Consider the following 72,089-nt stretch of genomic DNA (forward strand, 5'->3'; position numbering starts at 1 on the left):
GTAAACTGAGAGGGGATGTGACAATATACATGGTCTAGGCATATAAGATTAACAAACCCCTTAGGTTGTTCAACATAAACCTCTTTATCCTCTTCATTTAAGTACCCATTGAGAAAGGCACTTTCGACATCCATCTGATAGAATTTGAATTTCAGAAGACATGTAATACTTAGAAGAAGTATTATAGCTTATAGTCGATCAACTGGAGAAAACGTTTTATCAAAGTCAACACCCTATATTTAAGAGTACCTTTGAGCAACCAATCAAGCTTTATTAAGGAATCTTATAGCTTCTAGTCTAGCAACTGGAGCAAACGTTTTATCAAAGTCAACACCCTCTATTTGAGAGCACCTTTGAGCAACTGATCTAGCTTTATTCCTTGTAACCACACCATCCACACCGATTTGTTCTTGAAAATTCATTTGGTTCCAATAATATTTGTAGACTTAGGATGAGGAACAAGGGTCCAAACCTTATTTCTTTCAAATTGATTCAATTCTTCTTGCATTGCGTTCACCCAAAGCTCATCTTTCAAAGCTTCATTGATATCCTTTGGTTCAACTGGGAAGGTATAACAAATATTTCCAATCATCTAGAGATAGTCCATTTTATCCTTCTTTCTAGTGGATACACCTACCTCAAGATCCCTAATGATTTTGCTGGAAGGATGATTCTTAAGGATTCTACTTGATGGTTGAATATTTGCTCTTTGGATCATCTTAACTATCAGAGAGGACACTATGCTCAAAATTAGCAACAATTCCATGAGATTTGTCATTGACATTCTGAACAACTCTCAATTTTGCCTTGTAACCATCTGTAGAGGCCCAACTCAAGCTTATCTTCCTCTGATCTAGTAATAGATTTTCCACCATTAGTGTCATCTATGACAATGTTGATTGACTCCCTGATACATTTTGTGTTTGTTGTAAACTTTGTAAGTATAGTTATTTGTAGAATACCTTAAAAAGATACCTTTGTCACTCTTTGGATCCCATTTTTCTTAGAATCCCGATTTGCCAATATGTAGCACGATCTGCCAAAAACATGAAAACATTTGACATTAGACTTTCTTCCTTTCCAAATTTCACAGTTTTTGTAGTCAATACTAGAACGAAGAGAAATTCTATTATGAATATGGCAAGTAGTACTCAAGGCTTCAGCCCAAAACTAGTAAGGTAGATCAATAAGCCTCCCATTTTAGGGGTAAGACCAGGTAGATAGCTGGGGACATAGGGTGCAAGATGGAATTTGCTCCTACCCATTTTTAGAGATAGTAGAGAGGTTATTCCCTTAAGTGCAAACTCCGGATCTTGAACAAGGGGCTCCACCCTCTCCTTGGCCCAAGAGGAACTCGGTTTGATGATTGGATCTCAAACCAATTTTTCATTAGAGGATCAATGAGATTTAAGGAACAAAAGGTAATCTCAGGGATAAAATAGCTATTGACCCAGCCGTTATTACGAAGAACCTGTGAAGGGTTAACTTACTAATTATGGTTATATCGAGTGGACACAATATATCTACAGTGAGGGTAATGCAACTACTAGGCTTTAGTGGAGTGATCCGGTAATTAACGAATGTTGGTTAATTAAGTTAAAGAGTTTAGCCGATTAATATCGGATCGTTGGAGCCTATGATCTGTAGGTTTATTAGGTCTTCCTACTAGCTCACAAACGGAATAAACTTTAGAATAGCATGACGAGTTTAATTTGAAACATTCAAATTTCGAATTAAGGGAATTAATAATTATATGTGATATAATTACATGTTTAATTACTAAATTAAAAAAAATTGGAGAAATTGATTGATATTTAAATTCGATTGAAATATCAAATTACATAAATAGGGATTCATGATGGTGGAATTGGTGTTTAATTAATTTAATATTTGATATTAAATTAATATAATTAATTAAATTATTTACCGAGGTAAATGATTTTATTTCCTTTGTAGACTGTGGTGTGACTCTTTGATCCGTTTGTTTCATGTATATTATAGATTAGTTTAATTAGTTAAATAAATTAATTTTAAAGTTGAAATTTGGATTTTGTGAAATTTAAATTTAGAAAATCAATTTTGTTTAATTTAATTTTTGGAAAATTAGATTAAATAATGAATTTTAATATAAATTCAATTCATTGATTTTAATCAATTTTAAAATAGAAATTGATTTTGAAAAATTGGAAATTTCAATTTTAATTTGATTAAAATTGAATTTAATTGAAAAATTAGAAAACCCAACTTTAGTGGATTTTTCCAACACAAATCATTCTTCCACTCAATTTTCATTCAAATTGATCAAGTAGGAGTTGTCTTGAAAAGAGAATGAGATTTTTTTTTTGTATTATTAATTCATTGGTACACATCAAAAAAAAAAAGAGAAAGTATTTCTCTAAAAAAAAAAAAATCTTCTCCCACACAAAAAAGTTCTCTCTCACAAGAACTATGCCCACCAAATTAAGGATCCCATAATCCTTGATCTTTGTCTTAGAATAGCAAGAAAACGGGGTGGTGGTGTGTTGCTACGGGTTTACGTTCCTTCGTGAGTGTGGGAAGAAGTTCCAGTATTCATGAGTTAGTAAAAAGGAGGAGGTGGAATCCGTTGAAGAAGCTCTTCAAGAAATATTCTTCTCTTCCCCTTAAAAGCATGTTGTAAGTATATATGTTTATCCAGTACATGTTGTATGATTTCTCAATTTTTCACACGTTTCTAAAACGAATTACACTATCACATGCATACACACGCTTCCGTTATGGAATTCAATTCCTTCAACAGTAACACCATTTGAAAATGATTGAAGTGAAGATGGATGGTAAAATTGGTTTCGAACAATGATTGGAAATAAATGTTTGTCAAACTCCTCAGTACCAATTATCTCAAAAGGTAGATTTTCCATATTCCTTTTTGTCATTTTGCAACGTATCATTGACTCATTATGGATTGAAAATGAGCTCTTTCCATTCAAACCAAATCTTTTAGAATTGACTTTTGTTGCGCCCTCACGATCAGTCAAAGGGTGGGGGGGGACGAAAATTGACGGCGCCGTTATAGTTATAGTTGTGGACGAAGGGACGTGGTCCTTCCCTATTTAATTTGTAATTTTAGAAAGCGATGCACCAAAACAATATTATAAAAGCCCTAATTCAATTTAGCTTCCCAAAATTCAACCTTTCAAACCGACTAAATAAATCACTGCCACACCGTCCACTATTTTCTTCTCTCTTAATTAACTTCTTCTTCACTCTACTATTTCACTCTTTTTCCTTTTCTTCATATATTTTGTTTGCAAAACCCCTTTTTCTTATCTCCACTCTCTCACATCTTCTCAATCCGAAATGGCAAAGGGTTGAGATTCAACGCGGCCGAAAATCGAGGGAACAAAGCCCCTTTAATACCTTATAACGTTAATCAATCTCATCTTCAAACACACCACACATTTTAACCATCTCACCACTCCAAACATGTTATGTGTAAAAAAAAAAAATGGGTTACACCCTATCGTAATTATTGTACTTTCTAATTTTCACTTATTTTAATTCTTATCTATTTGTCAATTAACTCATTAACTAAGAATCTATATAATCTTTTTTTTTTTTTTTTTTTAAGGATTACTAGAGATTAAGGGATTAATAGCGACATCTGGATATCTCAATTAAGTTGACACATCTTTAGTGCTTTTATCATGCTCCGGTCCAAAAATATCATTAATAAGAGAAGAATGTATAAAGATAGGAGAGCCCAAAATCAAGTTAAGCTACAAAAGAGAGGAGAGGCTATTGAGAGCAATACAAGTAAAATCAAAGCTACAAAATAATTTAGATTTAGTATTCCATAGAGCAATGAGGTTAAGCAGAACTTCCCATAAGTGTCCAGGAGACTTACCAACCTCATTGAATGTTCTACTATGAAAAAAATATATATTGTAAACAAGGTTATCAATAGAATCTATATTATTCGGATACCGAAGAAGCTTGCCTCTCAAAAAGTGACTGATTATAGGCCGATTAGTCTTACAGCCATAGTCTTCTTTTGACACCTATAAATACAACTGTTCCCCACTCTTTGTAATGAGGAGAATTTCAATTTGAATAAGCTATTACAAGTTTCTCCATATTCTCTTTGCATTCTATATTTGTAGTCTAACTTTTCTTCATTGCCTCCAACAGCTTCGACACCATACTTGTCATTATGATGCTAATGTTTCGCGTATTTGATTTGAGGTGTCAAAGTCATACAAATATGGGTATAATGTGAAATCTTCTATAACGCAACATTCTTTGCAATGTGTTGATATTGTACACTCCTTAATTGCCTATGGATCTAATTTTGGCTATATACAATACAAAACCCAACAATTATCAGTTAAGAACAAAGAAAAATACATGATTAGGTGGAATCAAGTCGGAGTTTTGAATGAAGATTGTGATTCTCATCCATCCATAATTTCTTAAAAGATTTAGTACGTGTATTTGAAGATAATGGAATATTAAATTTTTGGGTAAAAATTGAAGGGGCGTAACCAAATCGAGAAGGTCTAGTGTGGGGTCTTATCTTGGGCAACATTGAAAAATATACTTATTTTTGAAGTGCACACCACGAGAGATTAATAATATGAAGAATCTTTTGTGAAATTTTGCAGATAAGAAATTTTTTTGTATATATCATGCATTTGATGCTATTAATTAATTAATTGATATTCCACGTGGAATATGCTTTTCCTTTTCAATAATTGTTTATTTATAATGAAAACTTTCTCACAACTTCAAGAGTTACACATTTGTCTAATCTCGTCTCTAAAACATGCATGCCCTTAATGAAATAACACAATATTCCTCCTCCAATGCTTTTTATATATCACCCTTCACCTCATAGTCATAAATTCAATAAAATACAATTATCGGAGTATAGGGAAACTCAAGTCTCTTTCAACTTTATGCTCGTTATATATAAAAAAAACTAGCATAATATTAAAATCATTGACTAGCCTAGTGGTAAATTTGTCTTCTAATCCCTCAAAACTAGGTTTAAACTCCACTCATTATATTTATTTTCACTGAGTTGTATAAAGTCCCCACCGATCCATCACTGGTGAAAAGTGAATTGATTCAAGCAAAAAAGGGGTGATAGTTCCATGGAAATATAATTGAAAAACAGAAGAAAAAGATTGTTAGTTTAGTTGGTTAAGAGCAAGAGGAATATTTCCTACTTCCTCCCTCTCTATTCCATTCCTAGCTTTATTATTACTCACAAAACTAATTAACTAACTCATATTTTTTCAAAAAAAAAAAAAAAAAAAAAAAAAAAAACCTCTTTCTTCCTCTCCCCACTCAATTTATATCATTGCATGTACATCAACGTAACTTAACTGGGGTTAATAAATTAAAACACAAAAATATGAAACATATATTTAAAACACAATAATGTAAAGAAAGAGAAAAAAAGAAGAGGAATAATAATATCAATATTAATATTGGACCACCGACGACCGACCCCGGTCGGGATGTTGGTAGTGGGCAGAAGAGAAGAGGAGTGAGGAGGCTGCCCTAATGGCGACGTGGTTCCCACGTGCCTTCCAAATACCAAACTGCCGTCCATATATAATACCAATTTCTCATCATAATCATTTTTAATTCTTTACCAAATTCAATTATAAACCGAACTTGAACTTTAGTTTTAATTACAATATCTCCTGAATAGATAGAGATACAGGGAGATCTATCTTCTTTATTTGAAGTTGCTAATTATCTTCTTGTGCCTAATTAAATAATTTTGTTATCTTTATCTTAAAGAACGAGTTTTAATTCTGGATTCCTGCATTTGCTTCGCTTCATTCCTTCTCATCCATTCACATTTGGCAGACCATCAGATCCCAACGCTAAATATTATTGTTTAATTACTTGCTTTGACAATGAGATCGTCATGTAGAATGTTAGAATATTATATGTTGGCTTTGTAGATCTGATTTGCCTCTTTCGGGAATTTATTAATACAATCAATTATCAAAGGTAAAGTAGAAGCATGAGGTGGTGGCGGCAGCCGTCTTCTCTCTCTCTCTCTCTCTTCTCTCTCTCTCTCTCTCTCTCTCTCTCTCTCTCTATATATATATATATATATATATATATATATATAATACTGCTCAAATACATTACATGGTTCTGGTATCACGTAACACAGGATAAGGATTAATCATATGCCTATGAGTTGTGTTTCATTTTATTAGTTTAAACCCAGATTTTGAGTCAAATGCATAAAGTTTTTTTTTTAAAATAATAATTGTACATATAATTGGGTTTATCCTCTTACGGGATTATCGCAATCAAATCATCCAGTCCGACTAATATCTCAATTGTTTCATTCCCTTCAAAAGTTGGATAATTGACACCAAGAATTTTAATTGTAAAAAATCATAATATAGCCACCACAGCCGGCTTAAAGCAATAAAATAAAAAGGAAATATATGTAATCTGAAATGAGATGAGTTGAATGTAGAAGATGAAAAGTTGAAAATTTATTGAGATTGGTAAGCATTAATTTTGAGATTAGAGCATAGGGGCTCTCCTAATTAGGGTTGAACTTGAAGTAACGAAAAGTGGTACTCTCAAAATCTCATGCAAGAGAGAGCAATATAATAAATAATGTGATTAACATGAAACAATACTTTCAAGTTTCAACCAAACGTTGTTTTTAGGAATTCCACAATAAATCAATCAATCAGTGTTATTGCTTCTTTATCTCCAATCATTGTCAAACTGCATGCGCATGCTTTATTCAGCAGTATCAATCGAAGCCTTGCTTCCGAGGACGGTGGCTCTTTTTTTCACCCCAAAATAATATCCAAATGATTGGAAAAATTGCGGCACTTTTGGACGATTCTTTTCCTACGTTTGTATTTTGTAGGGTGGGATTCCTTTTTCTATGGACATTTGGATTCCATTAAGGAATAATAATAATAATAATAATAATAATAAAACAAGTTCATCGTATCTTTCCTTTTCACCTTCAAAGTTGGAATTTCAAAATTTTCCTTCCCCACCATCAACAAGAAGAGAAGGTCCAATACCCTACCATCCAACTTCTCTACTCCTTAGGAAAATGGTTTTGATACTCTCGTGTTTCAACATGAAATTTTAATGTCTTTTTTCAGGTTTCCAGACTACGGATTGCAAAGCTTCTTTTAGGGATACAGCCTCCATAATGAGGCCATAGATGGTCGAGATAAAAAATTCAGTTCTCTCACTTCTATGTCGTATTATTCGTAGATTGAAGTCAATACTTGTATTTATTGTACAGGAACATCTAAACATAATGTCTTCAGAGTACTCATGCTGAAGACTTGATAGTAAACTCAAATTTTGGAGGACATTTCATCTTGTATCACACCTAATCCAACTTCTTGCCATGGTTCATCGACCAATAATCATTTTGGTTTACATATTTCAATTCTTGGTTTCCCCTTCCCCTTTGTTATATCATATCCAATCATTGAAATAATCATACAAATCGATGATGTTTCCATAGATGAACCGTATACCAATTAATCTCAATGAGAAATTGAAAATAATAATAATAAGAAGAAGAAAACCTTTCAACTTAATTCCTCAAGCTCTGTTAGCTGTGCTTTTAATTGGGCATGCTCACGTCGCATCATCTCTAGCCGAGCCTCAACCATGTACATCTCATCCTTAAGGTGGTGCATTCGCTTTTCCAACCACGCTGTAGCATCAGAAGATCTTCCACCACTAAATTTTAGACCCCTTCCGTAGTCGGGAGAACTCACATGGATGTGTTGGGGTCTGGATAATAACAATACTATGCTCAACTGCAATCGGAAACAACATAATTATTCGTCAATTACTTTATGTCCAGTTCCAGGCAAAGAAGCAAGTGAAATGAAGTGGCAAACAAATTGAGCAAAGGACCCTAAGATACAATCTAGTGGTAGATAACCCGCAACCTCAACATTACAAAAAGGTTAAAAATCATTTTTAGTTCTTATTTCAAAAAAGTAACAGTTTAGTCTTCAACTTTAGTTTGTAACAATTTAGTCCTTGAACTTTTAATTTTGTAACAATTTGGTCCTTTAACTTTACTATGTAACAACTTAGTCCTTGTACTTTAAGATTTGTAATAATTTAGTCCCTATTGTAGAAATTAGTGTAAAGATATATAAACCAATAAACTAATTAGAAGACTCGATATTTTTTATAAAATACAAAGTCTACTCATAAAATAATAAACATTGACATCTAATTTTAATCAATTTGTTTACATAAGGGACTAAATTGGTACGAATTTAAAAGTACAATGACTAAATCATTATATACTAAAATCTAGGGACTAAATTGTTACAAAATTTAAAATTTAGGGACTAACTCGTTATAAACCAAAGTTCATGGACTAAATTGTTACTTTCATGAAAGTTTAGGGACCAAAGGTATTTTTTAACCTTACAAAAATAAGATAGACTATGCATCGATACCACCTATTGCTTATATAATATTCAATAATCAATACACATGCAAGCAAGAACAATTTACACTGCCTTTCAACATTTCTTCAACATCAATACCTAACTTGAAAGGTGTCTTTATCAGCTAATAATTAAAATATTACATATTTCCTAATACATTCAAATAATTGAAAATTTATTTCAATATTCAGGAATTTGAATTCAACTACAACAGAGAAGATATCCTGATCTAATATGGATGAAGATACGCAATAGGATCTTCTTGGTCTTTGAAGACTTCAAAATGCGATTCCAAAACTTTCCTAAACCTGTGTCAATATTGACGTTTTCTCAACGTTCCTGTAATAATCTCAACGAAACTGTGTCCCTATCAATTTGGTTAACTACTTTTTCCCTTATACATTCTCTTCTCTGGCCATTGCAGATACTCAGTGTCATGGGGCGGAAGCATGTTATGAAGTTTTTCGCAAGTTTCCCATGCGGCCTAAGGAGGTTGTTTAGTCAGCCTGAAGTTCTGGACCCAAATACACCCCAAAGATTTTTCTCGAAGGCTCACTAACCCAATATGGCCGTTGGCCAAACTCATAATTTATGGAGGGAAGAGAGAACAGACATGGGATTGTGGAAATATAACTCTTTATTATCAAAACCACAATTTACAAAACAAAGAGCAAAGCTCTTATAAGACCACATTAACTCTAGAGAGAATAAAGTAATGAGGGAGAGATTATTCACTTGTGTGTGAAGGTGTAAAGGTGTTCTTGCATGGGAGGAGGATAATTAGCCGGATAATGTGGGGGAGTGGCCCTAGTGGAGTTAACCTCTCACTACCCCTGACTTTAGGGTCACTCACCCATGTCCCATGATCTCCTATATTTTAGGAGGGACATGCCCACTTCTTTCCCTAATTATAGCCTCCACGTCCCACTTGCTTAATTTTAGGACCACTACCATATGTTGTAGGAGCCTTCATCCATCACCTAAAATAGTAGGAGTCCACTTCCTTGGAGTTCTCCAACCTTGTATCCACTACTGGAAAATATTATTTTTTCTTATTTCTCTTAGGAGGAAAGGGTTTCTTAAATAGAAGAAAACAACCAATTACAAATAAGAAAAGAATAAAATACAGCAATTATAATACGATAAATACAATGGAGAATTTCACAAAAAAAATAAAATAAAATAATCAATACTCCCCCTCAAGCTAGTTTGAAGATATTATTTCACGGCCAGCTTATCAATCAACTTGTTGAATTGCCAATTTGGAATGTTAACACATTTACAATTTGCTCTGTTGTTGGAAGGTAGGGGAATACATATTATTCTGCATCAATCTTCTTCTTTATAAAGTGTTTATCAACATCAATATATTTCATCCTATCATGCAAGATTGGATTGTGGGCAATGGAAATTGCTGAATTGTTATCACAATAAATGCATATGATTGCCTGAGAGAATTTCAATTCTTCCGATAGTCTTTTTATCCATATGCCCTCACAAATACCATGTGCTAATGCCTTGCCTTAAATTCTGCTTCAGCACTACTTCTAGCAATCACACTTTGTTTCTTACTTTGCCAAGTAACTCGATTTCCTCAAACAAAAGAGCAATAATCTGAAGTGGATCTTCTATCAGTCGTACTGTTTGCCCAATCAACATCAGTGTAAACCTCAATATATAGGTGGTTATGCATGTTAAATAATATACCTTTTCCTGGAGTATCTTTCAAATATCTCAAGATTCTATAAACTGCTTCAAAGTGAATCGACTCGAGAGCATGCATGAACTGACTTGCCATACTAACTATAAAAGCGATGTCAGGATGTGATGTGTGTGAGAGAGGTATATGAGTCTCCCCACAAGTCTCTGGTACTTTTCTTTTTTTTTTACCTCTTTTTCAGTCGTAGCTACCAATTTTAAATTTTGCTCAATGCGAGTTTCTGCTATCTTGCAATCAAGTAAACCTGTCTCGTTCAGTAGGTCAAGAATATACTTCCTTTGGTTGACAAAAATGCCACTTTTAGACTTGGCAAACTCCACGCCTAGGAAATACTTTAAAGTTCCCAGTCCTATCTCGTCATTACCTATAAGTATGATATCATCAACATACACTATCAAAACAACAACTTTGCCACTTCCAGTATGTTTATAGAACATGGTATGATCAACTTGACTTTGACTGAATCCAAAACGTTTAAACCATGCTCTAGGAGATTGTTTAAGGTCGTATAATGGTTTGTTTAACTAGCACACTTTGTTAACCCCAAGTTCCACCTCAAAACTAGGTGGCAAGTCCATAAATACATCTTCTTCAAGGTCCCCACTGAGAAAGGCATTCTTAACATCAAGTTGATAATGAGGCCAATCAAAACATTCATGCAGTTTTCTTCTCTACAAACTTTAGAAAAAACATCATTAACAGTTGGAAGAGTAGTTTTCCAAGTATCCTATCTCTACCTTCATCAAACTTAACATTGAGGCCGACAAGGAATTTGCAAATATGACCATCTTCAACAGTTTTCTTATATGCTTTTGGTTCTCTGTAGACTTCCACTCATACATATCAAAGAGGTCAAGATCTTGCCAAATCCTTTTTAAGGAGTGAAAATATTGTGTTATTGAGTTAGCTCCTCGTCGTATATCACCCAACTTAAGATTCAACTCAAACACTTGTGACTGGTTGCCCAAATCATAATACATCTGAATTACATTATCCCATAATTCCTTGGTAGTAATACATGTAGTTGCAGCTGATGTCTTCAACCATGGAATATACGAAACCATGGAGTTTTCAACGTCCCACCCAGCGAATAAAGGGTCATTTAGGCTAGGGGCAGTTTTTTCTCCCGTGATGTAACCGTTCTTCCCTTGTCCACGAATATACATCTAAACACTTTGGGACCAACAAAGAAAATTATCCCCATGAAGTCGAATGGTGATTATTTGGACAGTGGGACCGGTTGAATGGATACGAATGTCGAAAACTTTAGCGATAGATGCTTTAGTGTCTGACATATTGCTAAAGAAACAAAGACCCAAAAACAAAACCAATAGATCTAGAAGGGAAAAAACCAAACGAAGGCTAAACAAACCAACGAGGTGATGAGACACCTGCGGACGGCAGCAGGGGGCGACATTGAGCGATGGAAGTGGTGAACGGCGAGCAGACTAGGTCGGCCAGCAATGACAACCTGGGGACAAGTGTCGAAACACAAAAATCGCAACCAAACGAGCGCTGGGATACGAAACACTCGGCTAGGGTGTGAGCTGGCGGAGATCCAATCGATCAGCGGTTGAGAGCGACGTCCAGTGAAGCTTCAAGTGACCGGATGGCAAACGAACTGAGATCGATCAGCGGCAATGGCAAAAGCTAGGGTTTTTTAGGTTTTCGAAAAATTAGGGTGGGGTTTTTAGGGTTTTAAAACATTCGCAGCTCTGATACCATGCTAAAAAATATTATTTTCTCTTATTTCTCTTAGGAGGAAAGGGTTTCTTAAATAGAAGAAACACCCAATTACAAATAAGGAAACAATAAAATACAACAATTATAATACAATAAATACAATGGAGAACTTCACAAAAAAGGAAATAATCAACATCCACTTCCCATGACGTGTGCATGCCGGTTAAGTGGTCAACAGACTGCCTTGAGGGTCTTATAAGTGCCTCAGGTCACTTTGGTGTGCAATTGTGTGCACGTTGCCCGAGTTTGCCAGATGAGCGTCAAGATTGCACCTCCTACGCCAGAATTGTGCATGCGTGTCTGTCACTCAGTTGCATGGCGCGCGCCTAGAAGAACGCTCATACGTTAGCCTAGCGTGTGCGCGCCCAGTGCTATTCATCTTAAGCCGCTGCCCAGTCTGGGCCAAGCCCTCGCACGCACCCTATAGCGTTCGTGGCTTGGCGTGCACCTGCGAGCGTGCTCTACTCACCCCAGCTTTAGTGCAATCTTTAGCACCCTCATGTGCGCTTCCTACGCACTGAGTTCCCGTGCTAACCTCTAAGCACGGGGCGTGGGCCGTCTACCCATGTCGTGCCCTACATCGTGATGTGCCAGCCCACATGGCCACGTTGCCTTGGGTGTTTGTCTCGGCTAACCTCTAGTTAGTCTTGAGCAAGCTCTTTGCCCGTTGGATATGGCCCTCCCACCATGTCAAGTGCTTCGATTATTGGGGTCTGAGACTCAACCTCTACAACCCTCAAAATGTCTGCAGGCTGCAGAAGACGATGATGGAAATAGAAACCTAAGGAGATGAGCCTCTATTCCTAGAACAAAATATTTAAGAGATGAAAGAAGCATGCCTTAACGAGGGGGAACAGAACATATCCTACCCAACCAACTAGGCTGACCAATCTTGATTTGTTCAGACCAACCAAAAAAACAGTCCTGCCTTGCTTGCTCAAATTTGGATACATTCACATTTTGCCCAGGCCAGTTTAGTTAAAAATATTATAATGCCTGCCCGTCCCAACATAACTATTACTCAACATCATCTTACCTTATAGATTATGAACCAATTTGGATGAATGTATCTGTTACTCTTATTAGAGAGAAAGAAGAGAACTGAGGAAGTGTATTTTTGTTCAATCACTTCTCACTATAAATGCTAATGCTACATGCTAAAAAATAGCCTAGTGGATAACAAACTCTAGTCTTTACTAACGTAACTCCACAAAATTAGCAATTAACTCCAAATATTGGCACTTAACAACAATCCTAGAAACTAGCACTTGGACTAATTCAAAGCAACCAAAAGTAGACTTGCACTTGAGTTAACTAACTGTATCATCTGATATATGTTTCGCTCAAATGGACAAAGTTGGCGTGAAAGTTGGACAATCTATCAAGTGTACACAACTGCCGCCATATAACAGTATTTACAAGTTTTAGACTACTAACAGGAAGCATAAATGGATAACGTAGCTTCTATCCTACACAATAAGTATTAGACCTGAAATTCAAATAAAATATAAATGATAAATATATTAACTATAAATAATACATTTAGAGACAAAGAAGAGGCTCGAAATCCGTACATGAGTTGGCTGAAAAACGCAAGGTTAACTAATGATAAATAAGAACTGAATGGAATTGGGAAAGAAAGAGATATGCTGAGAACTGAGAAGGGACCAGAGTCGATTGAGTTTGGCATCTTGTTTTCCATCATAGGTCAATAACGGATTTTCAGCATTTTTAGCAAGTAAATCGAGTAATTTAATCGAATTAAAATCTGGCGGTAGCAGAAGAAGTATCTGTGTGAGAGAGACCAAAAAGAAAAAAGAGAAAAAGCCGGGGTCAATGCAGAGATACCATCAAAGATTTGTTGCAAAACTAGACGATCAAAAATAATAAAATAGATGCCAAGTGCCCGAAAGATATCATATGAGAAATCATATTCATGGCCTAGCTAACATGATTCAAACAAGCCACACTGATGCAAATCCACGGATAAATGAACATATGGGTGTACTGATCTCAACACCATGGCAGATAAGTTGTAAAAGAAATAGCATACCTGCATTAGAAAAATCACAGCAAAAGTGATAACTAGGGCAAGAGGAAGATAATTTTGACTTCGTAACACAGACCAAAGCTTCTTCATGTAAACTCTTAACCAAGAAGCAGCTGAAGTAGAATCCACTCCTTGAGTAAGGTTTTCAGCTTGTTGATCAACATCGGTGGAATATTGTGATTCAGTTACTCTTCTTTGGTCATTCTTCTCATTTGACTTTTCCAATGATTTGCTATTATTTATTTCTTCTTCAATATGATGATCTTTACCACTCTGCGATGTACTACCACTTGTTCCCTCTGTATGGTAAATCAGTAACCAGAAAGTTTGAGGTCATGAAATTGCATGATTTGAACATAACATCGTGTTTAGATGAAAAGTAAAATTATATAGCATTTGGACCTTCAGAACCTTTAAGTTTCTGCTTCAACAATTCCTTTGCCTGAAAAAATTTCATACCAGCTCTTTTGAAAGCACTTTAACTTTGATTAATACTTGCCAAATTTGTAAAGGAAAAGAAGATACCATCTGAATCCACATTCCATAGGCCTCTCGGCATTCTTCAAGAGTAGATTGCACTATTTTCCCTGCATGACAATCCACAAAACGCCACACTAAATCGGAATCATATTCTGAAAACCATTCACTCAAATAAGAAATTACTATATGCTCCACGGATTAGAAGTTTTTTTTTTTTTTTTTTTTTTTTGGAAATTAAACAAACAGGAATTTGAATGCCCAGACTTCTAATAAAAATTAAAAGAAAAACTAATAGTTAGCATGTTTTTTCAATAGGCCTTTTTGTATATATATAAGAACAGTTAGCATGCTTCAAAACTTTTTTATGTCTGCTGTGATGCGCAGTACCGCATAAACAATGACTGCCGTTTGGACATCAAACTCATTTCCAACAAAGAAGACAGTTTCTTTAATCAGATCTGCCGAATATTTTTTTGTTATAGGATTCCTCTCTTTAATTTTTTGCTTCTTCAGCTTCAAAGAGATATCATGAACTCTCCAAGTCTTTAGTATCCAATTCTTTAGTTCCTTTTTCCTTTTAAGTTATTCAACTCTTAAGTTCTTTAATAATCAAAATGGCGCGACATATATTACAAAATTAGCTATATTTCCACTATCTCGATACAAAAGAACTTTAACTGACTGTCCTGAATATAAATATGAACGAGAATGATAAAAGATCAAATCTAAATTATCAAGATTTTCCACACTGAATTTCTGCCTTCATCCTTGATAGTATCTGTTTCTCATTTTTTATTGAAAATTTCCAGGTTTATATAGTGCTCTAACATTCCATATCTTTTACTAATTTTTTCCATTTTTCATGAGATTATTTTGCAACAACGCATAGCTCTAACTACTTATCTAGAAAATCAACGACCTAATCACCATACGATACAAATCACAAAATCAAGAGAAAAATATTTTTTTCATCCCTGATATTTTACTTAGGTTGCATTTTGATCTCGGAGTTTTCAAATTCAACAATTTAGACCATGTGGTTTGGGATAATCTTGCTCCGGGTCCCAATTATTAACACTTGGTTTTTACAGTCAATTTTATGTTACCTAGTGTTGATTGGGCATTATTATTATTATTATTATTATTATTATTATTATTATTATTATTATTATTATTAGGTCGATTTGGCATCAAATTTACTAATTTTATGTTAATTAAGTAGCTAATGTGGCAAATTTTATTTATGATTTTTTTCAATATGAAATATTAAAAAAATTTCTCTCTCATCTCTCTTTTTCCCCACCAATACTACCACCTAAGAAGCACAGGCACACAACACGCAACATAAATACAACATGACACCAACACGGCGACACGCCAATTTTCCAAAAAATAGGACACGACATGTCGGGGACACATTATATATTCTTTTTTCCAAATATAAATGTATGTTGGGCATATAAACATCTTGTGAAATATTACCTTCAAAAACATCAAAATAACAACAGTACAATTCATGAAAATACAATAGATAAGATGACTAACAATTCAACATCATAAGCCATACCACGTAAAAACAGAAATATATTTAAGAAGAGGAAAAAAACAAAGAGAGAAATAAAAGCAGAAATAGATTTAAGAAAAGGAAAAAAAAAACAGAATAAATAAAATAATGAAAACATATTATACATAACCATTACAAATTTTAATAAATAAATAAAATCTTGAATTTTTTATAAATAAAGATAGGTTGAAGATACTTTTGGTCCCTTAACTTTCATAAAATTAACAATTTAGTCCCTGAACTTTGGTTTGTAACGATTTATTCCATGTACTTTCAATTTTGTAACAATTTAATTCTTGAACTTTTGTATATAACAATTTAGTCCTTGTATTTTTAAATTCCTAACAATTTCCCTAACATAAATAAATATATCAAAATTAAGTGTCAATTTTTATTATTTTATGATGTAGACTTTGTACTTTATAAAAATTGAGTCTCTAATTAGTTTAACGGTTTATTTATATAAGAAATCTCATTAAACTTAATAATAGTTTCTATAATAAGAACTAAATTGTTATAAATTTTAAAGTATAAGAACTAAATTGTTACATACTAAAGTTTATAGATTAAATTGTTACAAATTTGTAAATTCAGATACTAAATCGTTACAAAACAAAATTCAGAAATTAAATTATTACTTCTATGAAAGTTTAAGAACTATAAAAATATTAACAAAAATATTTAATATTTTAAACAAAAAGGAACAAAAATATGTTAAAAATTAGCGAAACAAGTATCATCGATTGGAGGAAGAATGCTGCCAAATTTGACAGCATGCAGTGGCAGTTTGCATGCAGTCATTTAATGCCTCTAGAAATACAGTCTTGCCTTTTCATATGTCCTCCTTTCTTTTTTCCTTTTTTTTTTATTTTTTATTTTTCTTTACTTCTTCTTTTCATACATCCTTTCCCCTTCTTCTATCCATTTTTCTTCTCCTCCCGAGTCATCTCCTTTTTCATGTTCTTTTTTCCCATCTGGTTCTTATTTTTCTTATTTTTATTTTCTTCTCGGCCTTTCTTCTTGAAGAAGAAGTCGAAGAAGCCAAAGAAGAAAAAGAAGGGTTGTTTTCCGTGTCCAGGAGGCCGGAGGTGTCTGAAGCCGTATCTGGCCATGTCCTGCCGTGTCGGATATACAGATTTTAATAAGAAAATAATCGACATATCAGCTGGCGTGTCGGCGTGTCAGGACGTGTTGGTGTCTGACATCGACATTTGGCCATTTAGAGGGTCCCTGCAGTCGACTGCCACCACTGCTCTCTGATGAACCATTCCTCTCACTTCCAGCTCTGATACGTCCCAACTTCGCAACAACAATACGATGAATTACCTGTCTTCTCTGACCTCCACCCTGAAGAACCCCCAATTTCCAACTCATTCTAGATCTTGAATGAGTAACACGAATCAAATCTAGCCAAAAATAGTTATCTGGAACGCCATCTCTAGATCTAGAACAAAGCTCCACTATCGTAGTCAACATCGGTTTTGTCACCAAGGGCTGCACTTGGTCCTAGGTTCCTCCTTCGACCTAGTTCGACATCTCTATGTGCGCTCAACATCTGGAATAATCCGATGCTCTATGCCAAATTTGAAACGTTTGGTGATCAAAAAGGCAAATCAAACTCTTCTTTGTGCAATTCATTCATTGTGCTCCACAAAAACCTCATCATCAACAAAGTTTTTCGGAAGAAAGAAAAAGCCTAAATTCTATTAATTGCCACATTTGTTTCGTTAGAATAACTTCAAGATCATCTTCTTCATTTTCCTTTTTGGGGAGTTTGTTATTATAATCTTAGATTATTATAGTTGAGTTTTAATAAGGTGTATTTAGGGTGTACATTATTTTAGTTTGAGTTATAATAATGTGTTTGAAGTATAAATTATTTTAATTTGAGAAAAAAAATAGTAAAAATTGTAACAAAAAATAAAAAAAGTAATGAATGTAAAATACTAAAAACGATAGCAAATAGTAAATGTTGTAGCAAATGGGATTTTGAAATAGTGTTGACTGAAGTTAACTGGTTATTTTGAAGAAATAGTATTTACTGTAACAAAACATGGTTATTATAGTCTTATGATAATACTTGCTCCAAACACCCTCTTAGAGTTTCGTAGGTGGTAGTTGGGGGTGGAATGATGTAGCCTAAAGATAAAAGGAGAGAAACCTCTAATAATAAAATGAAAATCTTTATTAAGAATCAAAAGTTATTGATATAAGAAGGCAATCTCTCTATTCATGGAGAATTAGAAAGCAAATTAATCTTGATCTTAATTAATTAGAGAAATTAATCATAATCTTAATAAACTAAAGAAATTAATATTTACTCTAATCAATCAAGGTAACTAATCTAATCCTAATAAATTAAGGATTTGACCAAGATATTCTGATTTACCCTAATCCTACTACATTTTGTCCCTCCAAAAAAAACTCTACTCGAGTTTTGAAAAGAAAATGAAGAATACAAATAATAATAATAAACATCCTTGACATCAAAATATGTTGTTAGACGTAAAAGAAATTCATCTTCCAAGCCAATTGAACTCAAATGATAGTGTGGCTTTAGGAAAAAAACTACTCGGTTGAACAACGTTGAAAATGTGTTGAGTTAATTTCGTAAAAAGTTTGGGCATGATTGGTTTGTATTTGTGCTTGGTTGGATTAATGAAAAAAAAAAGAATGAAGAGAGCCAAAGTTGGGTCAAGTTGTGCGGATCGTGGGGCCAAAATGAAGGAAACTAGTTAGAGGTTGAGTTGCGTGGGGTTTGGGGAAAAGACTCATCATGTTGGTGAGACCGAAGGTTCCAATTTCTTCCTTCTCGACTTCTTTGTCTTCCAATAACACAAATTTCTTCATTTTTTCTTCCTCCTCTATAACGTTGAGAAATTTGCATGGGAACCTTGAAATCTTTGGCTCGAGTCACGCAAGTAATAGGCGGAAAATAATCGCACAACTTTTTCCTACGAACATGTTTTCATCCTTCTCGTTACACGTGATAACACAAAGTTTCGATTGATTCTTCCCCCTCTTTGACTCCTGTAACTTTATTTAATAATAATTTGAATTCACCTTTGTCTTTGGTCGTGTCGCATCCATCTTTGTTCTCGATTGAATTTGTTTTGTTTGTCCCTTCTTCTTCTTCTCCTTCATTGCATGACTTCTCTTCTTCGTGCGATTGGTCTCCCCTTCAAATTGGCTTGCTTGAGTTTCATCTTTAAGCTTCAGCCGTCATTAAAATCTTCATCCAATTTTTAATTTTTTCACTCTAAATCATTTTCTGAATCATCTAACTCTCAATTCTTACGTTGATTGTTTGAATAGATCGTCAGGTTCTTTCTTGATAATATCATTTTGTTACTCCATCCCAAACTGCATTAAAATCTTCATCGAAATCGATAGAATTACTAAAATCAAAATTCCAATGTGGATAATAATACGTTCTTTGCTAAAATTAAGCGTGAGCGAAATTATTTAGAATTCTTCTTCTAAATCACTTGAGTCTAAATTCCAGCACTGTTTTCTGGAGTAAATCTGACTTTCTTGCCTATTCCAGTTGCTATAATTTTCGATTGGCATCTTCCTTGATCAGTTTCTTCCCTTTTTCTCTTTCTAGAATTTAAAGGGTTTCCCCTAATTAGATGTACGTTGTTCGGCAACGAGCAACTCACGAAGTTTCCTCTTGCGATTAGCGTCGCAAATAGTTTCTATGTCTTCCTCTGACGACAATTAACATTGATCGAGACGACTGCTATAGCATAAAAGATAAAGAAGAGAAACTTCCAATAATAAAATCGAAGTCAGGATTATAGATGAAAGAGATCAAGCCTTAGTCAGCACAAATTAGAACTTAACTGAGGAGTTGGATACGATTTTTAAGTTGTTTTGTTAATCTTCTTCAGTCTTTCATCATCAAAAGTTACTCGATTGAAGCATCTTTCGAAGCCTTTCAGTGAGTATTTCAGTGGGTGCAGTATTTTTGGGCGTTGCTTCAACATTTTTCACATTCAGTGGGTGTTTGATAGCTCAATCAAGGTCAATGGTTTTCAGTTTGGTTGGAGATTTTAGAAGATTTTCCTCCATTGTTTTGTTCACTTACGGAGATAGATTACCTTGAGGAGTTTTGTTTTGGAAGAACCCTCCAAGCCTTTGAAGATTAGCTGCTTTACTGTTTTTTAGTTTAGGATCACTTGGAGTTTTGTCTTCCCTTATTTTATTTGGATTGTTTTAGTTTTCTGCGTAAATCTTACACTTTCTTGTAAAAGAATTTGTCATTTTTATATTTTTTGTATCTTGAGCTTTAGTCTCTTTTCCATTATTTTAATAAAAAAAAAATTCTTTAAATATATATATATATATTATGAATCAAAAGTTATCAATACAATACAAGACAATCTCTCTAAAAAATCTCTCTATTTTTAGAGTATTGGAAAGTAAACTAATTCTAATCTCAATTAATCAAAAAAAACTAATCCTAATCCTAATCCTCATAAACTGAGGAAACTAATCCTTATCTAAATGAATCAAGGAATTATCGCTGATTTTATCGAAGATTTAGGAAGAAATAAATTCTCGCATCTTCAATGACAAATCGAAGTCATCCAAGGATATTTTCGACTCTTATATTTATAATACTATTTTTTTGGTGTAAGATTACCAACCTCTTAAGATCACAGTTTAGATTTTCTTGTCGCAAATTATCAATACAATACAAGACCCATCTTATGTATTTCCTATCATAGAGATCTTTTATACGTCTATTGGACATTTCATACATCAATGAAATTGTTTCTTATCAATTAAAAAAAAAAAATCAATCAATCAATCAATCAACCAAGTAAACTAATAATCCCAATCTTAATCAATTAAGGAATTGACTAAGAAACCCTAATTTACCCTAATTCTATACACCAGAGAGAGAAGATATTTGAGAGGAAATATATATATATATATATATAATTTTTTTTTTTTTTTTTTTTAAGATTTTCCATATCAACATTAATAATAATAGATATATTATTTTAGCCACCTTCGCAACTTAGTAAATATAATTTATGTCAAATCAGCCAAAAATAATAATAAAGAAATGTCCAATCAGCATTAATCATAGCAAGATTATCAAAAATCTCAAGAACTAAATGTCTAGTTTGAAAACTCAGAAACCGAATGCAATCTAAGTGAATCTTTGAAGACCAAAAATGTATGGTTCTCCCAAACTAAAGCACTAGAATCTTCTTCTTTTTTAGTTAGGGAACTATGATTCCAAGGCAATGTTCGTACGTAAAAACATACCTTTCCAAACCGTTCTTTTCGAAAACGCCACATTCACATATACCCTCAAGATGCAGCAATTATTTGATTCATCATCGACATCTTTCTTCACCTCCCAGTGTGCCTAAAATTTATGCAGACACATAATAACAATGAAAAATAACGAGAAAAACACTTGCAAATTACATAGGAAAGCTGAGAAATGATTGTCTTATATAATTAGAAATGTGGGTACTCTTGATCTAGATTCAATAACAATTTCAAGTCCCAATAATGATGATAGAAACGTTGGAGGGACCAAAAAGAGTTTTTTTTTTTTTTTTTTTTTGAGCAGAACAAAAAGAGATAATGTACCTTCTTTGTGGTCAGAAAAGGAGGAACAGAGTTCTTAAAAATAATCTTCTAAAATAATGATATATATTTGGTTGCAATATTTAAATTGTTCTTGAAAATTAACATATAATCTTAAGTTTCCCGAGTATATAAATGCTGACTAGATTTAACTTTTAGTACAATTAGATTAAAGAAATTAGAATATTTGAATTCAATTTTAATATGTTTGAATTTAATTAGATCATTATTAACGTTTGATTCATCAAAATAAATAATCATGATTAACCCTCCGTTTGGATTCAAGAGAAGAACACCAAAAAGAATTTCAAAGTTTCTCAGACCTTTTAACTGTTCTAAATTGTCTTCGGAAATAAATATTTTACACAATTTTAATGTTCAACCTTCTAAAAGACATGTTTGGAGCGTTGATTCTTCAAAAATAGAAGCTGTTTTATAAAGTTAATGACAGATCTAGAGTTTCCTGAGCTAGTGAATGACGTTTCTCAGAGAAGACAAACTTATAAGATAGTAGATGGGGGACAATTTAAGACCAGTTGTAGCTTTGATATAGACATAGCACTACTAGAAACATATACTGATATTCCACGATTGGAAATTATTACCAAAAATAGTATAGGGATAACTGCCACCAAATGGACCAAATGGAACCGAATGGTACTGATTAATACCTCAACACGAAAATAATCTGAATATGGAACCTCACTAACTTCTTGTGTTACCTCGATGACCAAATGACTGAGAAAATGAGCAGAGAGTTAAACTAACTGGAGAAGGCGTTGGATGACAGGAAGCAGGCTTGAATAATTTAAAAAGATAATAATAATAATAAAATAATAAAAAATAAATAAATAACTTGCTAATTAGTTAGAAATATTATCTAAGTACCAGAAACTTGAGATGTATTAGTCCAAGAGCAACCGCATATCAGCGTAATAATAAAAAAGATAGACCCTGTGGGCCTGTGCCTTACCTTACCCAAAAGTTAGAAACTAAGAAAAGAATGAGCAATACACTACGGTTACAAACCATATCTAGCTTGGCTGAGACGAGACCCATACCAATCGACAGGATTTACTAAAGAGGCTGCATAAATTTTCTTTTTTAACAACTAATGATTTACTAATAAAATGCAAAAGATGCAAACTCCACATAGTAAGTGGCGCTCTAGAATCTACTTATTCCATTAAAAACTCCTGTATGAGATCTAAGATAGCCAATCTAAAATATCATCCATTATACCACTTAACTAGAAGAGATCAACCATCGTCCTCTGCTAATCATGAAGTTTCTAGTTAAATGTTATTGTTTCAAACCATCATGATTTGTGCCAATAACAGAGTTTACAGGAAGCTAGCTACACGGTACTGGAATAATAATAAGATTCAATATGAGAAAATATTCACATATTTTAAAATGTCTGTTTTAAGTTTTCTCATAATCAAACTGGACATGCATATTGATGAGAATCCCTTCTCTATTAAAAAAAAAAAAATCACAAAGAGAATACAATAAACAACTCATCTCTAAATGACCTGTTTGAGAGGGTCATCAATCTCTCCACATTTCTCGAGAAAAACACAACATATAAACAAAACATCAAAACAAACTTAACTGACTAAAGGAGTTATAACTTGATAGTTAAAAAAAATACTCAAACAAAGAAACTAACTAAAACTAATACTTCTAAATGTCAGAAACAGCCACATTTCCAGTTTTGCACTTCCTTGAATAAACCTTTTGAATTGGAGGTTTAACACATGTAACTTGTTATATTATCAAAGCAATATGTTATGATTTTTGGTTAGAGGGAAAGACAGAATTTACCAGGACACTAGTAAATGACAACTTCATGGAGAATGGAAAAGCTTTGACTTGGTGGTCAACAACCAATTTTGCAATTGTAACTTCTTATTTTTGTCAATCGGAATGCTTTTCTGTAACCCCTGAATGCTTGGAGAAGATATTTTATCCTCGTACTTTAAAACTTTTCACGAGTGAAAGGATGTTTCTTATTGAAAGTTTTGAAGCGTCAACAGCGATTCGTAGTAAGTATGTTAGAAGCAAAGGTGACATTTGGAACCACTTGGACACAACTGGATTAGTCTCAAGAGACAATTGTTAGACCATAAAACATAGTCATGTCAAAACTCATAGGATTTACTCTGAAATATGGTTCGAAATGAATCGCCATACTTTCCAAGAAAAATCACTTCCATGGATGGATCATTTGAATTCTGCTCGCCTTAAAGCGTCATCCTGGTGCACGCTTTCTAAGCTCTTTGCAGATTATTCAATCCAAGATATTTATTTAAATTGGAACACTTTTATTTTCTCTTCGTAATATTTTGAAGTTTGTTGGTTATCTTTGATATTTTATACTAGTTCTTCTTACCTATGTTTATTGCACTTTGAACATTAGCCTCTTTCCCTCTTTTCATTATTTCAATGAAGAGATTTGTTTCCTTTTCAAAAAAAAAAATTCACAGGATTTAATATGTAGACAAGTGGCCACCATGAGATTTAAACCCATTGCCCCAAAGTCCTTTTTTACTTTTTTTTTTTTCATTTATTCCAATAAGCAGTCCAAACCAAGGTGGTTTATCATGATCCGACCCACACCTAAGACCCAAGATTGAGCACCAGAGCAGCTCATAATAACATACCAAAAAGAAGAATGTGATGAGTTCATATTCTCCAGATTCGACTATAAAGCAGATAGTGACGATGAAAAAAAAAAGCAGAAGGCCCTTAACTACACTAAGCGCTACGAGAGCCCCTTATACGGAAGGAGACTCTGTTTGGTCAAAGTCACTTTCCAGAAGAGATCAAGTCGTTTACTTCTTATTTGTGACTCTTGCCAACAATTAGTTCTATAACTGGCACTTGACTCGAACCGCTTGTCTAAATACTGGAAAAAGAGGGAAATTGATTCAAGATCCCCTTGTGCCCTACAACCCTCGAGGCTTTGAAGTCCATAGCGCCCGATTCGATCACTCTATCGAGTAGAAGTCCAGGGATGCTTCCAATCGATTCTTAACACCTTGAAAACTCTCTTCTTTATTTTTGATGAGAAGGAAAATTTTAAGATGAATTCCTTTTTGACTCTTAAAGCACACCGCTTGCCTATTCCCTAAGGCTTACCAGAGCTTGAGATCAATAGCACACTACGGAAAGTAAGCTACACTCACTACTACCAGACTAGAGCGAGCTTCCAAAAAGGAAAGCTCAATCCCAACAGTCTCATCTATTGCTGCGGATTCTCGAACAAGAACCAGGGATGAATCTTTACCTTTCTTAACTTTGAAACCTCTTCTGGCAGTTGAGTCTTCTTAGACTATTCTCCGAGCAGGTAACTGGTCGAAAAGCCTCTGCGTCAGATCGTCTTCCTAGCAAAATGACATTCTCCTAACTGAGAGAGTCAAGGGCAGCTCTTACCCTGCCCTTGACTCTCTTCCTTCCTGTTGTCTTGGTGAAGACTGTGGTAGTGGTTCTTTGCTTGGTTGATTGAATATCTCTTTCCTTGCCTCCCGAGAGTAGCATTAGTCTTAATCCCGCCTTTAGGGAGTGAAGTGAACCGGGGGTGATAGAATAGTGAAAGAATTGGTTTAGAACGTATCCGCTGCTAGAGTAACCGCTCGTCCTTTCTTCCTAGATGCTTTGAATATCCCTCGTCAATTGCCTTTATTACATTACCGATTACTAGAAAAGTGATTCAAAAGGAATTGAACTTACACGAAGGAAATGGGAACTAGGCTTCAAAGGCAGACTGGACAGGAAGTCGAGCTAGCAGATTGAAAACATGGGTTTGATTCACACTCCATGTTCTGAGAAATATTTACCATCCGAAAAGAGGAAAAAACGTCTTAATTATGTTTGGAACCATCCTGAAAATTGAGATTTCATCGAAAACCTAATGTTTGTTCAACATTGAGAACTTTTAGACTGCTTACGAATCCATGTTTAGAATAATAGTAAATTCTATTCCACTAAAAATAGCAACAAGTGCCGGCTTTAATAAAGTTTCTATTTTAGAGTTCCCTCTCTTTAAAAATTTGGCTAGTTTACAAACCATTTCTTTGTTTAGTTTCTCATTTTTAACAACGTTCTTATAACGCCTCGTCCTGGTGCACACTATCCAAACATTTTTCAGATTTTTCAATTCAAGAATTGTGCTTAAACTGGCCGGCCTTCATTTCTCCAGCTTCTTAGAAGTACACTGTATCACGGTCTTTAGTAGTATTTTTGGATGTTTTGTGTACTGCTGGTAGATTAAGTTTTGTGGCATTGTTCATTTGTCATTAGTTTATTCTATTGGCTGAGGTGTAATCTGTTCATCGGATATTTGGTCGTATTTGTTTGTTCTTTAAGATGATTTGGATATGATGAAGGTGCTAAGGGGATGTCAACCTAGTTGAGATGTCCGGGTGCACCTCTTGATCGTTAGTTTTTGTTGCTCGTTGTTTCCTTCCTGTATATTGAACTTTGTCTCATTTTATTATCTTAACGAAGAGACTGTTTCGTTTTTCAAAACAAATTTTAGTCAAGTTTCAGAAAACTAAAATTAGATCCTTGAAAACTACACTTTTGTTAGTTTTAAAATTAAGGCTATGTTATAAAAACATTTTTAGAAGTAAATTACAAAACAAACAAAAAACGAAAGCATGAACCTTTTATGAATAACAAAATCATTATCACATAAATCCTGATATTTAATTTTTTTCCCAATAAACAATAAACTCTGGTATAAAAACTGAATGCCCTTTCATCCTATTCCACATCTCAAACTTATTTCCGAAACATACCTTGCATCACCTATCACTCCTCCAAATAAGTATATCTCAATTGCAAGCTTATTTCCCTTTTCTTTCTTGCACTCCTAAGTCCAAACACTCCTCCAACACTCTAAATTGGACGAGGAAACAGAATTACTTACACTATTTTAGTTTTTTTTAACCTTGTTTTGGAAGGATAACATTATTTTAGGCATTTAAAATATTCTTCTAGGGTTAATCTTTTCACTTTTATTTAGAGTTTCTAAGTATCTTGTTTCGTTTACATTCCCTTATATGCTAAATTAGTATTTCCCTTTTTTAATATCCTGACTAGAAATATAGAACCGGGCATACCAATTTTGAATTTACTACACTCCCTAAAAGCTTTGACACGAGTTTTCATATGTTATGAGAAATTCACAACGCACACCAGGAAAAAAAAAAAAAACAGAAATGGAGAAACAAAACTGTCAAGAAAGAATGTGTGACTAGAGAGGGATAAGACCAACAAAATAATATAGTCATTAAGAAGCAAGTTATCAAACCTGTCTCGATAAACTCGAAATTTCTGAATCTCCAGGCAGCCACCATACTTTGCACCTTTATAGCCATGTAAAAATAGTAATATCATTAAAAGAAAATATATCTAAAATAAAAAGAACGGAAAAAGGGGTAAGATGCTCTCTTAAATGGATGAAAAGCGAACCAAAATATATTTTTATCGGATGTTGAAATGATATATCACGTGTATGCCCAAACATGTCATCGTGGCGCCACAGAGAACATTTAAACTCTGGAAAAGTATCACCGACCAAATAATTAATTCAGAGTACATACAATGTACCATTAGTTAGAACAAGTCAAAAAGGATTTCTACATCGCATATATCCAACACCCCACCTTTATCTCCACATTTTTCATGATATGAAGAAACAAAATCAACTGCATTGTCGGAAAAATAGAAACTAAAGAAATCTTCCACCTTTATCTGCCATTCAATTTGAACCAACTTTTCTGATCAGAACTGATTAATAATTGCAAAGAAACTGTGAATTTAGAGAATCCCAATTTGAAGTAAACATTACATGTCAAACTCATCAAAGAAAAAACAACTGTACCAGAAACTTTGATTCTGCAACTTGGGTATAATAATCTGGTACTGCATTTCAAAATCAAACCAGATCATGCATTCAGGACCGGAATTTCACTTGTTATAACAGTTGAAGGAAAAGCCAACGCAAAGTAAGCCACTAAAATAATAAATAAAAGCACCCTTAAAAGATGCAAAATAGAAGCACATCATTTGATCCCATATACTTAGAGAACCTAGATCATGTACTATGACATTGTCAATTTGGGTATTTGATTTTGAGAACCGTTTTTTAGACCTTACGCATTTCTTTGGTGCAACATTGATTTTTGTCGGTCAATGAGAGGAGAGGCGTTGTCCCATCTGCAGTTTTGAGATAAGGGTGGGATCCTTTAGGGCACAGCTTTCTTTATTACTTTGTGCAACAATTAGCTAGAGAGGAACAGAAAAACCTTAGGGGGCCAAAAGTCTTGAGTGTGAGCTTTGGTCAGGTTTCATGCCTCTGTTTGGATGTCAGTATCTAAGGATTTTTGTAACTATCCTTCATCTCTTATTCTTTACCACTAAATCCCCTTTTTTGCAATTATTAGGGTGTCTCTTTTTAATAGGCCCCTTTGCAATGGGTTTCTTTTTCTTGAATTGCCTATTTGTTTTCTTTCGTTTGTCATAATAAATGCTTAGTTCCTCAATAGAAAAAAAATATAATAATAAGATGCCTTTATAAACTAACAATTAAACCAAGAATAATGTTACTAACAATTAAACTAAGAATAACGTTATTATGATTTTTTTAAACTAATTTCTGCATCCCCTGTCAAAGGCCAATGGTGAGCTTAAAGGTAGAAAGAATGACATGAGATATTCTTGGACTGCACTAGTCAAGAACTGTAGGCTAACTCCTTAATCTGAAAGGAAAGAAAAGAGAGAAGAAATTCTGCAAACCCACCCTTGGGAGCATCTGTGTCTTCTGGCTTCCACGTCAATGTCTTTCTTGAAGTTGAACCATGAGTGTCAAGAATTGGCTCTGATTCCTGAATGGCATCGATAGGTTCTGCTGGTAGCGCATTTTCCTCTTCAACATTAGCTTGAACCATAGAAACATTAAGAATAGGAGTACTCATACTCCTTACACACAAGATGATTTAATAATCTAGTAAGTCAATCAGCAAAGAGTGCAGGAAAACGACATAGATAAAGGTGAAAAAAAAATACCTGTCAGAAGAATCTGAAGGATCCAGCTCCTTGGCCTTCTCAACACCGAGGATACCAATTTCTTGTCTGCTAGATTCATTTATTGATTTCTAACACAAAAGTTAAACTTTTAATACATAAGAGAGACAAACAAAAGCAGAAAAAGAATGTATCCACTCTTTCAGTTGGGTTCTTTTTTCCATAGTTATCACTGATATCTTAGGTAGACATTGACAACTCTAAACAAATCTTATTAGATAACATGGGGTTCCATCTCAAATCCAATTGGCAATGAGAGGAGTAAAACCCATCTATCTAATAAAAAGTGTGAGGTCCCTTGATTTTTCTAATGTGGGATTTTCAACATGCCACTTCAAGATGGTGCCGCTTTTGGGTTCACCTGGGTCACAATTTCTTTTTATTGGACCGAATACCTATTTGGACTTTATGGGCTCCGATACCATCTTAAATCACCAATTGACCCAAAAGCTTAAGCCAATGGGTGAAGGCAAATCTAATATCATATCATCTAATAAATCTAATAGTTTATGCATAAATACAGCAAATGAAATTTTGTGAACGTGTTGCAAGAAGCAAGCTCACACATCCATAACATGAAAAAAATAAATAAATAAATATATGTCTGCATCCATGCATACATGCACGTGCATATAGGCCATCTGTACGAGAAGCACACATGCAAATAAATAAAGCCATCAAGAAAGGGAAATCCAGATATAGAGCCTTATCAATCTCAAAATACATTTTGGTCCCAAAGCCCACTTAACATAAGCAGGAACATGTTGAAAATTTATTGCCTGAAACTTCAATCATCTGGGCATGATTAAATACACCAGGATATGCCTATATTGAGTTATGCCATGCCATATGTCAAAGTAATGTGACTGTCCATCCAAAAAGTTGATAACTTTCCATGCATTTCTCTATATATGAACTAGCAATCTAAGGTAAAACTTAGCTTGCATTACAACTCAAACAATACCGCTGTTACAAACAAAACATTCAATTTACAGTTCTTCACCTGTTTTGTCATAATTGCTTCGGTACCTTTAGCATGTTGTAACCAGCCATCATTAATGAGATTAAAGGCCTCATCACGAGATAGAAAAGATGCAAAGAAGTACTGCAAAAGTAAAAAAGCAAAATAAGTTATTTATGCTAGTTAATATACTATAATTGAAAGTTCATGGACCTATCAGACACAGAATTGAAATGACTTTAAGGACTTGTTGATCACTTTTAAAAGACTAAATAGACACAAACCTCAACGCTTTAGGACTAAATAGACTAATAACTTACTTGAGATGGAGTGATTTTATTTATAGGTTTTTATTTTTAAAAACTAAGCTACTAATATATGCTCATAAATATTGTCTTAGTTTACTTTTTCTTTATTTTTTTCTTTTCTTATCTCTTTTTCCCCTTTTTTTTTTTTTGTAAGGTAGTTTAGTTTCTCTCTTTCAATATATTCATGAAACCTTAGGCAACTTTAGGAAAACAAAAAACAAAAGGTGTTATGGAAACTAATTTTTATTTTGTCGTTAATATTTATTTTGAAAGTAGATTTAGGAAACAAAAAAAACGTGTTATTAAATTGTAAATCAGCATAATTTAAAATAAAAAATAAATAAATAAATAAAACCGAAATATCAAAGATCCCCATAATAAAATATTTAGATGAAAATGTAAATGTAAGGCATCAAAAACTTAAAACTACCTTTTTCTCTCCAACAAATATTTCGATGGCATTAGGAAAGATCCCAGCCGTCTTTGCTTTACGTACAGCTGTTATTTCTTGTAATGGGATTATTTTCTGAAGTACAATAAGAATCATAAACAAGATCCACGACAGATAAAAATGTAGTAAGGATCCAACCTTGACAATAACCAAATTTTTTTAAAATAGTGATATAAGAAATCAAATTGAAACACGTGGTTAATGTTTAAATAGGAATACCAACATAATATTGAAGTAATACATGCAAATTAAACGATGAATAGTGGTCAAAAGTCATGCATACCAAACAACTGTCAGCATGTAAATTCATTGAGTATTGTGGCCGAGCAACTTTTCATATATTCCTCACTTTCTTGTATAATTTGAATGATCGGCTCATGTGCTCGAGAAGAACATGTTTATAAAACGAACCAATAAACCAGTCCTAACTTGAAGAGTTTCTATTTGTTATAGTGTAAATATTAGTACTATTATATTATTGTAAACATCTTTGTCACATTGTCCTTAGACCTTTACTATCTTTTTACTTTCTCCTACTTAGGTTACCCTTGTACAGTTAAATATGGTTAAATTTCCTTTATATATCTTGTAATATTAGATATGTATTATGAGTATATTTATCATTTATATCATTATCTGTAAGATTTTTTCCTCATTGGTAGATGATCTCTATTGTATATAAGAAGATCTTGTATTTGATTTTGAAACAAGAAAGAATTTCTTGTTGATGTAACAGAAAGGAATAAAAATTTAAAAGATACAAACTCCCAGATGGAGAGGGAAAAAAATATGAACAACAGATACAACCCATAATGATAAATAAGCTTTTTAACTTCGATAGAAATGCCTCCGTCAAATATTGAAAAAGAAATAATGGCTACTATAAAAACGGTTGAAAATAGGGTTATTAACCTAGGGACGTTTATGTAATTGTATAGACCCCTAGGGTTTTCTACTGTCTATTTATACAGTGTGTCCTTGTGTATTCAGTGTATCAGATTTAAAGAATAAGAAAAAGTCTTTATATCGTGGTTTTTCTCCCTGTAATAGGGTTTCCACATAATCTTGTTGTTCTTCTCTTCCCTATTCTTTATTTTTAACATGGTATCAAAGCTAGGTGACGAAACTCTGGCCGTTATGGAAGAGAATCAACCCCAATCTTCTTCTGTTAATGGGTCTTCGAGTTTTGACATGAAATAGGCTATCCGAGCAACTGTAAAGGAGTGTTTTCAGGCAGCCCTACCAGAGTTACTTTCTGTCGTCCAATTGCAGTCAACGGAGAGTCGCCGTCAGTGGGAGCCACCGCATCAGACCGCGCCGATCGGGCTTCTCCATGCAGAAACAAGCCGAACCCGCGAACAGCAGATGGATCGTTCAGTCGCGATCGGGGCTGGCCGCGAAGAACAGATGAACCACAATCTGGGCAGAATCGACCAGCAGATGAATCGTCCGGTCGCAATCGGGGCTGGCCACGAAGAACAAGCACATCGGTCCGATCTGGGCAGGATCGGTACCGATCTGGAGCAAACCGGGTCATTCCGGGCTGAACAAGGGTAGATCCGTGACGAACAGACCCGACCCTTCGACTTCCGCTCCAATCCAGTGGGTTTTGCGTCGACCAACCCTTCCACGACAAGCCCTTCGGTTCTGCAAGGAGTGATGTCGGGCAAAGAACGAGCCGGCTATCTTGAACAGCCCAGCCGACCGGCGGCATCCTTCCAGCTGACAGTGACAGCACCGTTCCCAGCCGCTTGTAGTTCAACCCATTACCCAGACGATGTGAGACAACGATTGACTTACCTGCAACAACAGATTTCTGATTTGGATACAATGTCCGGTGCAAATCCTCAACCAGTTTATTCAAAATCGAATTTGTTTTGCCAAATGTTTCCTACTTATCTGGTTCGATGGGTAATTCTGCAGGATTTATTGTAGGGGAAAAACTAAATTGCCAGAATTATTTCTCTTGGTCCCAATCAATCCGAATGGCCTTGGAAGGGCGTCACAAGTTTGGATACTTGACAGGGGAAATTCCAAAGCCGGCTCCAGGTGATCCACAAGAACGAATTTGGAAAGGAGAAGATTCGTTGTTACGTTCTGTTTTGGTGAATAGTATGGAACCCCAGATAGGAAGACCACTGCTATATGCTGCAACCGCCAAGGATATCTGAGAGGCAACGCAAGATCTATACTCTAAAAAACAGAATGCCTCTCGGCTATATACACTCCACAAACAGGTCCATGAATGCAAACAAGGGTCCATGGATGTTACTTCTTATTTTAACAAACTATTAATGTTGTGGCAAGAGATGGACTTGTGTAGAGAGATTGTCTGGAACTGTCTACAAGATGGGGCCCAATACTTGAAGATTGAGGAGGCAGATCGTGTTTACGTGTTCTTGGCTGGATTAAACCCTAAATTTCATAGTGTCCGTAGTCGGATATTGGGCCAGTGCCCGACTCCTTCACTCAGAGAAGTCTGCTCTGAAATACGGCTGGAAGAGGATTGGTCGTGTGCCATGAATAATCCCATTCCTACTACTAACGCAGCCACTTTCGTCACAAAGTCGTCAAGTGCTGATGGTGATAAAAAAAAAGCCCCACCTGTTTGTGAACATTGTAAGAAGCTTTGGCATACAAACCAGTGTTGGAAATTGCACGGGAAGCCCCCAAACAGCAGGCGACGACAGTCTCATGACAAATCTAATACTAGTCGTGCCCTGGTAAGTGACTCAGTAGATGAACAGACTCAGAAGCAATCTTCCGATGACAGTAAGCACAACTTGAATACGATTAGGGTGAGTGCGATTGCACAGTCAGGTAATTTCTCTTCTTTTGGCCTGATTAGTATAAATGGTAAAAAACCATAGATTGTGGATTCAGGGGCCACAGATCATCTTATGAGTTCCTCAGAGTTATTTATGTCATATAACCCAAGTGCTGGTAATGAGCGTATTCGCATTGCAGACGGGTCTTTTGCCCCTGTTGCAGGAAAAGACAATATCTCTCCGTTTAATGGTTTAATTCTACGTGATACCTTACATGTGCCTAAAATATCGTATAATTTGTTATCTGTCAGTAAAATAACAAGAGATTTGAAGTTTAAGGCAATTTTCTCACCGGATTCCGTTTTGTTTCAGGATCTGAAATTGGGGATGACGATTGGCACTGCCCGGCACGATAAGGGACTATATTTCCTTTCTGACGAAGCTTCCTCTAGGAATGATCATCAAACTGGGTTTATGTCTTTAAATTTCTCGGTTTCTGAACATGATGTTATGTTATGGTATTTCCGTTTAGGACATCTGAATTTTCAATATATGAAGTATTTATTTCCACATTTATTTCACAATGTTAGTACTTCTTCTTTTAATTGTGATGTGTGTATTCGTGCCAAGCAACATCGTGTTTCTTTCCGTTCTCAGCCTTACAAACCCTCGAGTCCGTTTTCTCTTGTTCATAGTGATGTATGGGGTCCCTCACCAGTTACTACTTCCACTGGAAAAAGGTAGTTTGTCACATTTATAGATGATCACACCCACCTCACCTAGGTTTTCCTTCTTACTGACAAATCTAAAGTGTCCTCTGTTTTCCAACAGTTTTATACAACTATCGAAACTCAGTTTAAAACAAAGATTGGGATTTTACGAAGTGATAATGGACGAGAATTTTTCAATGCCCCCTTCTGGTATTGTCCACCAGAGCTCGTGTGCTTACACTCCGTAACAAAATGAAGTAGCGGAGCATAAAAATCGGCATCTGGTTGAAGTAGCTCAATCTCTTATGTTATTTGCTACTCTTCCGTCATACCTCTAGAGAGATGCAGTTCTCACTGCTGCCCACCTCATCAATCGGATGCCCTCTCGTATTCTTAATCTTCATACTCCTTTAGAATTGTTTAAAGAGTCCTTTCCAGCTACTCGATTGATCTCTGATGTTTCTCTTCGGGTTTTTGGTTGTGTTGCTTTTGTTCACTCCCATGATCCAAACCGCACGAAATTTACTCCTCGTGCTCAAAAGTGTGTCTTTATTGGATATCCACTCCATCAACGTGGATATAAGTGTTATCACCCGTCGTCTCGTAAATACTATGTCTCCATGGATGTCACCTTTCTCGAGGATCAGTCGTTTTTTCCTGTTAGTCATCTTCAAGGGGAGAACATAAATGAAGAGACTAACTGGTCATCTTATGCTATTCCTTTAGAGTCAGCGTCCATTTAAACCTTGTCTAACCCTAGTTCTGAGCATGATAGTCTGGTCCTTCCTACCAATCAAGTTCCTTGGAAAACTTACTACAAGAAGAATCTCAGGAAGAAAGCAGTGTCACCTGTTGAACCAGAACTGTCGGCTCTAGTGCAGGAGTCAGACCCACCATCAGGTCCAGGTACGTATATTCCTGAAATTAATGATGTTGATATATGTATGGAGACTGATGAAGGCAAGCAAGACAAGGGAGAAGGAAGCAGTAATACTAAAAGAGTGACAGAAGGGGAAACTGTAGAGGATGAAATGATTGAAACTGTAGAGAATGAAATGATTCTTGCTAATGATGATGTGGAAGATACTACTGAAGTTTCTGATACACAGATAGTCGATCATGGTGAGGGGCCTGGAGAAGTGAAAGAACATGATGCATCGCTTGATCTTCCTATAACTCTGAGGAAAGGTACTCGTTCATGTACTAAATACCCTATGCATAGTTACATGACATATAGTAATCTGGCATCCGAGTTCAAAGCCTTCACTACTAGTTTGGACACTGAGGTGATTCCAGATGACATAAGTGTTGTAATGAAAAAACTAGAATGGCGGTTTGCTGTTATAGAAGAAATAAGAGCTCTAGAAAAGAATAGAACTTGGAAACCAGTGACTTTGCCTGAAGGGCACAAGACAGTTGGATGTAAATGGGTGTTTACTATAAAGTACAAGTCAGATGGGACGATTGACCGGTATAAGACCAAACTCGTTGCAAGAGGCTTTACTCAAACCTATGGAGTAGATTATTCTGAAACCTTTTCACCTGTGACTAAACTTAACACTATCCGAGTGCTCTTATCAGTCGCTGTGAATAAAGATTGGCCTCTACACCAACTTGATGTTAAAAATGCTTTTTTTGAATGGGGAAACTTGAGGAGGACAGTCTATATGAGTCCCCCACCTGGGTTCGAGAGTCAATTCAAAAACAAGGTGTGTAGATTGAGGAAGTCACTATATGGATTAAAACAATCTCCAAGGTCTGGTTTGACAGGTTCACAACTTTTGTGAAAGCACAGGGGTATGTTCAGGGGCATTCTGATCACACTCATTTTATAAAAAGATCAACATCAGGGAAGATAGTTGTTCTTATTGTCTACGTTGATGACATTGTTTTATCTGGGGATGATGATGTAGAGATCATGAGGCTCAAAACAGAGATGGCCAGAGAGTTTGAAATTAAAGACCTCGGGAAGCTAAAATACTTTATGGGAATGGAAGTGGCTCGCTCAAAAGAAGGTATATCAGTTTCTCAACGAAAATATACTCTGGACTTGCTAAAAGAAACAGGTATGACTGGGTGTAAACCTGTTGACACACCAGTAGAATACAATGCGAAGCTCAGTGATAAGAATGATAGAGTTCCTGTTAATAAAGAAAGATATCAGCGGTTGGGAAGTTGATATACTTGTCTCACACAAGACCTGATATTTCTTATGCAGTAAGTGCTGTGAGTCAATTTATGCAAGCTCCTTGTGAGGATCATATGACAGCAGTTGAACGTATTCTTCGGTATCTGAAAGGAACTCCCGATAAAGAGCTAATGTTCAGAAAAACCGATAAACGATCTGTTGAAGCCTACACTGATTCTAACTGGACAGGGTCTGTTGTTGATAGAAAATCAACATCTGGGTATTGTACGTTTGTCTGGGGTAATCTAGTCACCTGGAGAAGTAAAAAGCAAGGAGTTGTTGCTAGAAGTAGTGCTGAGGCTGAGTATTGGGCCATGAGTCTAGGGATTTGTGAAGAAATTTGGTTGAAGAAAGTATTATCAGATCTCCAGCAAGATAATGAGCTTCCGATGAAATTGTTTTGTGATAATAAAGTTGCCATCAGTATCGCAAACAACCCAGTTCAACACGACAGAACTAAACACGTAGAGATAGACAGACACTTCATTAAGGAGAGGTTGGACAGTGGAAAAATATGCATCCCTTATATTCCTTCAAATCAACAAGTTGCTGATATACTTACAAAAGGGTTACTGAGACAAAGTTTTGATTATTGTGTAAGCAAGTTGGGCCTCGTCGATATTTATGCTCCAACTTGAGGGTGAGTGTTGAAAACAGGGTTATTAACCTAGGGGCGTTTATGTAATTGTATAGATCCCTAGGGTTTTCTACTGTCTATTTATACAGTGTGTCCCTGTGTATTCAGTGTATTAGATTTAAAGAATAAGAAAAAGTCTTTATATCATGGTTTTTCTCCCTGTACTAGGGTTTCCACGTAATCTTGTTGTTCTTCTCTTCCCTATTCTTTATTTTTAACAAAAAACTACCAATAAAATCTAAGAAAAACGACCACCAACCAACAAAACCCTACAAAGAGCAAACTAAAAACACTTCCAATAGGAGCAAGCCTCCTAAATTCAACTTTGCACGAACTAAGAACGCAACCAAAGAAGTTTTGATGAACCAAGAAGCTTAAAAAGAAATTTCCTCCAAATGCTCAAACTTCTTCCAACAGGAGAACGAAACAAAGTCCAACAAGTGATATTAAACAGCCACCAGTTGAACTTCCAAAAAAGGGCGAACAAAAATCCAGCCACCCTCTATAAAGCAACCCCTTTGGATTTACTCCCGAACTCTCCAATGTTCAAAGGAAGAAAAAAATATATATATAAATATGTATACACATATATATATATCTGATTGACGAACACCTTGCCAAGACCACTTAGATCTTTACTTGAGGGGATAAAGGATGAACTTCTTTGAGTTGTATTCCAAAAACCTTAACTAAAGATGTGAACTTTGAAGGCACTAAGGAACGTATTAAAACTAGCAATAATGGTTGGGAAGTCATAATCAGGTAATCTTGAGCATCATCCTTAAAGAATGTTTCGAATGCATCAGTAAATGAATCCACTATATATGGATCTTTAAACACCTTTTCTTCCAAAAATGTTTCAAGCTACTTGTACTAATTTCTCCATTGGAATCAAAAGCAAAAATACATGAAGAAGGGACAGATTCCATAGGAGGAGAATAGCTAATAAGACCTTTAATCAAGTTAACATTAGGTACCAAAGGAGAAATAACTGACTTTCTGAAGGACTAAGAGGAACAAAATGCAAGTTGACTCGACTCATAGTCTCGTGGCAATAGCTCCTAATTTGAAGATATCATCAATCTTACACAACATTCTTCCAAAATATTGGCATTAAAATATGCGTTTTCATGAAATAAAGAGGTAAAACACTTCCGTGAGTAAAAAAGAGGATGTGATTCAACCTTGCGGTAAACCTTGGGAGCCCTAAGGGATATTCAAAATTAAAGGTCGAGAGTGCTTGTTTGACAAAGACTGTTCGGCTGGCAAAGTATCAAAAACCTTATTTAAAGCAACAAACTCACTGATAGTAGCATTTTATCAAAAAACTCATTAACTGTAGCTTCACGACTTTTTTCCAAAACAAGAAAGAAATCAAGAGGAGAACATATAGCCTGAGCAGATGAAAAAAGATGGTGGATTTTATTGATAAAATGAACATGAGGAATCTGTGTGCTTGCATGATGCAAGCTCATGTGCTAGAGTGAGAGAGAGAGAGAACTTTTGGTTTAAATCATAACTTATATGAATCGAGCTGGTAGGTAAGAATAACCTCATGCAGCTAAAAGATGAATTCACATCTTACCTTCGTCTCAAACCCAAAGATGTTGGAGTAAAAGCAGATATAGTGCACGAACAGATACATGTGGCCCTGAAACATAAATACAAAATAATAATAATAATAAAGAGAACAAATGGCTGGACCATAATCCATTCATTTCCGACTAGGAATTCATGTATGTTACATTTCTGTAAGAGTAAAAGCATAAAAATAAAGATAGATTGTAGGTTTTCTAATGGTAAAAATCAAAAGTGGATATATGCCATGCCTACCAAGGTAATCAATCCAATGTAAAATTTGTTAGGTTGAGGCCTACCCAGAAGTGGGAATGGCCCTCATTCGAGTTACAAGCCCACAATACCAATCCCGGTAATCAAAGGTAAAATTTTAAGTTCACAACTTATCCTGAACGTGAACAAGGATCTATAGAAGATAAAAATTACCTGAATTAGTATGTTCTCTTGGAAAGCACAATTGAAGTCTTCAATAAGGACCTAGAAATACAGCATTTATTATCAAAATAAATTTGTACTAAGATAAATATCTTAGTGAAAAATCTGACTATATATATACACAAGTTCTCTTGCAAAAAAGAAGATATAGTGTGTGGTGGTGGAGTGGGGGTAATTAACCTGCCTACAAAATAGTACACTCGGGATAAGCTCCAATTGACATGATGACATGATACAACCAAGATTTAGATTGTTATTACATGTAGATATAAAATTATCACTAGAGAGAGAAGTTGACTTTTCAGACAATAAGATCTCCGTAGGAATCCAAGATAAAGCAGATATCCTGGAAATACCATTTACAACAGTCTGCAAAAAGCTACATATTCTTTCATCCCTTGGGCAGAGACATATCCAATCAAATAAATATCCAATCAAATAACCGATAAAGGAAAATGTCCATCAAATGTTCCAATAAAGAATATATTGAAATGTTTCTTTTTTTTTTTTTTTTTTTTTTTCAGTACCACTCAACCAGAAAAATCTTAAGCAAATAGATCACATAAGCTTAATCATACTGTTAACATTGCTAACATTTTCCTCCAGTTGTGAGCTAGAAAATTAGAGTTTGGCTCAATAAGTGATTATCAATAATAATTGGGAGGAAACAATGCTACAAAACTTGAATAAAGGATGTCCAGCTATAAAATTGTGTTAAACTACCAAAAAGCTTAAACTAATAGGTTACTATAAATTTAATCATTTAATCATACTCCTGACATTCTTGACACTTCCAAAGTGCTAGCAATCATCCTAGAAGCTGCATTTCTATTTTTTACAATGCAGAAGCAATCTTTACACAAAAGTTAAAGCCCCATCTGTAGACTTGTATGTTATCCAATGCTCATTAACTGGAGAACTAGAAAATATAGTAAATGGTCAAAGGCAAAAGAAAGGGACTGAAATAAGTAGAAAATACTTCATTAAAATGTAATAATCAATTAATTAAATGCATCATATCTCCCTCCTGAAATATTTTCCTATATATTTTGTTTTTCCTATTCCAAATCAAAAGAAAACTTCAGAAATCCCACTAAGAAATCACCGCTTGCATCAATCTATCCTAAGCTTAATGAAAGGNATTGATTCTTTAGCTTGACGCAAATCATCCTATTATCAACTTCAGCTACAATTAATAAACTAACAACCTCAAGACTGAAGCTACTTACTTCATCCGATGGCAGGCGGAAGAACTGCCGGTATTCTTCACTTCTCAATAATGCAGATGACTGTATAAAAAAATAAGAAGTTTCAGAGATTATATAAAATAAAAAGCATTAGGAAAGGTCTCATATATACATCTGAATATATCCAGAGTGAAGACTGAAGAGCTTACAGATTTTATAGACTATATACATCTGTATATATCTAGAGTGAAGAACCACATGAGAACTTTTTTCTTTCCAAATCTTTGGGTATAAGAATCAAGGGAAGCACGTAACAAGAATCTAACTATGATAGCATAAAAACAGATATAAAAGAAATGAAGATTCCCAGTGGATTAGAATTCCAAAAGAAATCCAGAAATTTCTTATGCATAATTTCATATTCAAGAGAGGCTGAGGGTGTGCTTGGTGGTGTACCTTCTAGTTTAAGCAGATTTTTCTTAAAATACTTTGAATCGAAATGTTTTTATATTTTCCATTTTCTTTGATATGCTATAAATAACATCATGTTTCGAGTGATTCTATTAATTTCACATATGTTTCTTTTTCTATATATCTTAAAGAATTTCAATCAATCATTTTTTAGTCATGTTTTTGGATTATCATTTCAGATAGAGAAAAGACTGAGATTTATGTTAAGACTGTCTTCTACCTTCAGCTGGGCTGTGCAGGGGCTCGTGTAAAATAATATTAATTTGTTTAGGAAATGGATTAACAGACAAGTAATCTAGTGGGAACATGATTCTAGCCTTAGTCTAGAAGATGTACACCATACTGTCATCGAATTTGCATACATATATTCTCAGAGGTGATTTATGGTAATAAAGAGGGTTGTTTGTTGATGTCAATGTCCTAGGTTGATAACATAAAACTTTTTACTAATTACAAGCAGGATAAAGTTGATAAATAAATGAATCAATAACTTCAACTAAAGGAAGATTTACCGTAACAATCTCATTGTCACTCATTGTCATTTCTCATGGAACGAAGTCAAGAAATTTAGAGGTTGTTTTATTTTATGGTGTTATAATACAAAAACAATTCTGTACCTTTTATAACAAATGTTAATTGAACATGTGTTTGATTGATTATTCTAATTCAAATTTATGTTCAACAATGAGATTATTACATAAATAAATAAATAAATTTTCAGATTGTTTTAGTAAAATGTGATTGTCTATAGTAATGTTATTGTCTATCACGGATAAACAATCACATTTTACTATATTTTAAAATATTTATAACAGTTTTGCCATTCAAAATAATTATCTTAAATTTTCCGAAATTTTTTTTAAATGAAGAAATAAAATCACTTATTTTAATAAAATCTTAAAATTAGAATTATCGACTGAAAAGTAAAAACCCCTTCAAATGACAGAAGTCGAATCTGATGAACTCTATGTTGGATTCTTTATTTCTTGGAAGGACTTTAGATAAAGCTGAGATGGTATGAAATAAACACGGTTCAAAATAAGAAAAGCAGGAGAATGTGAAAAATAAGAGATGAGATCCTTAAAAAGGGTGGAGAGGAACGTGACTAAAAATCAAAATAAAAAATATTATGGAGGGAAGTAAATTTTACAAGATTCACCTTAGAGAGTGGCATTTTAGATAAAGATGAGGATGGTGATACTAGGCAGCTTCTATTGACAGAATTGGAACAATAAGGAAAAGATGGAAGTTCACATTCGCGTTTACCCTTATCGATCGTTTCTCAACAACCAAAAATTAAGGAAAATTCAATAATTCTCGGAAGCGGCTGCGAATTTAGAAAAGGGAGAAATGGCAGCGTGTACCTGAATTTCCACGTCCTCGTGGAAACCGTCGGGCGAAGAAGAAGACTCGTTGGTATCGGATATGCGGTCGGCTGAGGAAGAAGATGATTCGGGGGGGTAGCAGGAAGCAGAGTCCGGAGATAGGTTCACTGGGAGCTTGTCTCGTGGTCGAGGTAGTTCAATTATCTCAGCCGCCGCCGTTGAAGCCGCAGCTGCCATAGCAGAGAAGGGCCGGTAGAACGAGCTTTTGTGAGTTTTAAGAAGCAGTGGTCGTTGGGTCGGCTTTCAATTTGGTGATCGGTCGGCAAGAAGAAGAAGAAAAAAACGTCGGTACAGATCTTGTAGTTTTTTATATTATTATTCGAGAAATTATTTTAAATGAAAAAACTATTTATCTTTAATAGCAAAATGTCTGATAAATTACAATATATACGAATGGTAATCTATGTAAGTATTTTTGTTATTTTTCTATATTTGACTAACTTTATTTTTTTTTATAAAAATACGCTTTCATCTACAGATTTTAGATTTAATTTCTATTTTTTTCTTAAAAATATTATCATTTTATTTAAGTTTTATGTTTGATTTCAATTTAGTCTCTTATATTTTAACGTATTATGCTTTTAGTCCTTAAATATTGAATTTTATTTCAATTTAGCTTTTCGATTTCAAGATTTATACTTTTAAACTTAATTTTTCAATAAATACTCACTCTCGGTTTTGGCTTTAATGATATAAATTAATTTAAAATAGCTGAAATTTTTAAATTGATTTTGAAATTAAATTTAAAAAATTAAAGATTAAAAGTGTAACATGTTTAAATAGGACCAAAAATATTTTTTTCAATTTTGTGCGATTGGGAGGGATGTACAAAGATCTTGTAACTACTTGACTTTTCAACATTTACTAATAGGATGTTACCACATGCGTTCAAACCTTATATGAAAATTTTATCCCTCTGCTCCAATAAAAATAAAATGATCTCATATGTCAAATAAAATTAATAAAATTTCACTAAGACAACTCAAAACATTTGGTCGAGGTTCCCTAAAACCATAAATTTAAAACTGAAAAATATTGAAAAACTTGAAAGTTTAACATAAAATTGTGTGCAAAACTCTAATTTTGAATCAATATTAATTCTCTCTCAAATGAGGGAGAAAGGTGTTATTTTAATAGGAAAATTGATTATAAGTAAGGCTGGATAACAGCTAACTAACCAGTAACTAACTATTCACCAACTCTTATTCCAATTCCCTTACATTTATTCTCAATACACCATATTCCACCCCCTAAAATTCAAATTCGACCTCGAGGCTTATTAAGAAGCTAACCGGAATTCATCAGGAGCAAAGTAGGATTTTAAATCTACTACATTGAATATTGGATTGATGTGAAGGTCAATCGGTAGCTCAATGTGATAAACATTCGAACCATATTTTTTTAGGATTTTAAAAGGCCCCATTTATCTATCTTTCAGCTTATTGTTGTTGGTTTACAAAAACATGCAGAGGAAGAAAACATGATCATTAAGCATTCTAATTCCTCGATTTTGACATCAAAATAAGCATGTTCATGGGGTATCAAGAGGATTTCATTACGTACCTTTGAAGATCCTCTTCAAACACGAATTTGAGTTATAATCTTCTCTAATTGAAGTCGTGGACCACTAAGAGATCTTCTCTACTATTCTCAACCTTGAATTTGAGTGGTGGAACTCACAATTAGGCTAAATTTGTGAAGGTTTTGATGTGGGTTTGAAGAAAGGGAAAAACAGTTTCTGCAGAAACTAGTTTTCAGCAGCTTATTCTGTCTTTCAATCTCAAAATTGAAGAGTTTTATCATTGTCTTTCATACAAGGACTCAAGAGACCAGCTGATATCACTTCAAATGCAGGAATTAATAGGCAATGTGTGTGAATTGGAAGAATTCACCTCCTATTAAGAGAAGTTTAGATGTTTCCACTAACAACTTAATTTTCAATTTTAATTTCTAATTTTAATGAATTCCAAAACTAACTAAAATCTAATTTAATTAATTCAAAATTTAAAAATCCAATTTCTCAATTTGAACCAAATTGAAAATTAATTTTATTTTAATTAATTAAATAATAATTCAATATCAAATATTAATTTAGTCACACATCTAATTTTAAACACGGATCCTATTCATGTAATTAATATTTAAATCAATATTTAAATATTATAAACTCTCCAATTTTGTTTAATTTTGATAAATTAAACGTTAATTAATTACATCGAATATAATTATACAAACCCTAATTTGACTTTGAACAATTCAAATTCAAACCCTAAATTCAATTTTAAAATTTCACATTGAGATTTAATTTGAATACGTCAAATTGATATCATTCCAAATTCACTCAATTTACTAATTCAAGGTGTTCATGTTTTACGAGCTAGTAGAGGGACCTTGTGGGCCTACAAATCATGAGCTCCAATGATTTAAGATTAATTGGCTAAAACTCTTTAGATCAAATTAATCAATATTCGTTAACTATCGAGTCACACCACTATAGCTTGATAGTTGCACTCTTCTCGCTGAAGATATATTTGAGTCCACTTGTTTAACCATAATCAATAAGTCGACCATTCACAGGTTGTTTGTAATAACGGTTGGGTCATATACTGTTTTACCCCCAAAATTACGTCATGCTCCTTAAGTTCCACCGATCCTCTAATGAACAATTGGTTTGTGATCTAATCACTAAACCGAATCCCTCTCGAGCCAATGAGAGGGTGGGGCCCCTTGTTCAAGACCTAGATTCAACATTTAAGAGAACGACCTTCCTCCTATCCCTAAATCGGGTAGACATGAATTCCATCTTGCACTCTATGTCCAGCTATCTATCCGGTCTTACCCCTAAACTGGGAGGCTTATTGAGTCGGCGTTGTTGAGCCAACCCTCACCTATGTAAATTTAAGGATAATCCTAAATAAACATGAGTTCGTAGTTAGTCCAGGATTAAGGTCAAGTTACCTAGGTCATCGTTATGAAATAGTCAGTCATAAACAGTAAATAATATTATAAAGTAAGAGTAACCTATTTATTGGTCCGATCTTATGCAAACTCATTGTACATGACGCTCCTACTCCTTATGTCACCACATGAACGAGTCAGAATCACTTTATTTGTAACACTTTACAACTCCTTGTAATAACTACAAAGTGGGCCGCATCCGATAGTGTTACTAGAATAAGGCACTCAACCTTATTCGTATACTATAGATCATTTTGACTACTTACTCGAACCTGATCCACTTTTATGTCTCCACATAAAGTTCAAGTATTCATATAATAGCCATGGACCTTAGTTTATTGGATTTAGTCTTTACAAGTGCAATTTATAAATTCAATAACAACTTTATTGAAGAAATGTTGAATAACATCTTTATTAATGATAGAAAATGTTTAACTCTACAAACTGTGAGTTTTAGGACATACAATCCAACAAACTCCCACTTGGACTAAAACTTCAGTGGATAAATATATACAACATTGAGTTCAATGAGAAAAAACAAAAAATAAATAAATACAATAAACTAGGGCATCAGATACCCATTATTTCTCCCACTTGCCCTAGTTCTAAGTATCTCGTAGTCCTAGTCCCACTAGGTGATTTTCAAACACTTTAGCCAAGAGGGCCTTTGTAAATGGATCAGCTAAGTTATCTTATGAGGCTATCTGCACGACAATCACGTCTCCTCTGTGTACAATCTCCTTTATGAGATGGTATTTTCATTCAATGTGCTTTCCAAGTTTATGGCTTCTAGGTTCCTTTGAGTTTGCAACTGCTCCACTGTTATCACAATATAGGGTGACCAGCAGGTACATATTTAGAACCACTTCCAAATTGGTCAAAAACTTTCTGAGTCATACTACTTCTTTTGCTGCTTCACTTGCAGCTACATACTCAGCTTCCATTGTGGAGTTAGCAATACAACTTTGTTAAATACTTCTCCGCATTATTGCTCATCCATTCAGAGTGAATACTAACCCCGAAGTTGATTTTCTTGAATCAATATCGGTCTGGAAGTCAAAATCAATGTATCCAGTAAGGATCAGATCCTTAGCACCATACACGAGGATATAATTTTCCGTTCTCTGAAGATACTTGATGATGTTCTTAACGACAGTCCAATGATCATATCTTGGATTGAACTGAAATCTACTGATTATTTCAACTGCATGGCATATGTCGAGACGAATACATAACATGGCATAAGCTCTCTACTGCTGATGCATATGGAATTCGTTTCAAAACCTCAACTTCTTGAGGTATCTTAGGACTTTGCTCCTTAGATAAATGAATTCCATGCCTGAAAGGCAACATACCTTTCTTGGAATCTTACATTTTATATTGAAACAACATCTTATCTATATAAGATGCTTGAGATAAGGCTATCATTCTGTTCTTACGGTTCCAAACTATTTGGAACTCAAGAACATATTGCGATTCACCCAAATCTTTCATTTGGAATTGTGTAGCAAGTCATCTTTTGACGTTAGCAAGAAATTCTACTTCATTTCATATGAGTAGAATATCATCAACATACAAAACCAGAAAAGCGACAATTTTGTTAACAATTTTCTTGTAAACACAAGGTTCGTCAACATTTTGTTCAAAGCCATAAGATTTGATCACAGTGTCAAATATTATATTCCAGGATCGAAACGCTTGTTTCAATCCACTGGATTGATTAAGCTTACAAACTTTTTGCTCTTGACCCCGTTCAATAAACCCTTCTGATTTAGACATACAAATACTCTCCTCAAGGTAACCATTTAGGAAGGTTGTCTTGACATCCATTTGTCAGATTTCATAATCATAAAATGTAGTTATGGACGAGAGTATTCTAATAGATTTTATCATGGCAATTAGAGAGAAAGTTTCTTTATAGTCCACCCCCTTTCTTTGGGTAAACTCTTTTGCCACAAGCTTAACTTTGTAGGTCTGTACCTTTTCAGCTTGGTCTCGTTTTCTATTGTAGATCCACTTACAACCGATGGGTTTTACCCCTTCTAGTTGGTCTACAAGGTCTTGGACTGAATTGAAGTACATTGTCTCCATTTCAATATCCATGGCTTTAACCAACTGTTCTTTATCCACATCTTTCATTACTTGTTTGAAAGTTAATGAATCCTCTAAGCATTTGGTATAATGACTTGAATTTCAGTTAAACCCATGTAGCAGTCAATTTGTTGCACAACCCTCTCACTACGACGAGGCACTTTCAACTCTTAAGAAGGATATGGAGTACCAGTTTCATCAATAATTCTTGTTGATGGACATGCTCGATCAACAACTCTTGTCGATGCATCTATGGTTTCTCTGGTCATTTCATCTATTACTAGCCTACTGCGAGGTTGGTGATTTTTTATGTGGTTTTCCCTAGGAAAGTTGCATTTGTCGATACAAATATCTTATCTTCCTAAGGAACATAAAAGAAACCACCTTTTGTCTCTTTAGCGTAACCTATAAATAGACATACCTTTGAATGACATTCCAACTTCTTAGGATTTTGCACCATCATATGTGTTGGGCATCCCTAGATTCTGAAGTGATGTAAACTACCTTTACGTCCTCTCTATAGCTCGTAACGTATTTCAGAAACACTTTTCAAGAGAATCGTGTTCGATATATACACCGCAGTCTCAACTGCGTATCCCCAAAAAGAATTTGGCAACTAGGCATAACTATCGTAGAATGAACTATGTCTAACAAGGTTCTATTTCTCCTTTTTGGCACACCATTTTGTTGAGGTGTGTCATGTGCTATGAGTTGTGACCGGATTCCGTATTCTATCAAATAGTCCTGGAATTTCAAGTCCATATACTCACCACCTTAATCTGATCGAAGTGTTTTAAGCTTTTTACCTAATTGGTTCTCAACTTTTACCTTATATTCCTTGAATTTTTCAAGTGTATCAGACTTATGATGTATTAGGTAAATATAGTTATACCTTGAATAATTATCGACGAAGCTGCTGAAATATTTATATCCTCAACTAGCTTTAACACTCATCGAACTACAAAGGTCTAAATGTACCAACTCCAAGGGTTCTTTAGCTCTAAGACATTTTCTAGAAAAAGTTCTTTTAGTCATTTTACCCTCAAGACAAGATTCACACGGCGGTAATGAACTGTCTTCTAACTGATTTAGATGACCATTCTTCACCAATCTCTCAATCCTGTTAAGATTTATGTGACCAAGTCTCAAGTGCCAAAGATAAACATTTGGAAAAACTTTCCTTTTCTTATTTTGAGTCTCAGCTGTTTTAAACATCTCTATGTTCAAAACGGCTTTTACTTCAGTCGGTTTTAACATGTACAAGTTATTTTCTAATTTTGCGGAACAAATATTAATATCTTTTGAAGTAATGAACACTTCATTATTTTCGAAACTTTGTAATTTTATTCTAGCAAACATGAGATGGATATTAAATTCCTTTTCATAAAAGGAATGTAATAAACATTTTCAAGTAAAATGTACCTATCTCCTATAAATAACTCCATATCTCCCACTACTTTAGCTGAAACAACCTCCTTGGTCCCTACCTTAAAGGTCGCTTCGCCTTCTGTAAGTTGTCTCCAGGAACTTGTTTCCTGAGAGAAAATATAGATATGATTAGCGGCACCTGAATCTATTATCCAGATCTTTTTATCATTTTCCACTAAGCATGTTTCAATGACTAGTAAATCGCATTTACTATACCGTTCGAATTTTGTATTCTCATCTATATAGTTTAAAACTTTAGATGAGTTTAGAGATAGAGGACAATCCTCTATTGAAACTTGTTTTGAATCATCATTTGCTAGTAATTTGCATGTTGAATTGTTATTACCATTTATTAAAGCGGAAACGAGTATTTTAGAAGAATTTGACAAGCTAAAATTTTAATCATATTCTTATTAGTAAATTGCAACTAAATCCAAATCAAGTTTTAGCAAAAAGTAATAATGTACCCATAATCATTATTTAGTTGCAACGATGCTATAATGAGTCAGAATAAGTGCTACCGAGGGGCAGTCAAATACTCCTTTACTAAAGCAAGACATTCTTGACTAAATACTATCTCCAAAATAACTCTTATTCCAATAGTCATTTAGCTACCGTTTTCAATCAAAAACTACTAACACTGAGTAATTCTGTAAGTGTAACCCTCCAATTTAGACTTCAGAGGTCGGCCCCAACGATGCTACCGAATTGGAGAGTCAAGTTTGGGAATGGACCAAAGAAATCCTATCCATTTCTGGAGTTTGGGTTGTTTCGAATCCTATGTTACAACCCTCCGAAGGGATGGCCGTCGTTAAACGACTAGCAATGGCCGCTTAAAGTTAACCAGCAGACGCAACATAGGAATCTCACGGTCCAAACCAATGGAAGAGACCGTATAATGTGTTGACACATATCCTTCACCCACTTACTATAAGTTACTTCCCCAATCACCTTGATATTAACTCATGCAAACACTTTCCGAATGAAGGTCACTCCCAGGGTGACACGAAGTGTCGCATGAATCTCACAATGTGAACCTCTTAGGACGTGAAAATCAAAATCAAAACATCACTTTTGATTTTACTATGAACAACTTCCCCTATTCACCATAATCTCGATTTATGTAAACACTTTCCAAATGGAGGTCGCTCCTAGGGTGACACAAAGAGAAACATGAATCTCAATTGTGAACTCTTAGGGACACAAGAGCTAAAAACAATATATCGTATATGTTATTAATCTCTCACTGAAGCATTCTAATAACATATCATATACATTATTAAATTCCCACTGTAGTGTTCTAATAACATATCATATATGTTATTAAACTCCTACTTACTAAAGTGTTCTAATATTTGTTTGGGTATACTTTTACTCAAGTTTGTTCCGGCTAATTAAACAACCTAAGTTTCAGTATTTATCCAAGTATAACATTTATATTTGGATTTAACCTACGATGTCTAGGTGATAAACCAGTTTTAAAACCTCACATTGCTCACGTATTTCTCATAAAACTAGTTAACAACAATCAATTATTCGGCCATAATCCCCAGGTAAGAGGTGTTTCGTAGACTGTCACCTTAAAAACCCCCAGTCTTAGACAGGATTATATACCAATTGAGTTTGTTACCTAAGTTTCATAAGAAAATGACCTATTTTAACTATTAAAACAATGAGCATGCAACTTATCTTTGTTATAGATTTTTATGTCTAACCCAATTTTATAATAACTTATAAAACTTTAGACATGCTTTTGCATCCAAAACATACATCAGATATCTCATGATTTAATATGACACTTATATTAAAACATCTGAAACCCTAAACATGCATACTATATATTATACCATCTTATAACATACTTTCAATGCATGTAACATGCTTCCTATGGTGAGATTTTAAATCTACATGGCATACTATATGCACATACAAGATTTATTTAATAATAACATACATCACCTGCATAAATAATTAAACACAAACTGATATGGTTTAGTTCTGGTATTCTTAAGCAAACAAAGGTTTAATTATTACAATAATAATCAAAACTGGCTCCAAAACACTTATGGACCGCTCAAACTGCCCTAAACTAAACTTGAACCTCTCGAACTGGACCTCAAATGCTCAAAATTGCCTTAACCGGGCAAAAAAAACCATCAAGTACTATCGAGCATTGAGTACCACCGAGCATCGAGTAATCGAGTACCATCGAGTACCAAGTATGTCATCGAGCATCGAGTATGCCATCGAGCATCAAGTATGCCATCAAGCACGAGTGTCAAGTATGCCATCAAGCATCAAGTACGCCATCGAGTATGAGAATCAAGCATGCCATCGAGCACGAGCATCAAGTATGCCATCGAGCATCGAGTATGGCATCGTGTATTGAGTATGCCATCAAGCATCGAGTATGCCATCAACCATGAACATCAAGTATGCCATCGAGTATCGAATATGGCATCGTGCATCAAGTATAGGGCAGTGGCTGAAAAACCAGTTTCTGCTACTCGACCTTTTTCACTTCTTTTTTCAATTACAACTTAATTTCAACTCTAATGACTCACAATCAAATTACAGACACTTAATCACACATTAAGACCATCAATCAAGAGCCAATTACAAAAATTACAACATAATTGAAGAGAATTCAATGCCAAAACTCAGAAAAACTATATTAGTTCACCATTTTCATACAACTTATGAAAAACACCCACTAAGCCAAAATTAACTCGAATTGTTTAATGATGCCCTAATACCAATTGTTGGTTTACAGAAACATGCAGCGGAAGAAAACATGATCATTAAGCATTCTAATTCCTTGATTTTGACATCAAAATAATCAAGTTCATGGGGTATCGAGAGGGTTTCATTACATACCTTTAAAAATCCTCTTCAAACACAAATTTGAGCTGCAATCTTCTCCAATTGAAGTTGTGGACCACCAAAAATCTTCTCTACTATTCTCAATCTTGAATTTGAGTGGTGGAACTCACAATTGGGTTTAATTTGTGAAGGTTTTGGTGTGGATTTGAAGAGAGGGAAAAACAGTTTCTGTAGAAACTAGTTTTTAGCAGCCTCTTCTGTCTTTCAATCTCAAAATTGAAGAGTTTTATCATTTCCTTTCATGCAGGCACTCAAGAGACCAACTGATGCCATTTCAAGTGCATGGAATTAATGGGCAATGTGTGTGAATTGGAAGAATCCACCTCCTCTTAAGAGAAGTTTTGATGTTTCCACTAACAACTTAATTTCCAATTTTAATTTCTAATTTTATTTAATTCCAAAATTAACTAAAATCTAATTTAATTAATTCAAAATTTAAAAATCCAATTTCTCAAATTTAATCAAATTGAAAATTAATTTGATTTTAATTAATTAAACATATTTAATTAATTAAATAATACTTTTATATCAAATATTAAATTAATCATACACCTAATTTTAAACATGAATCCTATGTAATTAATATTTAAATCAACATTTAAATATTATAAACTCTCTAATTTTGTTTAATTTCGATAAATTAAACAACTGTTAATTAATTATATCGAATGTTAATTAATTTTATATCAAATGTTAATTAATTATATCGAATATAATTATACAAACCCTAAATTCAATTTGAAAATTTTAAATTGAGATTCAAATTGAACACTTCAAATTGATTTCAGTCCAAATTCACTCAATTTACTAATTCAAGGCATTAATGTTTTACGAGCTAGCAGAGAGACCTTATGGATCTATAGATCATGAGCTCCAATGATTTGAGATTAATGGCTAAAACTCTTTAGACCGAATTATTCAATATTCGTTAACTATCGAGTCACACCACTATAGCTCAATATTAGCACCCACCTCACTGAAAATATATTTGTGTCCACTTGATTTAACCATAATCAATAAGTCGACCCTTCACAGGTTGTTCGTAATAACGGCTGGGTTAAATACCGTTTTACCCCCAAAGTTACGTCTTGCTCCTTAAGTTCCACTGATCATCTAATGAACAATTGGTTTGTGATCCAATCACTAAACCGAATCCCTCTCGAGCCAATGAGAGGGTGAGACCCCTTGTTCAAGACCTAGATTCAGCAATTAAGAGAATAACATTCCTCATATCCCTAAATCGGGTAGGAATGAATTCCATCTTGCACCCTATGTCCTTATCTATCTACCCGGTCTTACCCCTGAGATGGGAGGCTTATTGAGCCGGCGCTATTTAGCCAACCCTCACCTATGTAAATCTAAGGATAATCCAGAATAAACAGAAGTTCGTAGTTAGCTCAGGATTAAGGTCAAGTTACCTAGGTCATTGCTATGAATGGTCAGTCTTAAATAGTAAACAACGTTATAAAGTAAGAGTGACTTATTTATTGGTCCGATCTTCTACAAACTCATTGTACAAGTTGCCCCCACTCCTCATGTCAACACATAAACGAATCAGGATCACTTCATTTGTAGCACTTTATAACTCCTTATAACAACTACAGAGTGGGTTGTATCCGATAGTGTTATCAGAATAAGGCACCCAACCTTATTCGTATACTATAGATCATTTTGACTATTTACTCGAACTTGATCCACTTTTATATCTCTACATAAAGTTCAAGTATTCATGTAATAGCCATGGATCTTAGTTTATTGGATTTAGTCTTTACAAGTGCAATTTATAAATTCAATAACAACTTTATTGAAGAAATGTTGAATAACATTTTTATTGATAATAGAAAATGTTTAACTCTGCAAACTGCGAGTTTTAGGACATACAACCCAACAGTTGTAAGTTTCAGTTGGGAACCTTGTCTTACATAGTTAGATCATTATAAGGTCTCTTTCTTTGAAATTGACTTCTCTTCTTGATTTGTCTTTAGTTTCCTTGTAAGACTGTGTGGTCTTCTCTAAATGGTCATGAACTTCTTTGTGCAATTCTTCTATTCTTTCAATCATACTTTTAGCTTCAAGAATAATATCCACAGAAGAAGGTAAATTGGCAAGATCAAGTGTGAGTCTAGGAGGTTGAGTATATACTACTTCGAAGGGGCATCTTCCAATTGATTTATTCTTCATGTTATTGAAAACAAACTCCGCTTAAGCAAGGGAAAAATCTCATTGTTTTGGTTGTGAACTACTTAAACATCGTATGAGATTTCCCAATGTTCTATTGGTTACTTCAGTCTGGCTGTCAGTTTATGGATGTAAAGTGGTGCTGAATTTCAAGCTAGTGTCAAACTTCTTCCATAAAGTAGGCAAAAAATGACTTAAGAATTTCATGTCTCTATCTGAGATAATTGATTCAGGTACTGATAACGGGCAGAAATGCACGTTATTACAGTGCAAAGTCATAAAACAATGCAGGATTGCGATGATAAAAATATACAATATTGCGTCCAAAAGCACTAAGTTCACAACATTGCGATCACATGCGTCCATCGCATTTAAACAACTAACTTATGTATTTTATGCAGGAAAATGCGTTGATGCAAGGCGGAAATGCGATCCGAAGAAATTAACGTTCGAAGCGCATTAAGAGATTACGACCGCAAGGCTATGCGATCATTTGCGCTCACAGAAAATCTACTCAAGAAAGGTGGCCGCATAGAGCCGATGCATCAAGGTGGGCGCATCTAGGTGAAAACTTAATAAATCACGATGGGACAGAAAGCTGATGACAGTCGATTCCGAATTAAGTTGACAAGCCGTTAAAGACATATTGTAGCAAGTACACTCAACTTTTCGGTGACAATTATCTGGCACATCAGACAGAGAATTAATTTCATCCCATCAGTGCAATCATAAGAGAGAAGAAGTTTTTCACCCTGAAGCTCTATAAATACCAAAGGCCACCTTCATTGGAGGAGTTTGCTCAGTTTATAGAATTTACCATATAGATAGAAGTAGCCCTGTTCATAGTTTTTCTTTTACTTAGAAGGTAGAAGCGGGTGAAAGGAGATTATACCGAGAGATCATTCCGGTGAACTTGGAAGAGTGTCGGGAAGCGTCAAAGCCAGAGAGAGGGCCAACTTTTGCGGAAGCAAGAACATCTTTTGGGCAGAATAGAGATAACACAGTGTAAAATCCTTAGGAAGGAAAGAATTGTTATCAGGCTCTCTACCCTTATTTTCATTGTCATTTTGTCCTCTAAACTTATTTATAAAAATGGAAATGACATCTTTATATCTGTTCACTCTCTGTACATTATGCATGAGTAGCTAAATCTGTCGAATGGGTTGAGAAGCACTTAACTAGCATAACCTGAGATCTTCATTCTATGCGATTATCTTATATTATGTATGCGTTATTCGTCCATTAGAGATACTCGGGAGGGTAGTCTAAGGATAGAATCTAGGTTTGGAAAATTCAGATTAGAATCTAGGCTCGGGAGAGTCAGATTAGAAACACATAATCATGAGATAGAAGCTTAGGAATAAGTTCTGTTTGCTATTAACTCATCGTATGCACCCTAAAGATAGGATATGATTGTATGTGGTCACATTGTCCTTGTGTGCATCTTGCATCATCGCATAGGCATGACGTAGAGACTTAGGAATAAGCTCTATAGACATTATCGTATTCATCGCATGCGTTGAAAATTAGGAGTCATCGCATTTGCATTGGAAAATGAATTGCGATCGCATGAGTGTAGCATGATCACATAGCTTGAACACATTCTCGGGAAACGCTAGTTAAAGACCTTCTCAACCCGTTCCTCCGCATACTCAGTGTATCTGTCGCATAATTACTCTTTTCTCAAATCCAATGCATACTTTCTATACTTTAAATAACAAACCAACCAAACCATTGATTTAATTGTTACCGCAAAGTGATCTAAAATTACCAACGCATATTGTCTTCCTTAGTCCCTGTGTTCGACCCTGGGCTTACCAGGAAACTCAGTAGGATTTATACTTGGGTCTCGCTGAGAAAACTTGTTTGCACAACGCATATTCCACCATCGCATTCTACTCCATTATTTCATCGTATAATAGCACGCATCAGGTACTCCATGAAGTCGAACTACCTCTCTGAAGAAGAGGTTAGATATATAGACTACATCAATCGTTTTTTTGCATGCTAGAAAATCGGCCATTTTGCTGAAATGATCCACAACCATCATGACTGCATCATATCCCCTTTGTGTTTTGGGTAGACCAAAAACAAAATCAACACATAGGTCTTCCCAAATGGTTGTGGGGATCGGTAGTGGAGTATATAATTTGGCATTTGTAGAAGTTCCTTTGGCTTTTTGACAAATAACGCACCTTCTGACAAAATTATTAACATCTTTTCAAAGCTATGGCCAATAGAATCGATTGGATACTAATTCAAACATTTTGTCTTGGCCAAAGTGCCCTGCTAAAACTCTGGAGTGAGCTTCTTTCAGGAGGGATTCTCAAAGGGGTGTATAAGGAATGCACAATTATTCTCCTTTGAATAAGAAACCATGCATAATATGGAAGTCTTCAACATTCTAGAAATTAGTACACCTGTACCAAATATCAGTAAAGTCTCGATCATTTTCATATAATTCTGCTAGGTGAGAAAATGAAATTACTTATGTAGCTAATGTAGTTAGAATAAGCCCTTTTCTACTAAGAGCATTAGCAACCTTATTCTCCTTGCCAGATTGATGTTTGATCATAATTCAAATCTTTGTATAAATTAAATCCACCACGCATGCATACAACTAATATTCTTTTGAGATTGTAAGTATTTGAGTGGAAAATGGTCTGTGATTAGGATAAACTCCTTGAATAAAAGATAATGCTCCTATTGTTTGAGAGCACGAACAAGAGCATATAATTTCTACCTTGAAGAACTAAGTTTTTCACTAAAATACTCAAGCGGGTGGCCTTGTTGAGATAGGACAACTCTAATACCAGAGGTACAAGCATCTACAACCACTTCAAAAGGTAAGGAGAATTCTGGTAGTTTCAAAACAAGGCTATTACACAGTTTGTTCGTGATGATTTCAATGCTATTTTATTGTTTTGAGCCCCAAGTGAAGCCCCCTTTCTTTAAAGAATCAGTCAAGGGTGTTGTCATAGAGCTGAAGTTCTTAAAAAATTTCCTATAAAAAGGAACCAAGCCAAGGAATGCTTAAACATCTTTCACATAACTGGAGGTAGGCCATTGAGTGACAGCTTCAATTTTCTTTGGATCGACTTTGATTTGACCGTGGCCTATTAGGAAGCCAAGGAAAGAAATTTATTTCACAAGAAAGAGACACTTCTTGTGATTGATATATATTTTTTCTGTTGTCAAGAATTGGAATAATTTATGAAGATGTTGTAAATGCTCCTCAATGTTCTTACTATAAACCAAGATGTCGTCAAAGTATACAACGATGAATTTATTAAAAAAAAAAGGTGTAATTGGTTCATGAGTCTTGTGAATGTGCTAGGAACATTTGAAAGACCGAATGGCATAACAAGCCATTCAAAAAGTCCTCCATTGGTCTTTAACGTGATCTTCCACTCGTCACCTAGCCTTATTCTTATTTGATGATATCCACTCTTCAAATCAACTTTTGAAAAAATCAATGCCCCTCCAAGTTGATCAAGCAGATAACTTATTCTTGGAATTGGAAAATGGTATTTCATTGTGATTCGGTTAATTGCTCGACTATCTACACACATTCTCCAATTTCCATCTTTCTTTGGAGTAAGAAGAGCGGGCACTGCACATGGGCTCAAACTTGGTTTGATGTGGCCTTTCTTTAGGAGATCTTCAATATGTTGATGTAAAATTTTGTATTCTTTTGGGCTCATTCGATAATGAGGAAGGTGTGGTACTGTTGCTCCTAGAATTAAATCAGTATGGTGTTGGATGTTCCTCAAGGGTGCTAGTCCCTCGGGTTCATCTTTCAATTGAGGAAATTCATCAAAAAGTTTCTATATTTCTAAAGGGACTTCACCATTTTGAGTATCTTTGGACTTTTCAGCAACTACAAGTCCTAAGACATCAACCACTCTTTCCTTCATCAAGCTTCACTATTAATTGTGATAAAAAGGTAGTTGTTGTCCTATTTCTTCTGTTTAACTCCCTCATTATTCTTCTTACTCAATGGAAGTAGAACTAATTTCTTGCCCATCCAAAGGAATTCATAAGTATTTTCTCTCCTCTTATGCAAAGCTCGAGTTTCATATTGCTATGGTCTTCCAAAGAGTATGTGACTAACATCCATTTCGAGGACGTCACATACTATTTGGTCTTTATAGCTACTGCCAATTGAAAGAGGGATAGTACAAATTTTACTTACTAGTGCTTCATCACTTTTTTTGTCACACCCCCTCCCAGATTACCCTCTTAATCTATAAGAGAATGCAACAACAACATTTACCAACCTTCTTGTTGGAACTTACTGTCTACTAACCTGCTTAACCCGATCTAGAAACCCTGAACTGCATTCATATTTATAACTATGTTGGATCGTTTAACCAAAATTCAACCAACACACAACAACCGAGTTTCATAAAATTATTCATATTTACAATTATGTACATTGTACACTTGATGAGCCCAAAATGCATAACTAGTCCCTATATGACATGACACATGTGTACTATTCTTTACAAGACCAACACCTTGATTCCTTTTTAACTTGAGTTCTTGAGTGGCAGTGCAGCAGCAGAGTTGTCTTCTGGGGAATGACTGCTACCTAGGGAAGAAAACATTTAAACTTAGTAAACTACTAGCCCAGTGAGTGCCTTATAACATAACATAAATTTCATGCACAAACGGGAAGCTAATAACTGAATTGAGTACTTGTTGGGTTTTATGTCCTAAAACTCACAGTTTGTAAAATGATAAATATTTTATATAATCAATATACTTGTTATTGATTTCATAAATTTTATGAAAGTCTAAATCCAATAAATTAAGACCCATGACTATTGTATGAGTACTTGAACTTTATGTGGAGACATAATAGTGGATCAGGTTCGAGTAAATATTCAAAATGATCTATGGTACATGAATAAGATTGGGTACCTTATTCTAATAACACCATTGGATGCGACCTACTCTGTAGTTATTATAAAGAGTTGTAAAGTGCTATATACGATGTGATCCTAATTCGTACATGTTATGACATGAGGAGTGGGGCGTCCTATGCAATGAGTTTGCATAAGATTAAGACCAAGAAATAAGTCACTCTTACTTTATAACGTTGTTTATTGTTTAAGACTGACTATTTCACCTAGATGACCTAGGTAACTCGATCTTAATCCTAAGCTAACTATGAACTCCTGTTTATTAAGGATTACCCTTAGATTTGCATAGGTAAGGGTTTGCTCAATAAGACTTCCATTTCAAGGGTAAGATGTCACACCCCGCACCAAATTACCCTCCTAACTTGGACGGAATAGTGACTGCAGCAGTTACCAACCCTTTTGCTGGCATTTACTGCCTATTTTACTTGTTAACTAATATTCAAACCCTGAATACATACATATTAACTCAGAACTTAATACATTTACACTACAGGTTTCCGCAACAGTGATTATACATGGATATTACCACCTAGTGAGCTCCATCAAGAATACTAGTCACTAGACAAACACATGTGTACTAGCTAATACAGGTCTTCAATTACGCTTTCCTCAACCTATTTCTTTGAGTGGCAGAGCAGCAGCAAAAAAGTCTTCTGGGAATTGACCGCTACCTGGAAAAGAAAACATTTGAAAACGTGAGCTAGAAGGCTAGTGAGTGACTTAATAAAACGTAAATCTCATACTTAAACTGAAAGCTTGAAAACATAATGTTGGAACTTAAAGTATACCAAGAAAACGTGTATTTAAAACCTTTTAATCCAATGTATCTGAAACCTGAATCTTAGTTGAGAATGAACATTCACTGCTCTAATTCCCAACGTCAAGCCATGGCCAGATGAGACCTCTACTTCAACCTGTTCACACTAAACTATGGCTAGAAGAGATCCCTACGTCGATCTCTTTAAATATACAGATGGCATCTCAAGCAACATCCCTAAGACATAAACATTGATAACAACTTTTATACATCAATAATCATCGTTACATCCTGGTTGAGAACGAGCATACAACGCTCTAGCTCCCACCGTCTATTACCGGCCAAAGGACCTATACCTCGGCCTCTCATTCAGACCTGCTTACATACATACGGAGTTTGTTACGTACCGTCAACACCTTAGGTACATCTATTCAGATACCTTCTCTACCAGTATCCCTACTCATTATGTTTAGAAATACCAACGCATGTACTTTGGCAACTTTAAGTATTTAAAACATAGTACGTCAAGCTTCATTCAACCTTAGCTTTAACCCTAACGCATGCTTCATATTTTGTGAAATAAGTTGGATTAAGACATATTACACTAGCATGTAAAACCACTAGCATGCGTTAGACATGAAAAACATACTTGGAAAACCCATACATTAGTAAACATCAAGCGTTGATAAACATTCACAAGCATTAAAAATTTCAAACTATCCTTCTAGCCTAGAAGAATATATGACTGCCTTTATCCTTAGTTGAGAGTGAACTAATAGTTCTAACCCTCAACATCAACCTTAGTCGGGGAGAACTCTTTTTCTCAATACCTCGACGTCGTATTACCTACGTGAACGTGGTTATAACTGAGTACCGTTGTACTTTATGTACCTGACTAGGATACCTTCTCATTGTCCTTCAGTATCCTCAGGTACTTGACTAGGATACCTTCTCATCGTCCTTCAGTATCCTTAGGTACTTCTGCTCAGATACCTTCTCAAACATCCTTCAGTATCGAGCTTTTATGATACCTTCTCATATGTCCTTCGGTATCAATTTGGCCGGATACCTTCTCAAAAGTCCTTCGGTATCAAATTGGTTAGGTACCTTCTCAAGTGTCCTTCGGTACCTAATTGGTGAGATACCTTCTCAACGTCCTTCGGAATCAAATTGGTCGGATACCTTCTCAAAAGTCCTTCGGTATCAAATTGGCCAGGTACCTTCTCAATTGTCCTTCGGTACCAAATTAGTTAGATACCTTCTCAACATCCTTAGGTATCAAATGTGTATTTTGTAACAACAAATTAAGTTCCATAGCCTAGTATTACACAAGAGCTATTTCATTGTCACTCATTTACACAAGAATTCGTTCTTCCGTAACCTTCCTTTAGAAAGCATATATCAAATCAGAACATAGCTTTTGTAACGGTTACATAACATGCCTTGGCCTATGCTACACACATACAATCCGGGAGATATGCATTAAATTATTCTTCAACAATATGTTGCTTGAAGAAGTGTAAATACATTGTTAATGTCACTGTGCTTTACTTGATCATATATGCATGAATATTTAAAAACTTAAAAGTTTACTTAGTCACTCACAGTTTGTTGGCCTCTTAACGTGTTATACGCCTCTCCTAGCTCTTCTTTGCCTGAAATAACATAATCCCCAGTTAAACTACTTAGAATTCTTAGCAAAATACCTTAAATAGTTCATTTACTAATGGAACTTTTATCAACAAAAACAGTATTTCTAGCGAGAAAATCATCATGAGCGAGATCACCCACATGAGCGAGACCACCCTTATGAGTGAGATTTACCATTCCCAGTGAGATTTGGCACTTTCCAGCGAGATTCAGTATAAAACCAGCGAGATTCAGTGCAAACCAGCAAGATTTTCGTCCCTAGCGAAATCCACCTCTCGCTCTCGCTTCCTCTTGCTCTCTCCCGCTCTCGCTCACTCTCGCTTTTGAGCTGCCTGTTTAATCTTCCTAAGCAGCTGTCTGCTTATGGCCAGATCCTCTATTACAATTTCAAAAATTCATAACTCAAAATCCATCCCTCTTTTGAAGAAACTTCCTTCTACAAACATGTTTAGAATTGAGTTAGAAACATTACCTTAAAATTTCAGCTCAAAATGCCTCGTCGTTTAATCTAGAGATTCAAAACTTCATCATTGGCCCCAATTCAAGCAACTGCCTGCTTGTTCAACAATTCCTAGTTCAACTTTCAAAATTATATAATTCGATTTCCAGGACTCATCTTAAAAATTTTCATTCTACAAAGTTGTTTATAACTGAGTTAACAATATTATCTCAAATTCTTAGGTCAAAACGCTTCATAGTTCGTCCTGGAGCTTCAATTCTTCACTGATGGCCTAGATTCACCCAAGAAACGAATCCTTCGTCTTTATTTTGCCCCTCCGGCCTTATTCCGACGAATTTTCCTTCCAGCACCCAGCACAGAAAATAGACACACAGAGCTTTCCAATGCCACTGAATTACACAAATAGCCTAAGTAATCTGTCCAAATCGACCCAATGAATTCAACCTTCTTGCTTATATCACCGCCTAAATTCCAGCATGAACCCTCCTTGTGCCACCTGGCCCACTATTGGTGATGAAGGGCTAGGATTTAGCAAATTTCCTTTTATAACTTCACTCACAATATTACCTCAGCACCACTCCTCATTAGATGGCATGGTCTCATTCATATGCTTATTATGCATTCCATCTTCTATCCTTCCTGAGACATGGCATTATTTAGAATTAAGGGAATTCGTAATTATATGAGATATAATTACATGTTTAATTTGAGAATTAAATGGAATAGGAGAATTTATATATTTAAATATATAAAGATTAATTTGTGTAAAAATTAATTTAATATTTGATATTAAATTAATTAAGTTTTATTTAAAATTAATTTATGAAATTAATTTTATTTTTCAGCTTTAAAATCAAATTTTGATTTTTGAGATAAAATTGAAAAAGAGAAAAAAAAACACAAAAAATGGAAAAAGTGGTTTTTCCATTATCCATCTTTCAAGTTGCTCACACAAAATGCATTCAACCTTGCCTTGTCTTCTCCAAGCATGAGCTGCAACTCATGCAACTCTCTCCTTTGCATGTTGATCTGCAATATAGTGAAGAGATAGGAGTGAAAAAGGGCCATGCAATCTATAGAGAATTTTAGAGAAAATTCAGTTTGAAGAAAGGGTTCTTCATCAAGATTGCTGCTGCAAGCTTTTCTTCTTCATCCCTTGATTCAAGATTGTTTTGAGTCCCACAACTCAATCTAGAGCACCAAGAGAATAATGGGAAATATCGTGGGAAATAACTTGAGGTGGTCTGCAATCAAATTTGGAGAAGATAGTAGCTGGAGAATGAGCTTTGAAGAAGTTCTACAAGAGGTGTGTCTTGAAACTCACTTGTTTTCTGCAAGAGCATGCTTTATATTTTGCCAAAATTAGTGAATTATAGTGCTTAGATGATCCTTGTGCTTCCGTTGTTGCTGATACAATCCTACAGTACTTAACATCTTGAAGGCATAGTTGTTTTGATCCCCAGTTAGGAGAGAACCCTTTTGTTCATCTCCATTTGTTAACCTAGCTTTCATACAATCTTCTAACATATCATATCTAAGCATATCATTAACTGAGAGAGATACCCTTTTGTTCAGCTCTCAATCATAATCTAGACTAAGGTGTGGACCTTTTTTCCATACCTTTTAACTAATCTATATTTAAGGAAGATACCCTTTTGCTCAGCCCTTCGCACTATTCTTATTTTAAGGGAGAGCCACTTTTGCTCAACCCTTTATCCTAGCCTTGTCTAAAGGATAGTCCCTTTTGCTCAACTCTTTTTCCTAACCTTTGAACTTGTCCTGTGTGCACATAGAGTTATACTGGATCCTATCGTCAAGGATCACAACTAAAACATTCATAAACATTCATAAAGCATTTAGAGTCACTCACAGTATTCTCTTGGTCACGTTCTCAAAAATGTCCTAAATCAGCTCCTGGCCCTGTTTCCTTGAAATTCTCCTCTTTCCAAAGGAAACCCAAATTAGTCTATAACTCTTTCAATAATTTCAATTATTCTCTAAATAACCTTAAAAATTGGAATAACAAACTTACCCCCTTTAAACTAACTCTTCAAAACAACCCCTTTAGAGGTTATTTTGGCAAGTTAATGGGCACTGTGCTGCAGGGTGGGTGTCTGTGTGCGCAAGTGAGCAGAGGCGCATGCAGATGGGCGGTAGACCTCGCACAGGGCAACGATGGGCATCTGGGCATGCACCTGGTTGATTGCGTGCAAGGCTGGACGGTGAGATTTGAGCACCCCAACATGCCCTATTTATAGGTGCCCAAAACTCTTCCTAGCTTGACACCTTCAACTTGGTTACATGTCAATGTGCCCTCTTCTCATACTGCCAACGCCAACCCCTTGCCACATTAGCCCGGAAGTGTTTTCCTCTCCCTTAGCCAATGCACATACTTCATCTTACATGTCTTCTCATGCATCCACCTCATCTTACATGAAGTCCAAGACATCCCTTAGCAAGCCACATGTCCGGATGAGTTAGTAATTCAGCCTTGCTCTCCAAGTTTTCCTTGTCATCGCATATATCCCTCTTCATGACCGTATGCTTGCTTGATCGCATGGCTTGGAAATCACATCACCTTCTATACGCCCACACTAACCTTAATACCTTCACATACCCTTACTTGGTTGTACACCCTTCCTCTTGCACGACTTACCCTTGACGCATGCATCCACTTGGACCAAGATCAACGCATCCTTCCATCGCATTCCACTCATATCACAAACTTCACACCTAACCAACCTTGTCCTATGCACCCGTGAAGCCCATTTTATCCTCAAATGGACTAGCCAATGCATAGCCTTGTCGCATGGCCTCTTAATGTGACCAACAAACCTCAACTAGCTTTGGCCTGTCTCTTATACACATCTAGATGTGTATAAGAGACAGGACCAAGATCAACGCATCCTTCCATCGCATTCCACTCATATCACAAACTTCACACCTAACCAACCTTGTCCTATGCACCCGTGAAGCCCATTTTATCCTCAAATGGACTAGCCAATGCATAGCCTTGTCGCATGGCCTCTTAATGTGACCAACAAACCTCAACTAGCTTTGGCATATGGCTTTGCCCTAAACATCAACGCATATCAAGGTTACTCAACGCATATCAAGGTTACTCAACGCATATCAAAGTTACCCAACGCATGACTAGGGCTCTTCAATGCATAGCTAGGCTCGACCACCATACTTAACCTTGAATGGTTTTGGCCAATTACTCCATGCGTCCAACATGTCTCTCATAGTTCAAATGGTCACATTCTCCTTCCCCATGGTTGGCGCATACTTCATAGGCCAACGCATAACATCCTCATCGCATGGTTCTACAAGCCTTGGCATCACATGAGCATTGCACGGTCTTGTCAACGTACATCGCATACCTCACCGCACGCCCAATGTCTTGCGCTCATCGCCTTGCACGCAACTGAGTGCTTCTTCGCTCGTGCATGGCCCATATACGATGCATAATAGCCTTTATGATGGAATACACAAGCATGCAACGGAAGCAAACAGAATCAATAAGCACTCTAATTACATTTAATTTAAGTTATAAAGCATGCTATTTTAGAAAAACTCAAGTGGGTTTCAAGATGAGCATACCTTTGATGATTTCTCCGAAATCCAAGCTGCTCTTCATGTGTTTTCAGCTCCAAATTGACAGTGAACCACCAAGAGATCTTCTCTACTATTCTCAGCCTTGAATTTGAGTGGTGAAACTCGAATTTGAGAGAATTTATAAAGTGAAATTCTGGGTTAGAGAGGGAGACGAAGATGAACTTCAGAAAACCATTTTCTTGAGCCAAATTCTCATAATTTCTCTTCAATTCAGAGAGATTTTATTCTTTTGCAGCATGCAAGCACTTCATGGCCAGTAGCTACTTCCATAACAATGTGGAATTTGAGAGAATTTATAAAGTGAAATTTTGGGTTATCTGTACATTTTGCTTGTATGTGTTTATAGGAAGAACACCTCCTTCTTGGAGGAAAGTGGGAAAACCCCACTTAGTTCATTTTCCAATTTCAAATTAATCTCTTAACTTCCAATTTTCCAATTAATTCAAAATTAATTAAAACCAATTTGAATTCATAATTAATCAAATTCAACATTTCAAAATTCAATTTCTCAAATTGAATTTAAAATTGGAAATTAACTTCATTTTTAATTAATTAAACAAATTTAATTAATTAATTAATTTAATATCAAATATTAGATTAATCACACACCTAATTTTGAACATGAATCTTATTCATATAATTAATATATAAATCAATATTTAAATATTATAAACTCTCCAAATTCATTTAATTTTAACAAATTAAACCTTAATTATATCGAATATAATTAAACAAACCCTAATTTGAATTTGAATTTATTCAAACTCAAAACCCTTATTTCAATTTGAACATTTTCAAATTGAAATTCAATTTGAACAATTCAAATTAATATCATTCCAAATTCACTCATTTTAATAAATCAAGGTGTTCATGTTTTACGAGCTAGTAAAGGGACCTTATGGACCTACAGATCATGAGCTCAAATGATTAAGGGTAATTGGCTAAACTCTTTAGACCGAATTAATCAGTACTCGTTAATTATCAAGTCATACCAATATAGCTCGATAGTTGTGTTGGGGTTGATGCCATAAATCTCGTTAGGTCTAGTAGTTTGTAAACACTTGTATGAACAAACATTATGTGATGTAATAATATGAGATATTTCTTCACTACAGTCTTTGATATATGAGATATTTTGTTGCATTAGCCACAAACCAATAAACTAAGATCTCTAGTTATCGTTGTAACATAAGCATGTATGTGATGACATACAAGTGGATCGTGCTTTAAGTGATGACCTAAATGGTCTGTAGTAGATGGATAAAGGAGGGAAACCTTATCCTGTTGACACTATGAGTGTGGCCCGCTTTGTAGATGTTACAAGTGTTGTAAAGTACTACAAATGGTCTGATCCTGGCCATTCATGTAGTAGACATGCGAGCGGGGATGCTCTATATAAAAGTGTTTGTATAAGACCGGACCACGAAATGTTTAGTTTCATTATATAATGTCGTTCATGACAGAGACTTTCATTCATTAGGATGACCATAGGTAACATGACCTTAATCCTGAGTGAGTTGGGAACTCCTGCCTATGAGGGCGGTCCTTTGATTTGTATGGGTGCAAGTGGCCAGATCGCTGACTCAAACCTACCACTTTGGGGATTAATCTAATTGGGGAGTTGGGAACTCAGCTATACAAGACGGAATTCACTCCTTCCCTATTTAGGGGTAAGTAATAAATTTCTCCCTTAAGGACTGACTTGGGACTTGAACAATGTGGCGTCACACCTTCTCTTGGCCTGAGAAGGATTTACTCATAGTAGGACTATGATGTATTGTTCATTAGAGAAATCAGTGCTACTTAAGGAGTTAGATGTAATTACAGGAGCAAAACGATAAATTGGCCCGGCTGTACTTATGAGCGATTTATGAAGAGTCATCGTACTGTTGATTGGTTATATCCAATAGACACAGAAATATATTTGTAGTGCGAAGAATGCGGCTGTCGGTCTTTAGCAGAATGCTCGGCAGTTAACGGATGGTGGACATCGTGATTAAAGAGTTTAGTCAGTTATTCACGTATCCTTGAAGCTTCAAGCTACAGGTCCATAAAGTCCCCTTGGTAGCTCAATGGATTCATGTTGAGAATCAGTTTTGGATTAGTTTGAAATGTTCAAATTAACAAGAGGAATTTTGATTCTATATGATATAATTAAATTGTATCGATCATATGAGATATAATTGACTTAATGTATTAGATACATGAATTGGATGAATTATTATTAAATGCTATAAGGGAGAAAAAGAACTATGGTTTATATATTGTATAAGATGTGATATTAAAACTATAGGTTATGAATATATTGATTATATTTGTAATTAAATCAATTATAGGATAATTGGTTACGATTACAGATTTTTTATGTTTGCTCTACGACCGTTTAAACAATCATGCTTCACCGTGTAGTTGTCGTTTACTCGATCGTTTAAGCATGCGTTACAAGATGTGCGCCTGCACGATCGCGTGACCTTCATGCTTCATTGCATATTAATAGGCACGTGATCCATGCTATACGATCATTTATTCTCATTCAGCATCACTAGACGATCACACGGAGCTGCTATACGATCAAAGGAACGATGCTTCACCCGAGCGGTTCAATACCTGGTTCGCCTATTTGAACTGGTTGGCTCATTAAATTTGTAATATATAACTTTATATTTTTCCGGTTTATGAGGAAAATCATCCCAGTCCATTGATTCTTGATGAATGTACATGTGATGTATATTTATTTATTATATGTCACAAAGTATGTCATATAGTTTTAAAACCCACCATAGGTTATGCATATGTCATGCATCATCTCTAAATTGTAAGAGTTATGATTTAGCATCTTGCATGACCAAATTACTTTAAAGCATGCTCATGCATCATATAATATAAGAGTTATAATATATGCATGCATTAAGCATATCCATGCATCATCTTTGTATTATAAGTGCTATAGTATAAGGGTGTATGAAAGCATGTATGCTTAGTTCATTACATGTTATATAAGAGTTATATACAGTAATGAATGAATATTGCATGAAGCATGACACATATGTTAAATTTATAAAAGTTATAAATACCTAGTCTAGCTTAGCAATGTGAATGATTTTAATTGTTTCTGTTTATAAGAGTTATAATAGAAATTAGAACTAAAATAAATAAGAAAGACATGCTTGAGTAAAGATTCTAGGGTTAACTTCCTAAAATATATAACTCGAACCATAGACCTTTTTCTTGCCAAGGTTCCTTCTACAAACTTACTTGGAAAGGTGTCTACGAGAATACCTTAAAGTTTTGGCTTGAAAATCCAAGCAGTTCGGTCTAGATCTATGTTTCTTCGTCGAGTGCCCAAAAATATCCGAAAATGAACCTCTAACTCTTCCTTCCTTCTCCGACCTTCTTTCTGGTGAAATCTCCCTTCTAAAGGTCTGATTTCAACAACTAGACTTGAAGAGCTTTCTAATGGTACCAAGTTCGCCTAGTTTGCTTGAGTAAAATGTCCAAAACGAGCCCTTGAAGTTCTCGTCCTTTTTATACTACTGTCAACGCTTCACCTGAAATCTCCTTAATTGGTAAGTTTCCCTTTAACATGTCTTCATCTAGAAAGTCTAAACTCAAAAGTGACTCTAAATACTTTGTATGGGATCCTTCTTATCTATGAAAATTTTGTTCAGATCAAATAATTAGGAGGTGTGTCCCTGACGAAGAGTTTGAGTCTGTTTTGTCCTTTTGTCACGAGCACACATGCGAATGACATTTTAGTCCTAAATGAACTGCTAGAAAAATTTTAGACTTATGACTATTTTGGAATTCTTTGTTTGCCGACTCTTATGCAGTTTGCAAGTCTTGTGATAAATGTAAAAAATCTGGATCTTTATAAAAAAGAAATGAAATGCCACTTAACTCCATTCTTATATGTGAAATATTTGATGTTTGGGGCTTAGATTTCATGGGCCCATTCCCTTCTTCGTTTGGTTATCTGTACATTTTGCTTGTAGTAGATTATATTTCCAAGTGGGTTGAAGCAATCCCCACTAGAACTAATGATTCTTCTGTTGTTTTAAAATTTCTAAAAAAAAATAACATCTTTTGTAGATTTTGAATTCCTAGAGCCATTATCAGCGATCAAAGAACACACTTTTGTAATAGAACCATAGAAGCATTATTGAGGAAATACGGAGTACACCATCGAGTTGCAACCCCATATCATCCTTAAACAAATTGCCAAGCAGAAATTTCCAATAGAGAAGTGAAGAGCTTCATTGGAAAGACGGTCAACCTAAAAAGAAAATATTGGAGCTTCCGACTTAATGATGCACTTTGGGCTTATAGAACCACTTTTAAAACACCTATTGGAACACCCCCTACAGAATTGTATATGGCAAAACGTGCCATCTTCCCGTAGAGGTTGAACACAAGGCATATTGGGTGGTAAAACAATGTAATTTGAATTTAACCCAAGCTAGAGAGGAAAGACTTCTAGAATTACAACAATAGGAAGAACTAAGACATGATGCTTATGAAAACTCCAAGATCTATAAAGAGAAAACCAAATTTGTTCACGATAAAGATTTGATAAGAAAGTACTTCAAAATAGGACAAAAAGTATTGCTTTACAATTCAGCGTTACAGTTAATGCCTGGAAAACTTAAGTCCAAGTGGTTAGGTCCTTTTGAAATTACTAATGTTTTCTCTTATGGTGTAGTTGAAATTAAAAGTCTTGAAACAGGAAAGATTTTCAAGGTGAACGGGCATAGGCTTAAAATCAACAATGAAGGGCATGTAAACAAAGTTCAATTGGACTTATGTTTGACCAATCCTTCGTACATGTGATCCCCCTCTTCACCAACGTCGAGCAAGCGATGCTAAAAGTTTGTAAAAAAAAAGACAAATTTTCTCTTTCTTTTCACTTTCATTTTTTTCTTCCTTTCTTCTTTTCTTTTCTTTTTCTCTTACTTCCTATTTTCTTAGCATATTTTGTTAACAAATGAAAGAATAATCAATTTTTTTTAGGTAAACTCTCAAAATAAAAAAGAAAATCTCAACAAAACAAAACAAAAACAAGGATTCTCATTCTTTCAATCGAGCAAAAGAATAAGCAATCCAAAAAATTAGGAAGTTTCTCTCTACATCCCTTACTTTTTGTTCTTTAACATATATGCAAAGTTTAAACATTGAGAATGTTCAATTTTTAAGTTGGGGGTGGGAAACATTGTATGTTCTTGACAATTTTTTTAATCAGATTTTTAGGGTTGTAGAAATTAGCCTTACTAAAATTTTTTGCTCTATAATGGTATATAAATGCATGTCTGGAACCCTTGAGCATCTAAACTTAGGGTTAGATTTAGATTTTGTCATTTTGATATTTTGATATCTTCACTATATGTTTGTGACTCTATGATGATGACTTTGAGATTGGAAATCATGATTTCTTTTTTATGTTCCAAAAGACTCATTTTGCTTTAAAAGAATAAATGTATGATTGATTGAATGCATGGAAACACAAAATAAAAGAATCACATTCATTTTGGTTTTATGCATCATTTGATTTTCACAAATCATTTCTTTCTTATCAATGAAATTTTATGACGCACTCTTTTTAGCAAAAGATACAAGCAAACTTTTAGACATTTTAAAATTTTCAAATAAAATTTTGAAACTTTTTTTTTCAAAAGAAAAATTATTTTCCTTTTAATTTCATAAAAAAATCGAATGTTTTGTTTTTACGTTTAATTAGAATCCTAGACTTTTAGAAATGTCATTTCTACTTGATTTTCTTTGTCACTTCGATAGGATAACTTTTGGTTTAAGAACAACCATCTTGTTAGAGTAGCAAGTCTAGACAAAGAGGATAAAATAGGACCTTCTAAAAAAATTGCTAACATAAAAAATAATTAAGCAAGCTTGCAAAATAACATGATTTTCACTAACGTGTGTGTGTGCATGGATTGAGATGAAAAGAGCTACCTCCATCGTGTCAAGTTAGGGCCCACGAGAAAAAAGCGATAGGTTTCTGATGGTGTGAGTGTGAAAGCTATCCCTTTAGGTAAAAGAAATGTCAATTAAGATTTGTGTGCGTGAGTTTATAAAAGGCACCTTGTCTTAGAATTGCCTCTAGTTTTTTCTGCAAGTTTAGGTATATCTTAGACCGATAACCAAGCCAGTGTAGGGCGAAGAAGAATTGAGAGTTAGATAGAACCTTTCCACTAGCCTTAGGCTCTTAAATAAACTAAAACCTTGTAATCTTTTCTTTCATGATTTTTACTAGAAAAAGAACTTTCTTTTAAAAAAAATAAGTCTCAATTGATTGTTGGTAAATTTTGAACTTCTAAATATTTGTATTTTGCTTCCTTGATTGTTGAGAAAAGAGTTAAGAATAAAATATTTGTGTATGTTAAACTAGGATATAAACAATTTGAATGAACAAACAAATGAATAAACAATTAAGTGATTAAAATTTTGACTGAATGCATATTTTTAATTTTAACTTGTTCGGGACAACCAAGAGCCAAGTTGAGGGTATTTTGATAGGTTTTGAAAAGAGCTATGTTCTTAGTGTTAAAATCCCTAAATTCTATGTTATTTGTTTGCTTAAAATGTCAATTTTGTAGGAAAAATCCAATCTCAATACCTTTGGAGTCACTACAATAAGTTTGGAGCTAAATGGAATCAAATTAGGCAAAAGAATCAACTAAGAAGAAGGGATCATGGCAAATTACTATTCTACCCCTCAGTTGAACCAAATTTGCACGCTTCATGCAACAATCGAAGCGTTACAACGCTCCCAACATAACCTGGTCCAACGCTTGCCTAACGTTGGAAGATAGTAGTTGTAAAACAGGATAGTGTCGCAATACTCTGAACATTGATGGAAAAATAAAAATCAACACGCGCACCTTTACGCAACTGAACGTCGAACCAACGTCAATACAGGATCGCTACGCGACCTTCAATCAATAAAAACTCAATTTTTCCAGATTTTTGGAGGAAAAGAGTTACGATTTAGACAAAATTGAAAGCTTTTATTTGTATTTTTTTAGAGAGATTTCCATAATTTTCTTCAATATTTATATAAATTCCGCAATATTCAATGTATTTCTTGAAGATTTTTCCTCTCCATGACTAGGTAAGTTCTTTTCTTAGGGATTATGTTAGATTAGCTAGTTCTTGAGGCTTTTCTTTAATTTCTTTCTTGTAGTTTGTTGTTCTTGAATATTCTGGCTCTTCTCAATAAAATCTGTTAAAAATGAACTGACAACTCAATTTTAATTTTTTTTTGTATGCAAAAATACATGGCTCTATAGTAAAATTATAATTAGGTTACAA

General features: G+C 34.8%; 1 protein-coding gene across 3 annotated transcripts; it reads right to left on the reverse strand.

Annotated features, from left to right (window-relative positions):
- Positions 1 to 7,211: 7,211 nt before the first annotated feature.
- On the reverse strand, positions 7,212 to 42,116 carry LOC120067073 (protein VASCULAR ASSOCIATED DEATH 1, chloroplastic). 3 transcript variants are annotated; one of them, XM_039018478.1, is made up of 18 exons: positions 41,798 to 42,116; positions 40,005 to 40,064; positions 38,767 to 38,817; positions 38,348 to 38,413; positions 30,439 to 30,534; positions 29,743 to 29,844; positions 28,722 to 28,810; positions 28,456 to 28,634; positions 27,538 to 27,578; positions 27,320 to 27,407; positions 27,126 to 27,212; positions 26,965 to 27,019; positions 22,316 to 22,382; positions 21,315 to 21,417; positions 14,513 to 14,574; positions 14,399 to 14,429; positions 13,991 to 14,286; positions 7,212 to 7,823 (listed from the first exon to the last, which is right to left on the reverse strand). In XM_039018478.1, exons 1-18 carry the CDS (start codon positions 41,993 to 41,995, stop codon positions 7,590 to 7,592), a joined length of 1,905 nt encoding a protein of 634 aa, XP_038874406.1. In that variant the 5' UTR covers positions 41,996 to 42,116; the 3' UTR covers positions 7,212 to 7,589. The 3 variants fall into 3 exon arrangements, with proteins under 3 accessions (XP_038874406.1, XP_038874398.1, XP_038874389.1); XM_039018470.1 differs by having other exon boundaries at positions 14,390 to 14,429; positions 28,456 to 28,631; positions 41,798 to 42,115; XM_039018461.1 differs by having other exon boundaries at positions 14,390 to 14,429; positions 41,798 to 42,115.
- Positions 42,117 to 72,089: the final 29,973 nt, after the last annotated feature.

This window comes from Benincasa hispida, chromosome 1, assembly GCF_009727055.1.
Source record: "Benincasa hispida cultivar B227 chromosome 1, ASM972705v1, whole genome shotgun sequence".
Lineage (NCBI taxonomy): Eukaryota > Viridiplantae > Streptophyta > Magnoliopsida > Cucurbitales > Cucurbitaceae > Benincasa > Benincasa hispida.

Coding starts and splice junctions, on each gene's coding strand:
- LOC120067073 (XM_039018461.1), bottom strand. CDS start 41,995: ATGGCAGCTGCGGCTTCAACGGCGGCGGCTGAGATAATTGAACTACCT. Junction 27,213..27,319: donor TGAAAAATGTGGAGATAAAG/GTGGGGTGTTGG, acceptor ATACTTTTCCAG/AGTTTAAATGTTCTCTGTGG. Junction 14,575..21,314: donor GAAAAGAACGGTTTGGAAAG/GTATGTTTTTAC, acceptor ATTGTCATGCAG/GGAAAATAGTGCAATCTACT.